Source organism: Engystomops pustulosus, chromosome 1 (assembly GCF_040894005.1).
Source record: "Engystomops pustulosus chromosome 1, aEngPut4.maternal, whole genome shotgun sequence".
NCBI classification, from domain to species: domain Eukaryota; kingdom Metazoa; phylum Chordata; class Amphibia; order Anura; family Leptodactylidae; genus Engystomops; species Engystomops pustulosus.
The window spans coordinates 150,628,244-150,700,332 of NC_092411.1; the positions used below are offsets into that span (position 1 = coordinate 150,628,244).

The following is a 72,089-nucleotide window of genomic DNA, read 5'->3' on the forward strand; positions in this document are numbered from 1 at the left end:
TTCCTGCTCAGGTCATATTCTGTTGCCATACATTTCATCCACTGCATAGAGAGAGAGAATATGTAACTACACTTTAATATCAGAAGAACATACAATGTACATAGAATATACAAAAAAAATGCACATAATATAGTGCAGTCCAGGGGCATTGCTAGGTCAAAAGATATTTGCCTATAGCCCAAGATCTGCCCGAATCAGCAGGACATTTGTCTTGCTGTCCGCACATTTCTCCCCACTCTCATCACTATCTGTGTCCTGTGTCCAGAAGATAGATAGTAATGAGAAAGTGTGCATTGAGCACACTGATTTCCCCTACAGGACCTGATGTAGTGATTTCGTTCGCGAATGAGTCGGCTCTAAGGAGTTGTGAGGAGCAGAGAAGGTAGAAGCGGTAACGTACCACATCTCCCTTCTCCCTAGTGCGGGAGCAGTAGATAACTGCAGTGACGTCTAAAGTCAGCGGGTGGTCCCAGAAGAGTTAGGACTAACATACGGTCACGTTTAACAGATGGAAGTCTCAATGCCTGCATAAAGATTAACCTCACCACGTATGAACCACGATTTGAACTTTCATTGGCGCAATTTTATAATTGCATATTAGACAGGCGGGTGAACCTGCTCTCTCCACAAAGACCTCTGTCCATTCCTGCTGAAAAGTACAATACTCCTCATCCTTTTTTCTTTTAGCCATCTTCTTCAATAAAGGGAAGTACTTTGGGAGTGAATAGAGGGCTTGGAGTCATTGGGGCACATTTACTTACCTGGTCCTGTCGCGGTCCCCAAGGTGCGTTGTCTGACGAGGATGAAGATCGGCGCGATTCAATAAGATCGTGCGCCTGATATCCTGCATGTGTCGCTTCCCCGCTCAGGCCCGCCGGAGTTTACCTTCTTCTTCCCAGTGTATGTGAGTGCATGTCTTGCGACACAATTTGAATTTTAAATCCTGTGCTTAGTCCAAATCAGTTGGGTTGTCTGACAGCCACGCCCTCCGATTTGCGCCGCATGAAAGTCTGCGTGATTGCGCCAAAATCCAATCGCGTGAGCCAAAAACCCCTGTTAAAGGCGGTGCTACTCGTCAGGAAACCCGACGGAAATGCGGTGTGCGGACCTTTAGTAAATGTGCCCTATTCTTTCTTAGACTTAGATTTGTGGATTTGTCTGCATGCAGGGCCCGCTCCAGGTTTCTTTGGGTCCTAGTGCTACAGAGCTTCAGTAGACCTCTAGAAGAGCGGTATTTTTTAAGGCTCCAGTTTGTCGGGTGCTGACGCAGGCCATGTTCTGCTGTTAGGGTCACTCTCTACACCCCAGCATGGCCCACTGGGTAGATATGATGTCAGCTACCCAGAACACCCAGTAGGTTCCCCCATGCAGTGACTACAGGTGGTGTTCCCATTCCCATACCTATTACATTCAGTGATCACAAGCAACACCGCACCCCACGTACCTATTACATCCAGAACATCATCATTTTATCTAATAAAACCCCTTTATATTTTCTTACCTCAAATTTAATCCTAGGGAGGGGTGGCTTTCTCTTAACTTGGTGTCTTTCACCAATATGGAGCAGATAACTTCACAACTTACGGTCTTTCCTGGAAAAAAAAATATCTGAGTGAAGAAGAGACACTGGAGCACATATACATACCCAGCCACTGGAGTTCACAGAAAGTGCATTGTCCGACAATACTGCACCATGCACGCGATTCACTAAGATTGTGCGCCCGTTATCCTGCATGTGTCGCTTCCCCGCACTGGTCCGACAAAGTTCACCATCTATTTAGTGGTACATGTAAGTGCGAGACAATTTGAAAGTTAAATTCAGTGCTCAGTCTGAATCAGTTTGACTGTCCGACGGCACGCCCCTAATTTGTGTCACATGGAAGCCAGCACAGCTGCACCAAAAAAAGGATTAGGTGCGTCAAAATCCCAGCGCGCTTCTGAAATATCTGTGCAAGTCGTGTAATCCCCGAAAAAGGTGAACAGTCCGACGAAAGTGAGCAGCGCTACCCTTAGTAAAAAAAAAAAGAGGAAAAAAATTGCACTTCATTCCTTAGTGCTGGCCGTGATAAACAAGGGTTGTGTATAGTGCCCAATTTTAGTCCAGAAAAGCTGCAGCATTTCGCCTCCTGCTGAGCTGCTATTGACAAAAAGAGCAGGCCTGCTTGATAAATTTTGCCCCATATATAAATTCCCCCACCCCAGTTTTATTATATTCAGAAGCCCCCTCACAGTTAATTTATTTACAGCCTAATATAACCACCTGCCAGTTTATATTATGTACAACTATATAGAATTCCCCCATCAATTCTAACTATATGCAGAGCATCCCAGTATAAAAAGGATCCAGATCCCACAGAATAAAGAGTATCCAGATGCCCCAGTCCTCCCAGTATAAAGAGTATCCAGATCCCACAGTCCTCCCAGTATAAAGAGTATCCAGATCCCCCAGTCCTCCCAGTATAAAGAGTATCCAGATCCCCCAGTCCTCCCAGTCTAAAGAGAATCTAGATCCCCCAGTATAAAGAGTATCCAGATCCTCCAGTCCTCCCAGTATAAAGAGTATCCAGATCCCCCAGTATAAAGAGTATCCAGATCCCCCAGTATAAAGAGTATCCAGATCCCCCAGTATAAAGAGTATCCAGATCCCCCTGTATAAAGAGTATCCAGATCCTCCAGTCCTCCCAGTATAAAGAGTATCCAGATCCCCCAGTATAAAGAGTATCCAGATCCCCCAGTATAAAGAGTATCCAGATCCCCCAGTATAAAGAGTATCCAGATCCCCCTGTATAAAGAGTATCCAGATTCCCCAGTATACAGATTATCCAGATCCCCTAGTCCTCCCAGTATAAAAAGTATCCAGATCCCTCAGTATAAAAAGTATCCGGTATCAAGAGTATCCAGATAATAATGAAACTTAGTTACATGCAGTCTAATTGCGATGGATTTACCTGGTGGGCGATTAGGGCACCCCAATCACCCACCCCTGTCTGCGAGCCAGATGCAACCATCAAAAGAGCCATAGGTTCCCGACCCCTGCTATAGATGCTCCTCAGACTCTCTATGATGTTACGTGTTACTGTATTCAGGGTCAGGATGACCTTACTGATGGCCAGGCAGCAGCGGGCACACACAGATGGTAGGATGGTCACCACATTTATCACATACAGGGTACTCTTACTGTATCTGTTGAGTTCTGGTTGGAAATGCCCATAGAGCAGCTGTGTGTATGGCGGCCCCACTAGATGTGGTAGATTTAAGGATTGGGACACAAACTCCCACACTGACACACTGAAACGACACTCCAGCAGATGATGCTGGATGGTCTTCAGGTACTGCTTAGGAAAGGATCTATCTGGCACATTCCGCACCTTCTGCTCACACACGGCCAGATTCTCATCACAGTTAACTTTCCCTTCATCCAAGGCTTTAAACATAAGACCCAGAATCTTTATCTTCTCCTCCACTGTCCTGGAGGGAACTGAGAAGACCCCATTCTCATCACCCAGCCACAGAGCCTCGATCTTCTCCATGTTCAATGCTGAGTTAGACACCTTGGAATCTCCTGCTGTAGAGCCACAGAGTCATTTCTAGAGGACATGAAGACTGTCACATCATCTGCATAGAACTTTACCGTCACAACTTTACTCTGCAAATGACTCTTCAATCCTGTAAAATCCTTATTTCCAAGCAATTTTCTTAAAAAGGGGTCTAAAATAATATAGACATATAGCAAGGAAATGAGAGGACAGCCTTGTCTCACACCCATTAACTAAAGGCTGGCTTATTGCCTCCTTATAGAGGACCTGTAGCCACTGGACAAAATGTGGAGGAAGGCCATACTCCAACAGCACCATGTCCACAACAGTCCACAAGTAGCCATGGTGGACTTTGGTTTACTCTGGTCTAGGCCAACAACATGTATGCCCCAACATGATTCTGCTTGACATAGGTCACTGCTTCTCTCACCAGCAGTAATGAGTCCTCTATAGTCCGACCTCTCACACCATGTCTGGTTGTCAATGATCAGCTCAGCCGCTACCTCACTCAGCCTAAAATATAAGATCTTAGCCAGTATTTTATAATCTGTATTAAGCAGAGACAATGGTTGTCAGTTCTTTAAGTCTTTCAGGTCTCCCTTCTTTGCCAGGAGAACAAGTACAGATTTATACTTGGAGGGAAGAAGCTTCCCAGCACACAGTCATTATAGACCTGCGTCACTTCCGGAGCCCTCAAGTCCCTGAAATCTTTTATAGAATTCACTAGTGAGACCGACCATCCAACCCAGGACTCTTTTTGGCTTTTAAGGAGTTAATGCTCCTCTTCACCTCATCCTCTGTTATTGGCTCAGCCATACTATCGGCCTGCACCGAGTCTGGCAGAGTCACACTATTCAGATAGCTTTGGATGTTATCAATGCTCATCTGACCACCTCTGAATAGATCTTCATAATAGTCTCCAATGATATTCTGAAGACTGCTCTGCTCAGACTGCTCCAGGCCATTCTCATCTAATAAGGCCGTCATCAGCTTCTTACTGACCCTGTTTTTACAGGCAATAAAAGGGTCTGGGTTGTGAGCCCCCAATTATCGAACTGGCTTCCTGCTTTGAGGGATTTGAGGTGATTGTACTGCAGCTGTCTCATCCTCTTCTTCACCTGATGGACACACTCACTGTCCACGGTCTCACCACTATTCATCCTGCTGTACAGGTGGCTGAGCTATAGTCTGAGGGCAAAGTATCTTATGTACTCCACATTACTTTCATACACTCCCACCATTCTGCTGTACCATCAAACATACACTTGGTGGTCGTCCGGTCATAATAGAAGGTGGTAAATGACTCCTTAAACTCCAGGTCCTGGAAGAGCAAGCTGTTAGCCTTCCAGTAGCCCCTACCACAAGCCACAGCAGCGCCCAGCTCCAGGGACACACTTACCATACAATGGTCAGAGAACTCTACGGGGGTGATATTATACCGGGAAGTCACCACACATCATAAACACTTTAGATGTAAAGCAATATGGCTTGATACTCTGAAACAACACCCTTTTATCCTTCCTAGTCTGAGAAGCATATACATTCACAACTCTATAATGTACATTGTCAAAGGTAAAGTCCAGCATTAGGCAGCGGCCGGGGCAGATCTTAAGGACTCCCTCCACCTGAATGTCCATGACAGTGAAGAGAACTCCCACACCATCATTCCTTTCTAAACCAAAGGACCAAAAGGATGACCCACGTCTCCAGTCTCTCTGGCTGCATACACCTGGGCATTACTCTTTAGGTAAGTCTCCTGTTAGAGGAAGATATCAGACCTCTGATTGGCCAGACGCTAGTAGATGGTACTGTTCACATAAATAGAGCTGATCCTCAGCTGCATCACTCAGGTCACTTAGGTTTTTTCAGCTTTTTCTTCCTTCCGCTGCTGTGACCATTAGTTCCCCATCTTTTGGTGGAAACTGGGGGACCAGGTTCAACTTCCTGAAGTTCCTCATCAGAGATGAGTGGAGAGGTTTGATCCATCGCTGTGGTCTTTTCTTCCTCTCCCAGTGCACTGTAACGCCTGAATGTTATGGCCAGCACTGGCGCCTCAACTGGTTTATCCAGCGTGGTGACTTTCCTCAAGGGATAGGCAACGATATTCAACTTCTTCACAGTCTGGAAGCCTTCCTCACCCACACTGGTTCCTGCCCCAGGATCAGCAGTCTCACTACAGGTGGTGGGCAGCTGCTTGGATCCCTCACAAACAGAGGACTTGGATGTTTTAGTTGTGGTAGGAGCTGACCAGTGACTGCTGGTACCTGTGGTGCAGCCTCTACAGATGAGACATCAGTCTCTGTTGCAAAGGTTTTGGGCACTTTGCTTTTAGCACTGGATGTAATTTCTGTGATTTCTGGTACTTGTAGTGCTGCATCCACCAATGGTACTTTATTCTCCACAGCAGGAGTTTTGGATACTTTCTGATTGACACAATGGGGCTCATTTACTAAGGGTCCGCGATTTCATCTGGTTTCCCAAATATTTCCAATTTGCGCCAAATTGTTTTTGGCGCACGCGATTGGATTGTGGCGCATCGGCGGCAGCTTGCATGCAACAGAAATCAGGGGGCATAGCCATCGGACAACCCGACGGATTCAGACAAACCGCGGAATTTAAAAACGGAATTGTGTCCAAAGATCAAGCACTGACATGCACCAGGACGAAGCAGGTGAACTCCGGCGGACCTCGGCGCGGAAACGACGGATGCAGGAACTTGAGCGCATGATCTTAGTGAATCATGGCAGACCCGAATCCTCGTTGGACAATGCACCACGGGATCGCGACAGGACCGGGTAAGTAAATCTACCCCAATAAGTCTCTTCAGTGGCTGGTGAGACTTGTGGTGCAGAAATTTTAGATGATACATCAGTCTCTCCTGCAGGGTCACTAGACTCTTGGCTGGGACTTGCACTGGTGTCACTGGCTCTTGATTCAGACATTGCCTCCTCACTGGTCTCCGGAGACTCATTAATGTGTTGAGCCTGTGGATACTCATGGAACGTGTGCCCAGACTGGGAGCACAGGTTACAGCTGACCTGTCCAGTACATTCCTCCTTCACACGTCCCAGTTGTCCACTTAAGGAGCACTTCATACGGGAATAGTTTATAGCGAGGTGTCTGCCCCCACATCTATGGCACTGACGTGGCTGCCCGGTAGAAGCATATCCCCCTCTCTGATCTCAGATAGAAGTAATGAGGCAGATGTCTAGTAACACCATTGTAACACCATAAAATCCCCTCTCAAAAATGTTCCAAAAAGTGATCAAAAAAGTTATGTGCTTTAGAATGCTACAACAGAAAAGTATAACTAAATATGTAAAAAAATAAGCCCTAAACCAGCTCTGTCAACTGAAAAATACTAAAGTTATGTCTCTGAAAAGATGTCGATACTAAAACAAATAAGATTTCACTATATTAGATTTCCTTCAGTAAAATTGTAAAAATATATTTAAAAAAACTATATAAATGAGGTATCACCGTAATCCTAGCGATCTATAGAATAAAGATAATATATTGTTTTATGGTACAATGAACGGCCCAAGCAAAAATGCAAAAAATCCCAAACCAGAATACATGATTTTCTTTTCCTCCATACATTCGAGAGTTAATAAAATCTCATCAATAAGCTAAAAACCCAATAAAATGAAGTATTTGTAAAGTGAATCTAATCTCGCAGAAAATAAGCACTTATATGTCCAAATTGCCAGAAAAATAAAGATTGCATATCCTTTAAAAAATAACAATGCAAATCTGCTCTGAAGGGTCACCTTCCCTTTAATGCCCTGGCGTGTGCCCATACAGCAGTTTTCCACAACATATGGGGTATTGGCATTCTCAGGAGACATTGGGTATCAAGCTTTGTGGAGTGATTTGCTATTTTATCCACTGAAAATGTGTACATTTTTTGAAAATAGAAGCTAGTTTCTAGTTTCTTCACTGTTGCAGCTCTTGGTCCCGATGGAAGGTTGTGTGACCAGAGCCCAGTTAATCAATACAGGTCATTAATGTTGTGGTCATATAATCTTCTACTTCTCTCCAGGGCACTGCACGCTCCTGCACACTGACACTGGTGCAACCCCTTAAACAATGACATTGTGGCCCTCGCTGGGTGCGCAACCGCGACTGGGCCCTGGGGCAGGCAAGGGCCCGCATCTGCCAGGTGGAAAATTGCGGGTCCATAACGAGTGACAGGTAATCAATGCCTGACACACCTGCATTTGATTACAGGAGCAGGGACACAACAGGCAGGGACACAACAGTGCGCTGTATGAATCAGGGGACGTGAACCACAATACCTGCGTGGCTGCGTCCTATATACTGTACAGATAACATGGTGCGTGACCCCTGCGTCATTCAGTGCGTGCAGTAATTATACACTGTTGTTTCTCTGCCTATAAGCGTAAGAAGCTGCTGACATTGCTGGAGATAAGTAAAGTGTTTATTTTACACACACCTCTATCATCCTAATTAAATAATGCAGAGTTCAGGAGGACCCTTTGGCTGTGGTCACACATTCCGCTAGTGTTGCGTTCATAACGCGACGCTAGCACACAGCGTCTCTGCACACAACTCTGCATTATTTAATTAGGATGATAGAGGTGTGTGTCAGGGTTCTGGGTCTGTGGACCCTCTGGATCACCGCGAGAGATGGTACTAGCCGACACCTGGAACTGGAGTCTAAGTGGCACCTGGTCCCGCAAAGCGGGATGGTCTTGCTGCGGTGGGGTGCCACCAGGTCGTTCCACAGGTGTGACTAGCCCACGGTGGCAGCCAAGGTAGAAATGCAGGACACTGTCCGAGGACGGGGTTACAGCAGGAGAACAGAGCTGGAAGGAACACTGGAACTCAGCAGGAACACAGGAGCAGGAACACAGAACAGGAACTCAGGAACAGACCGGAACACAGGAAAGGGAACACAGAAGCACCATCACCGGAACACAGGAGCAGGAATACTGGAACACAGGAGCAGGAACTGGAATGCAGGAATACTGGAACACAGACGGGCTTTCACTTCATAAGAATGGCTTGAAGATCCGGCGGAGAATGATGTGAGCCTTCGGATTAAATAGCAGAGTGCCGGCGGGCGCCCTAGGGAGCAGGTAAGTTCGTGGAGAGGTAAGTTCGGAGAGGGGCCCGGGGCAGCGCCATGGAGAGGGCATTGGTGTGCCCGCAATCCATGACAAGGATCGTGGAGGCACCCGTGACAGTGTGCTGACGACCTCTTGATGTATTGAGGGGGTTGCTGATTTCAAGTACCTGCTTCTTAAATTTTTGCTAAATATTAGGAAGTGTGAGGGATGTAGTGGGTGGTGGGAGATAGTGAGGGGGGAGGAGTCTGCTGTCAAACTCTGCCTCTGCATTAAATAATAATTAATAAATTATTATGGGGGAGCTGATGAACTTTGCATTAATTGGGATGTGGGGGGGGGGGTCCTCCTAAACTTATTAAAAATTAACAAGGGAGGCTACTAACATCACTATTAATTAATAAGAGGGCTGCATATTAATTTCAGGGGTTTTTCGTGTAAGGCTGCGGTCACACGTGGCATTAACACATGCATTCTCAAATGCATCACCACAGCTGAAAAGAGGAGATTTGCCTAATTACATTGCTGTCAACATTGTGTTTATGCATGAGTTTGTTAACAATGTTAACACATGTATTAACATCACGTTAATACATTGCTTTGTAAACACAATGTTAACAGTAATGTAATTCAGCAAATTTCGTCTTCTCAGATGTTTTGATGCATTTGAAAATGCATGCGTTAATACCATGTGTGAACGCACCCTTACAAATAATTTAATAGGTTTTTTTTCTATTCTACCTATTCTGTGCTACATTAACTATAAACTTTTCAGGGGTTTAAGAATTGTGTTAAAAATAATTTAATGATGTAGTGCTACATATTGATGAATTGGACATACTACTTTTAATGAGGGGGTGCTGGTGAGGGGGCTCCAGTGCTATACTTAAATTAATTATGGACACTATACTGTAAGTGACTGTGGTATCTTTAGGGTCACAGTGTGGAGATGTGCTCCATGGAGATGAAGACATCAGGGAAGCAAATTCATCAGTAATAAATAATGGCCAAGAGAATTTGTTCTATATCTTAGGGGGAAGAATTGTCATCTGTGAGGGGTCCATTAGGATTCAGACCAGGACGGACCAAGCCAGCACAAAGGTAAAAGACAGTGTGTATGATTTATACAGTAAAAAAAATGTCTATCCCTGTCTGACGACAGACCTGGTATGCAACATATACCCTGCTGGTATATATTTGTGTGGTATATTCACTGTTAGTGTTTATGTGTTGTGTACTCATTGCTGGTATATATTCAGTATTGTACAGGTATATATCTATTGTATCGTGTACACATAACTGTGTATTGTAATACCTATATAGTATGTGTAAATGTGTGTAGCATCTATATGATATGCTTGCATAATTGTAGCAATTAAATGGTGTATGTGTTTATATGATGCATTTATGTAAAGCATATATAGTGTATGTGTGTATATGTCTGTGTAGCATAAATGGTATATTGTGTGGGATGGGGGCGGTAGGAAGATTTTAGGTACAAGGGGCCCAAATCCAAACTTTGCACCAGGGCCCACAGATAAGCCACTGTGAAAAACGGTTCTTTTCTCCTTGTTTAACCCCTGTAACACTTTTCATAGTATATAAGGCTGGAAGGAGACTCAAGTCCATCAAGTCCAACCTTCAAGAATTAAATAAATGTTTTATCCCCATAATCCGTGATATTTTTTCTCTCCAGAAAGTCATCCAGGCCTCTCTTGAACATGTACATAGAGTCGGCCATAACAACCTCACCTTACAACAACAACCTTAGTTTTACAGAACTAAGTGGATGAGTTAGAGTGTTAGAAAGACTCTGAGCTGTCATGGGAATGGATTGTATCTCTGCGATGAGCAACCACACACTGCCGATTTTTAACTGCAGTAAAAAGGTTAACACCCATGATCGTTGTCAGCACTAATTGTGGGTGTTACCAGTGTGTGTCTGATGCAATATGTTGCAAACACCCGGGCTGTATGAAGAGGACTCAGATCGTGAGCCACTATATCATGTTTCATTTTTAGATTTATTTTAACATCTTCAGCAGGGGCGGACTGGGAATTTAAAATGGCCCTGGAAAAAACTATAAAAGTGGCCCCATTTTATGGGTGAAGTCAAAACAAGTGGGTGTGGTCAGATAATGTGGGTGCGGTTATAACAGACAAATTGTTGGTAGATGACCTTAATGCAAAACAAGAACACCTTTTGCTAGTAAGTGAATCTAATGTGCAAAAAATGTGACCTGTCGATGATGCAGTAAATGATGCGAACACACGACCCGGTAAGCCTTAAATACCTTTCCCCTGTGCCATACATGTACAATTCAGAGAAAGAATATATTGATACCGCCTCCTATGTACAAGAATATTGCTACAATAACACATTTAGAATAACACATTCAATCCTGCCTTCTTTATTCAAAATAAAACTACTACAATACCTTCTCCCATATACAAGCCAACTACTGCCCCTATGTACAGGAATATAACTACTATAATACTGCCCCCTATGTACAGGAATATAACTACTATAATACTGCCCCCTATGTACAAGAATATAACTACTATAATACTGCCCCCTATGTACAAGAATATAACTACTATAATACTGCCCCCTGTGTACAAGAATATAACTACTATAATACTGCCCCCTATGTACAAGAATATAACTACTATAACACTGCCCCCTATGTACAAGAATATACCTACTATAATACTGCCCCTATGTACAAGGATATAACTACTATAATACTGCCCCTATGTACAAGGATATAACTACTATAATACTGCCCCCTATGTACAAGAATATAACTACTATAATACTGCCCCCTATGTACAGGAATATAACTACTATAATACTGCCCCCTATGTACAGGAATATAACTACTATAATACTGCCCCCTATGTACAAGAATATAACTACTATAATACTGCCCTATATGTACAAGAATATAACTACTGTAATACTGCCCCTATGTACAGGAATATAACTACTATAATACTGCCCCCTATGTACAAGAATATAACTACTATAATACTGCCCCCTATGTACAGGAATATAACTACTATAATACTGCCCCCTATGTACAAGAATATAACTACTATAATACTGCCCCCTATGTACAAGAATATAACTACTATAATACTGCCCCCTGTGTACAAGAATATAACTACTATAATACTGCCCCCTATGTACAAGAATATAACTACTATAACACTGCCCCCTATGTACAAGAATATACCTACTATAATACTGCCCCTATGTACAAGGATATAACTACTATAATACTGCCCCTATGTACAAGAATATAACTACTATAATACTGCCCCCTACGTACAAAAATATAACTACTGTAATACTGCCCCCTATGTACAATAATATAACTACTATAATACTGCCCCCCATGTACAGGAATATAACTACTATAATACTGCCCCCTATGTACAGGAATATAACTACTATAATACTGCCCCCTATGTACAAGAATATAACTACTATAATACTGCCTCCTATGTACAAGAATATAACTACTATAACACTGCCCCCTATGTACAAGAATATAACTACTATAATACATCCCCCTATGTACAAGAATATAACTACTATAATACTGCCCCCTATGTACAAGAATATAACTACTATAATACTGCCCCCTATGTACAAGAATATAACTACTATAATACTGCCCCCTATGTACAAGAATATAACTACTATAATACTGCCCTCTATGTACAAGAATATAACTACTGTAATACTGCCCCCTATGTACAAGAATATAACTACTATAATACTGCCCCCTATGTACAAGAATATAACTACTATAACACTGCCCCCTATGTACAAGAATATAACTACTATAATACTGCCCTATATGTACAAGAATATAACTACTGTAATACTGCCCCCTATGTACAAGAATATAACTACTATAATACTACCCCCTATGTACAAGAATATAACTACTATAATACTGACCCCTATGTACAAGAATATAACTACTATAATACTGCCCCCTATGTACAGGAATATAACTACTATAATACTGCTTCCTATGTACAAGAATATAACTACTATAATACTGCCCCCTATGTACAAGAATATAACTACTATAATACTACATATATACACAGAAGCGAACATGAAAAAAATCAGTATTTATCATATACAGCTACAGAAAACACATGAGATCCTCACCTATTACATCCGGTGACATCAGGTGACGTATCCTCGGATTGTACTCGTTCCTCATCTTCTCCATTAGTTCCACCATCACCTTGTCTCTTTCTCCAGGTATACAGCATTCCTGCAAAGTTTACCACACAGACGTCTTATGTTCTGCACTTTCCCATTGTCCCTTAACTGTCCCTTCTTCTGCTACCTCCAATACTGTGCCCCAAATACTGTAATAGAGCCCCCTGAAATATTACTACCACACAAATAGTGCCCCATAATGTAACACCCCTACCCCAGATATAGAATTAATGACCCCAGCCTACCCCAGACATAGAATTAATGCCCCCAGCCTACCCCAGATATAGAATTAATGACCCCAGCCTACCCCAGACATAGAATTAATGCCCCCAGCCTACCCCAGACATAGAATTAATGGCCCAAGCCTACCCAGACATAGAATTTATGCCCCCTGCCTACCCCAGACATATAATAAATGCCCCCAGTCAACCCCAGACATAGAATTTATGCCCTCAGCCTACCCCAGACATATAATTAATGCTTCATGCCCTCCCCAGATATAGAATAATCCCCCCCCCCCCCCAGACGTATAATTAATGCTCCATGCCTGCCCCAGACATATATTAATGCCCTCTGGCCACCCCAGACATATAATTAATGCTCCATGCCAGAGCCAGACATATAATAATGCCCTCTGGCCGCCCCAGACATATAATTAATGCCCCCCCCCCGCCCCAGACATATAATTAATGCCCCATGCCAGCCCCAGATATACAATAATGCTCCCTGCCCGCCCCAGACATATAATTAATGCCCCATGCCAGCCCCAGATATACAATAATGCTCCCTGCCCGCCCCAGACATATAATTAATGCCCCCTGCCAGCCCCAGATATACAATAATGCCCCCGCCATATAGTTAATGCCCCCTGCCAGCCCGATATAGAATAATGCCCCCCTGCCATATAATTAATGCCCCCTGCTAGCCCCAGTTATACATTAATGCCGCCCCCCGCCCCAGACATAATTAATGCCCCCCATTCTATAATTTAAAAAGAAAAAACATAATACTCACCTCTTTGGAGCTGTTTTCTTCCTGTCCTCGGTCTTCAATAACTTGGTGTGGAGGCGCGGGATAGTGACGTCACTGCTCCGCGCCTCTTACACCAAGCCGCGGAGCTTCAGGGAGGGCCGGACAGCTGACGTCTGGTAAGTGTCAGCGCTCCTCCAGGCTACACAGGTCGCACAATGAGGTCAATTGCGCGACCTGTGTAGCTGCATGTGCAACATCCCCCACCGGGGCCTAGCCCTTGAGGTGAGGCCTGGAGACAGCCGGGGCCCGCAGTACCGGAGTGGCTGGCGGTTGCGGCCTAAGCACGCTACTGTCACGGTGCTTGGTACGGGGGAACCGGAGGGCTGTCCTACAGCCTGGCAGGTCTCCAGCAGGGTGGTGTTGGCAAGAAAAGATGAGGGAGAGGCTGCTATAGCGGATCTCCCTGGGGCAACCCCTTAGTGTCCCGAGTGTGAGTCTCTGGGTGATGGACAGGGTGCCGGTGATGAAGGCAGGGGTAGTAGCAGGGACCAGACGGAGGCAGAAGTTGAAGAAAACAACTTACAGTTCTTTATTGGAACCGCAGGAACATCAGCAACATGCCTTTAACAAGATGGTGGAGTACTGGAGAGGTATTTGGAGGGAGCCACAGGATGTAGTTCACCAGCCTGGATGTATAGGGCAGGCTGGGAGGCAGCTGTGTCCTAGAGGATGCTTCAGCTCGGTCCTGGATCTCTTCAGGTATCACCCTTGAAGGTAGGATGATACCCCTTTCCTCACTACACTAACTCTAGTCTTATTGTTCCACTTCAGGCAGGGGCTAGGCTCTTCCTGCACTGATCTGGTGTGCTAGAGACTCTGAGCTGCTGCTCAGCTAACTACTCTCTGCTTACGTCCTGCAGACCCAGAGGGCCTGACTAGGACCGGTCTATTCTCCCTTCTGGGAGAGACTGCTCTCTTCTCTCTCTTGGGAGAGACTTCTCTAGAACATTCCTGGCCAGAGGTTTTATTACCTTCCCTTGGTCAGGTGGTGGCTGCTCCTCCAATTACCTCTCAGTGCACAGAGACAGGATGCAACACATATCATTGGATAATAGAAATTACATCACATATTAACATCTGCCTTGCCAGGCAGGATGAACCACTGCAATTTCCCCTTGATCCTATAAGGACCATGTAGTGTAATGTGGTGTTACCTACAGATGGGACGTATTCGCAAGCACTACCTCGCCATTGCATCGGCGAGGGTGTTGCATACCCCGGGGGCAATTGAAAGAGCCGCCCTCGGCTCGACTACAGATGGTTTGGGGCACAGAGGGGGCTAAGGGCACTTCTGGGAAGTGCAGGCTGTGTGAGGTGTAGGGACAAACCGCCCATGGTCCTGGAGACAGGCACCTGGGTTGGTGTCGGACTAAGACAAAAATGTATCTGTATGACAGTTGGTCGCTGACGCCATTAAACCGAACTGTACAGTAGGAAAGGTGTGGTGTCATGTCCTGTAATCCACTCCTTGCACCAAGGCCTGTATATTTGTTTTATCAACGCTTCTTCCCTGGCGGCAATTATATGGTGTCTATCTGCATTGCATGAGCATATGCGACACGAGTACCTCCTGACTGACAACCTTACCCATGTATGAGTGGCATCCAGGTGCTATCTGTGTAACACCCCCGGTCCCCTAAAGACCCGCAGTTTACGGACTACCCCCATGTGCAAACCTCAGTTTGAGGGATCAGGTAGCGGTCAGTGTTTTACACAAAAGATGGTCCGACACAGCCACACTACAACCTGAAAAGCCTATGAAAGGGTTAATGCAGACTACTGGCAGATATGACAGTGTGCAACAGGTTAGCAAAATCACATTGGCTTAGGAGCCCAATGGGTACACATCTTATAACATAACGTTACAGATAGATAGGCTACTCAGAGTAGCACGGTAGCAAATGTCTCTTTTCCTGAAAAGAAAAGGCATAAAACGTGCATGCAGAATGTCCATACCTAAAAAAGGAAGGCATTAAGTGCAAAATGATAATAAATTACATTGCAACTTTTCCTTTGTAGTATCTGGCAAAAGTCTCTCAGAAGGTCTCTACTGACAAAGTCCATCTTCTGGGTACAGCCCTTGATGTGGGGAAAAGTGCAATGAAAAAAAACAAAGGGTCTCCTCTTTGTGTAGAGGGACAGAGTCCTTTGATGACATCTCTGCTGTGGCAGAGGAAGGGTGCTATCATAGCACATAATCTCTTGACTGAGATAAATAAGGGTAAGAGTCTCAGGACTGTCTCTGGCTCTTTGGGGAAAATGGAGATATACACAATATTTACAATGGACATAGTACCTGGAGAGGGCGACAGCCCTTCAGGGATTAGTCAGTATCGCTGGGTTCAGCAAAGACAGGATCCAGCTCCTGCAGGGAATCCTGTACATCCTCAACGGGAGTAGGTGCCGGCTGGGGACACCCGGTGGCAGTAGTGGGTACTGCAGGTGCAGCAACATCCTCCGGACCTTCAGGGGGAGGAGCACTGTCGCCCGGGGTGTCGGCTGTTCCAGCCGGGGGCTCAACTGAGCCAGGGACCACAGAGGGGTCCAGGAAAAAATAAACGGAGTCCAGCGGCCGTGCCGCGGCTCCTTCCAGCTCCGGTTCTTCCGGGGCCGGGTCATCACCCCATTGGTAACCGGCAAGGGGAGATGCGGGCCTAGATGGAACCTCCGGACAAGGTTCACTAGCCGGGATGTCCTCACCCACAGAAGAGCCGCGGGACCTGACAATGCTCCCGGCAGGGGAACCGGTGGGGGTGGCGCCCTGTATCATGCCCGGCCCATGGATGGCAATGGGACCCGTACTCACAATTACTGTGGATGGGGCATTCACGTGGGTCACCGCCCGGGGACTTGCAGCCGAGGAGGAAGAGGTGTTCGGAGACTCCGGCCACTCGTCGTCCTCATACCAGTCGTCCTGCGGGAAGTAACGGTCCTCGTCGGAGTCGGGGATCCGGAGCACGCCAGCCGCCCAGGGTCCTCGGGGTCCTTCCTGCAGGGAGAACTCGATACACTCGCCTGGCTTGAGGTTGTGCAGGCTCTCCGGCAGATCAGGCCTCTTGACGGACCGGCGGGGTATAAATACTTCCCGTCCGGTATAGTCCTGGGTAGCGAAGCCATAGCCCTTCCGCTTGTCGAAGAACCGGACCATGCCGGTGGTGCGATTCTTCTCGACCCAAGCTCCAGCTGTAGATCGGCCGGCCATGTACCGCTGGGCCTCCTTCTCTCTGCGTCGCTGGTCCGAGACAGCGTCTCGGAGTCGCCGGCGGGCGGCCTCACCTCGGCCTTGAGGCTGCGGAGGTGCCGGTGCTGGGGCTCGTGGCTCCGGTGCAGGCTCGGATCTCCTTGGGCGACAGGTAGGTGCCGGAACAGGAGCAGGAACCACCGGAGGGTCAGGAACCACTACAGCGGGGCTAGCAGGCCGCGCAGCAGGAGTAGTAGGCCTCGGAGCAGGTGGGGCGGCAACACTAGGCCCAGGCGTTGGCTCAGCAGGAGTCGGGGCCTCCCCACGTGGCGCCTCCACGTGGACCCGCGGCACCGGGATGGTAGCCGGGATAGGGACGAGGAACCGCCCGGGTGGGATTTGGTACTGCGTCACCGTTTGGTAACATGTCCTGGTGACGAAGGCCCGAGTCAATCCTCGGTGCAGCCGATGTCCAGCGGAGGGTCTTCGGACAGGCTGCGCAGAGACCACCACCATAGTCTCTAGGACCTCGTAAAACTCCGGACGCTCCACAGGAGGGAAAGGCGGAGGACCCCACATGGCGTTGTCCTCGCTGTCCAAAGTCCACTCCAGTTCTGGCGCTTCTCTGAGGCAGGGCAGGAAGTCCGCCTCGAGCCAGTGGGAGGAGTCCAAGTCCTTCCCGCCAAGAGCTGTGGCGGGCTCTAATTTTTCCTGCGCCACAGGAGGCGGGGTTCGCGCGCTTCGCGCGTGGGTGGAGCTTGATGCGTCATCTGGGTTTCCCGCCAGTGAAGGTTTTGGCGGGCTGGAATTATTTGCTGCGCCACAGTTTCTGAGGTAAAAATCTTCAGGCGCGGCAGCGCCGGATGTAGCAGAGCTGGTACAGTTCTTGCCAGGATTAACCTCTGGAGTGCGGGAGCGGCGCTCGACAGCACGTGGCAGCAGTATAACACAGTTCATTCCAGAAACACACAAGTCCTTGGGCCTAAACCCGGATGGCAGCAGGGTTAGGCAGCACAGTCTTTTAATAAAGGAAAGTCTTTAGTGCCAGGATAAGGCACAGAAGTAAATATCCTGTTCGTGACGCCACTTGCAACATCCCCCACCGGGGCCTAGCCCTTGAGGTGAGGCCTGGAGACAGCCGGGGCCCGCGGTACCGGAGTGGCTGGCGGTTGCGGCCTAAGCACGCTACTGTCACGGTGCTTGGTACGGGGGAACCGGAGGGCTGTCCTACAGCCTGGCAGGTCTCCAGCAGGGTGGTGTTGGCAAGAAAAGATGAGGGAGAGGCTGCTATAGCGGATCTCCCTGGGGCAACCCCTTAGTGTCCCGAGTGTGAGTCTCTGGGTGATGGACAGGGTGCCGGTGATGAAGGCAGGGGTAGTAGCAGGGACCAGACGGAGGCAGAAGTTGAAGAAAACAACTTACAGTTCTTTATTGGAACCGCAGGAACATCAGCAACATGCCTTTAACAAGATGGTGGAGTACTGGAGAGGTATTTGGAGGGAGCCACAGGATGTAGTTCACCAGCCTGGATGTATAGGGCAGGCTGGGAGGCAGCTGTGTCCTAGAGGATGCTTCAGCTCGGTCCTGGATCTCTTCAGGTATCACCCTTGAAGGTAGGATGATACCCCTTTCCTCACTACACTAACTCTAGTCTTATTGTTCCACTTCAGGCAGGGGCTAGGCTCTTCCTGCACTGATCTGGTGTGCTAGAGACTCTGAGCTGCTGCTCAGCTAACTACTCTCTGCTTACGTCCTGCAGACCCAGAGGGCCTGACTAGGACCGGTCTATTCTCCCTTCTGGGAGAGACTGCTCTCTTCTCTCTCTTGGGAGAGACTTCTCTAGAACATTCCTGGCCAGAGGTTTTATTACCTTCCCTTGGTCAGGTGGTGGCTGCTCCTCCAATTACCTCTCAGTGCACAGAGACAGGATGCAACACATATCATTGGATAATAGAAATTACATCACATATTAACATCTGCCTTGCCAGGCAGGATTAACCACTGCAATTTCCCCTTGATCCTATAAGGACCATGTAGTGTAATGTGGTGTTACCTACAGATGGGACGTATTCGCAAGCACTACCTCGCCATTGCATCGGCGAGGGTGTTGCACATGTATACACAGATTAAATCAAAAGTTGTAGGGATAGAGTGCGGACCAGCCCGGACCAGCTCCAGACCAGCCCCAGACCGGCCCGGGACCAACCGGCCCACCGGGAAAATTCCCAGTGGGTACAATGGCCAGTCCGCCCCTGATCTTCAGTATTCAGTGTAGTCTTCAGCTTTTATTTATAGCTGTGGTTTGTTAATCATCAGAAATTTAATTACAAAATTAAAAAATGATGCAGAATTGCAACAGGTCTTGATACAAATGTCTCTGCTATTGTTCATATTTTTGTAGCTCATGTTTTTGCAGTGGTGGGCCCTGATCATCCAAGTCTGACCCTGCTTCTCCACATGGTGCATCGTAGCAATAATATGATTCCTCAGACAGTACCAGCTTAAACTGGCGTTTGTACACATAATGACCCCCTTTATGAAAAAGTTGGCAATGAGATAACCATGTGCTCATGAAAATAAAATTCCTATAATCTGGCACCTGGAGGTTCTTTGGTTAGTTTAATTGCTATGGACAATAGGTTAAATTGTCTTTCTATAGACATGGTATGATTATTTTAGTGCTGGTTTCCCTAAATGGCTCACTGTCTCTTGAGATTATACCTCTTGATCCTAATGTGCAGTTGTCAACAATGCTGGAGAAATACAGGATGAGACCTAGACAGATAAAAATAGTAAAATGCAAGTATGTATTCCACCTTGCATTGGCCCTGAGTTAACTTCAGTGTTTCATGATAAATTCCATCTTTAATGATAGAACATTTAAAGTGCCACATCAAGTGTCTTCATCGCCTAAAAGAAATACAAGAAGTTATTAGTCAGTAACTGACATGATTTAAAACAAAATCTACCATCAAAATCAAACATGATAAATTGGGGTCACTCATAGATCCAAGCATCAAAAACTTAATTCCTTCCAATATCAACTTTTAAAATGAAGCTAATGAGCCTGAAGGTCTCTGGTGGGTGCAACGGTAGATTGCCTCTAAATGTAGTTTTAGATTTGTTGACCTTCCATTGTATATCAGTTCATCAGCAAATGAACTGCTTCGTGAAATTAGCTGTTCAGTATCGTTTCAGAAGCTGAGGCAGTACTACTCTGATCACGGACATTGGACCTCTGGAATTTTTTTTTTTGATCCAATGTCTATTTTTTAAGACATCCCCATTTTGATTTTTCGGCCACTACAGTGCCATCTGTCAATGAAAATTATTTGAGAAATCTGTCGGCCTAGCCTAAGGCTCCTGCGGGACCGACAGAGAAATCCGTATGGGTTGTCACTAAGGGGTTAATTGACATCATAGGTAGACCTCAACTATGAAAAACAAAATGTGAAATCAAATGTAGAAAATTACATTGTCTCATTTTTAAAGAATTTATTTGCAAATTATAGAGGGAAAAAACTATTTTTGGTCACCTACAAACAAGCAAGATTTCTGGCTCTCATAGACTAGTAATTTCTTCTTTAAGAGGCTCCTCTGTCCTCCACTTATTACCTGTTGTAATGGCTCCTGTTTGAACTTATCAGTATAAAAGAATCCTGTTTACAACCTCAAACAGTCACACTCCAAACTCCACTGTGGTGAAGACCAAAGAGCTGTGGTAGGACACCAGAAACAAAATTGTAGACCTGCACCAGCCTGGGAAACTGAATCTGCAATAGGCAATCAGCATGGTGTGAAGAAATCAACTGTGGGAGCAAAAGTGGAAAAGATAAATGGAAGACATACAAGATCACTAATAATCTCCCTTGACCAGTGGCTCCATGCAAGATCTAACCATGCGGGGTCAAAATGGTCAACAGTGAGCGAAAATCCCAGAACCACACGAGAAGGGGGGAGGGGAACCTAATGGATGACCTACAGAAAGCTGGAACTAACGTAACAAAGGCTGCCATCAGTAACATAATACGCCACCAGACGGACCCCTTGCTTAACTTGCCTAGGACCGCTCGCTGACGTCTAAAGTTTAGAGTCTGCAGCAGTCTTTAGATGTCATTGCAGTTTTCAGTGCGGGAGCAGAACCGGGTCTCTGGTAATCTGAGACACCCGAAGGCGCTAGGTAGTCTGGAGACGCAGTTTATTAACACAAACATTTGAAAAATGCATGCTCAAAAATGCATCAGTTTTCAATGCGTATGACATCGCAACAGAAACGTGACAAAAATGTGTGTCACCGGCCTGAAAATGGTTGTCCAGGATTGACCCTTGCTTTTTCTGGCTCGCTTCATATTTGTATGTAGTTTTCTTCTATTAAGCTGATCCATATTCAGCAGAACTGTGTAAAACCAATGTACCCTGGTATTTGCAATCCAATTAATCATGTTAATTCTAATTTTGCTTTCCCACTGAGTTGTTACATCACTTATTGAAGGCCTCTGGCCTTCTACTGCAGCTAGTTTAGTAAATGTATTTTTGTCATCAATATCAGTAATTTCATCTTTAACTGAGTGAACCCGTGCTATCCTCTAAATCCTGGCATTGTGTGTGCATTGCATGGGGCAATGGCACGTTCCGCTCCATTGCCTTAAGCTATGCTTACCTTTTCCAGCTCTAAATTGTTCAGCAAAACCCTGACTGACTTTCTCCCTTTTGTTCCTTTCTGTCCCACTAGCTTTCACTCCCTCCTTTCCCTGTTCCCCAGGCTCTCTGCCAGCGAGCGGATGCTTTCAGCCTTAGTAACATCCTCTCCGGCAGAGCCCTCTTCCCGTCTACAGTATTAGAAGGGGAGGCACAGGAGAGGGGAGGGAAACAGGTTCCCCTGTTCCCTGTACAGGATGTCAATCTGTTCCACCCACCCTGGGAAAGAATTTGACTGTCTCATATTGAATTGTGATGTAAGGATATATATAACTTAGCCTACATTTCTGCACTATTATAGGTGTTTCAGAAAGTTGTGGATACATGGGAATATTACTTCCCCCATCACCTATCCTGTGCAGCACAATGCAGAAAGCTGCAGTGCGTGACCTGCTGCACATGTGGAAATGAAGTTAGATTCTAGAAGTTACGTAAGATTAATTGCCATAAACCAGTGATTTGTTAAGGTCGATGCAGGCAGAAGTTTAGCCTTTGTTATAGATCATTAACCTGACCTATTAACTAAATCAAATATAATCCATCTCTGTGATATGCTGACATTCCTTTGGGTGACAATATAGCAAGTATTCTTTAAGATATTACCTTTTTGTTGACAGTCAATAAAGACACGTTGCATTGGTCAATACAGATTGCATCTGAGGTTCCTTCATCATATATCTATTCCTTCACATTTGTGGAGTAGACTTGTGGCACTCCATATGTATGCAGTCTGGGGTGCTCCATCTTTTTTATTTCATCAGTTATAAGAGGCTGACAGGTTTTAGCAAATACTTGTATTCCTCATAAAATAACAATGATTAAAGAAACCACTAGCATTATGTCGTCAAACAGGTTATCAGCATCCAGATCATGGTTACTTTATTTAATACATTTATCCTAAATCTGTTCCACTGTTGTTCATGGTGGCCATGCTTGGAAACAGCAGATAAGGTCTTATTCACTTGAAGGGGAACAGAGGTGCAGTCCATCTAAATCAGGGGTGCACAACCTTTTTCGGTCCGAGGGCTGCATTGTCATATTGCTACCGTTCAGGGGGCTGCACTATTAAAACCATAGATGTGCCAAAAAACACAGTACAGCACAAATTCTCCACAGAAACCACTAGTGCAAAATACTGTATTTGTACAATAGGTAACACAGACCCCAGAAAAGACTACAATACAGTACAGACAGATAAAAAAATTTTATGAACCCATTCAGCAGGTTAATGTGAATAAATGACTGCACTGATAGACCTCAGTACTGTGCCCTGCCTGCAGCCAGCCAGGTATTCATACTAATTATCTGTGGCACAGGTATGACTAAGGACCTATGAATGGGGTCTGAAACATGTTACCTTTCTTTTTTCCTGTGATCACATTTTACCCATGTTTTTTCTTCAATAAATATTTTGCTTATTTTACCTACCTTTGCCTGATGCCGATGGAATCCCCTTTTTTCTGCCATTACCACTAGTCCCCGGGATTGGACCGGGTCTCCCATCGTTGCACGGCCCCCACTTGGAGCTACTGACCGTGTGAGCTGACACTTCCCTTTTTTCATTTGTGTTTTGCATTACTACTATAATACTGCCCCATGTACAAGAATATAACTACTATAATGCTGCCCCCTATGTACAAGAATATAACTACTATAATACTGCCCCATGTACAAGAATATAACTACTATAATACTGCCCCCTATGTACAAGAATATAATTACTATAATACTGCCCCCTATGTACAAAAAAATAACTACTATAATACTGCCCCCTATGTACAAGAATATAACTACTATAATACTGCCCCTATGTACAAGAATATAACTACTATAATACTGCCCCATGTACAAGAATATAACTACTGTAATACTGCCCCCTATGTACAAGAATATAAATACTATAATACTGCCCCTATGTACAAGAATATAACTACTATAATACTGCCCCATGTACAAGAATATAACTACTGTAATACTGCCCCCTATGTACAAGACTATAACTACTATAATACTGCCCCATGTACAAGAATATAACTACTATAACACTGCCTAATGTACAAGAATATAACTACTATAATACTACAAGTCTTGTCTTTCTTCTCACTCAGATAGTCCCCATAAATGTCTGCTAACCCCTTTTCGCACTGTACCCATCCCCCCCCCCCCCCCCGGCCTCATAAAACAAGCCTCCTCTCTGTCCCCAGCTAGCCTCCCCCCTACTCCCAGCTAACCTCCCCTCTGCTCCCAGTTAGCCCCCCTGTATTAGCTAGCCACCCTCTGCCCTCAGGGCAAGTTTCCCAGTAGTTACTGTCAGCAGTTCCCTAGCTGCTGCATAGAGAAGAAGCCAGAGGATCACATGTTCTTGCCGTCATGTGATGATGATGACATCACAGGTCCTTGAGTTGACTGCTGCAGCAGTAGGTCCTTTGGCACTGTAAGCTTACTACACTACAAACGTTTTCTTGGGATTTTGTTGCAAATCACGGGCAGAAGGGCAGGGGCCGGAACCTGAGGGTTGTGCACCCCTGCCCTACATGATCGTTATAAAATGGACTGAACTGTCTATTTCTGGCTCTGTTCAGTTTTATAGGTTTGGGTCCAGATAACCAAGTCTGTCATCAGTGTAGAAATATAAAGACTGTGGCTACAGAAACCCTTTAAAAGGTGATATGTCAACTGGGTAAGGGACATACAGTAGGAAACATTTGTGGCTTCTGAGATAGAACTGTAGATAAAAACAAACTTTTTTCACAAATGCAAGTGTGAGTGCCCATGTATGTCACAGGTGCTCCCTTGCCCCTCGGAACACGCTGGCACTTCAGAATATTTAGAGGGCCAGCACACCATTAATTGGCGCTAGCCATTTCCCAGAATTCTATATAAACCCACCTCTCCCTTCACACCCTTCCAGATCTTCGTGTCTTGTGCCTTAGGGAAAGCTTTGCCTCATGCCCTGCGCTGTTATTGTGATTTCCCGTTGTGAACCCAGCTCCTCTGCTGCCTTCCATGACCTATTGCGATGTCCCCTACTCTGATCCGTTGCTGCCCATCCTAACCTCCTTCCTGTCCCTGACCACGATTCTGACGTGGTGGTACCAGGCTGCAGCAAGTCCAACCAGCTTTGCAGCGGGCTCTGGTGAAAACCGAGTACCACTTAGATTCTGGTCCCTGGTGTCGACTTACGTCATCGTCCGCTGAAGCCTGACAGTAAGATCTGGGCATGGATCCTACCAATGTCCTGAAACCCGAAATGGCTTATATTGCCATTGTCGTGGTCCAGCAGTCCCAGCAGATTGTAGGGCAAGGTAAGCAGCTTGGTCAAGTCACCGTGTTGCAGAAATTGATGGCAACTCAGCAACAGCGTCAAACTCCTGTGGCTACTCCGGTTAGCCTACCTACCACTGAACCTAGGCTGATACTATCCATGCCTTCAAAATTGATAGGGACCACAAATTGTGCAGGGCCTTCATTATCCAGTGCTCCCTGCACATTGAGATTATTCCAACAGAGTTCGTCAAAGTACGGTCTAAGGTGGCATTCATCATCAGCCTCCACTCCGGGAAGGCCCTAGCCCTCTGGGACAGAGAAGACGCAGTTACAGCTGACATCACAACCTTCTTTGCTGAGTCTGTCTCCGAGGAACCTGCATGAGCGTCTTCAGCTGAGACTGCACTGCCAAACCTGCTTCAAGGGGACTCATCTGTTTGTGACTATGCTCTTCAGTTCCGTACTCTGGCCTTCGAGTTAGCCTGGAATGATGCCGCCCTAATTGCAACTTTTAAAAGGGGACTTTCAGGACAAGTTAAAGACGCGCTGTCTGCATGTGGCCTGCCATCTACTCTGAGCGATCTCATTTCTCTGGCCACTCGGATTGATATCCGGTTTATGGAGCGTTCTGTGGAGCGACGTCTCGAGTAAGCGCAAGTCCAGGTCCGACGCTTGCCTTGCCTGGCTTCTGCATTATGAAGACCGCTTCAGCCACCTGCCATGACCACTGCAGAGGAACCAATGCAGGTAAACAGAGCACGGCTGTCTTCCCAGGAACGTTCCAGGCGATGTCAGGACTCTATTGTGCCAGCCGGGAACACTCCCTTCAGTCCTGTCCATTCCATCCTCAGCGCCCGGGGGTTCTTGGGAGAAGCGTTCCTAGGTGAGAACAAAGCTTCTCCATGTCTGAACATACCTGTCTTATTCAGCTCCGGGATGGGTAATCAGTTTCAAGCCTCTGCCTTCCTGGATTCCGGTTCGGCAGGAAACTTTGTGGATGCTGGTCTCTCAGTACCGTCATCCTGTGGTCTGTCTCAAGAAGCCGCTGGTCATCTCATGAGTCAGTGGGCAGATTCTCCAAGATCCAATCCGGTACCACACTGAACCCCTATGCCTATAACTGGGGTCTTGCACAAGGAGTGGCTTTCCTTTTACGTGCTAACCTGGTGCACGTCTTCAGTACTTCTGGGTCTTCCATGGATGCAGCACCACGCACCGTTGCTCGACTGGCAGACGGGTGAAGTTCTCTGATGGGGACATGAATGCCTGGAATTACCGTGTCCAGCCTCCCCGTCTCGCTTCCGAAGTCCTGAAAGCCTCTGGTTGGTCTCCCCGCTCCATATGTGGACTCCACCGTGGGGTCCAGTTCGTTTCCCGTTTCTGGCGATCCCTGTGTGGTCAACTTCAAGTGAAGCTGGACTTCTCATCTGCGTACCATTTGCAGTAAGTTGAGAGGGTTAATCAAACACTAGGTTGCTATCTACGACTTTTTGTCTCCACCCGACAAGACGACTGGTGCACTCTGTTGCTATGGTCTGAATTTTCCTACAACTCTCTGGAGTCTGAGTCTGCTGATGCCACTCCTTTCTTTGTTTTTTTTGGACGACATCCACACCCAACTCTTCCTATCTCCGTGTCTGCTGTGGAAGAGTTAGTAGAAAACCTTAAGTCCATCTGGGAAAAGACTTGTCAATCTCTACTTTGGGCAGGCTGATAAGAAATGCAGACCTCCCCCAGTTTTTTCTCCAGGTGATAAAGTGTGGATCTCCTCCAGATATGTCAGGCTGAATATTCCAAGCTATATACTTGGGCCACGTTTCCTGGGATTTATAGACCAGCGCACTGTTATTTGGCACTGGCCATTTCCCAGAATTCTATATAAAGATGCCTCTCCCTGCACACCCTGCCAGATCTTTGTACCTTAGAGAAAGCTTTGTCTCATGCCCTGCGCTGTTATTGTGATTTTCCATTGTCTCTGTACCTCACCTTGGCTGCCACCGTGGACAAAGTTGCTCCTGTGGAAAGACCTGATGGTACCACGCCGTAGCAAGTCCAACCTGCTTTGCAGAGGGCTCTAGTGAAAACCGGGTACTACTTAGATTCCGGTCCCAGGTGTCGGCTTACGTCATCATCTGTGGTGGTCCAGTGGGTCCACTACCTCTGAAGCCTGACATTGTAAATCTAAAGATATGCAAGTGCTCATTCATTGCCCCATTTCCTTTAGATTTGTTGACTGATGGCTCCATTGTTACCCTATGTCACAATTATCTGTGTTTCTAGAACCAAACATGGATAATATGTCATTAACCCTTTAAGGACTCCTTTGCAGCATAAGGACCTGGCCCGATTTTTCAAGTCTGCTATGTGTCACTTTACGAAATTACTACTTTAGAACACTTTAACTTACCAAGGTGATTTTCAGTTGTTTTTTTTCATGACATGTAATACTTCCACTTAGTGGTATATTTTGGTTGAAATATTTTGCATTTATTTATGAAAAATTGTAAAATTTGGTGAAAATTTAGCATTTTTCTAATTTCTAACTGTTATGCTTATCATACAGTTAGTTTAACCTCGCAAATTGGTTGCTAACAAACATAACCCATATGTCTGCTTTATGTTGACATAATGTTTTTTGTTATTTTATTAGGATGTTAGGAGGCGAACAAATCAATCAGCACTTTTCCAATGACCTATTCATATTTATAGGGGTTTTAAAAGTTCTATTTATTAGTAACTCCCCAAAAAGTACCACATTTTGTAAATTGCATCCCTCAAACTACTGAACATAACATGAACATGAAATAAAACAAAACAAAATGGAGGTTCTATAAGGAATTTTCAAATTTTGACAAAGTGTTTATTTAGCCCTAGAATTTGCATGATCATGCAATATAAAATGCAAAAACACATCTCAGATTGTGTAGTGCAGTTTCTCTTGAGTCTGGCAATACCCTACGTATGGATGTAAACCACTTTATGAGCACATAATAGAGTGCCGTCATGCTTTTGGAGGACACATTTTGCTAAAACAAATTTCAGGTGCTATGTGGCATTTCCTGAGTCTATAACATAAAAGAACAAGAGAAACCTCTAAAGAGTGACCCTTTAAAAACTACACCCCTCAAGGAGTATAGTAACACTATTTTGGGGTGACTATGCCCCATTGATTACATTTTATTAACTTTTTTGGTGGGAATGCAAAAAAAAAAAAAAACTATCTTCTGATACAGATTTTTATACACCATATGGCATAGATATCATGTTATTTATGTTCTGTGGGTCAGTAAGATTACAGCAATATCCCATTTATATAGCATTTTTATGTTCGAATAATGTTGCTGAATAAAAACGCATAATCTTCTAAGTAGCGTAAATTTTCGATTTTCTTTTTGTGGATTGAACTGTATTAGGACTTAATTTTGTCTGACACGCAAAATGACAGATCCTGTCTCCTTGTCAGACCCCTTGGCTGCCATAGAGATGATCGGCACTCCCTGAAAACGGTGCGGGGGGAAAGCCGTCGTGTTGGGGGCATAACCCTATAGGAGTTGTGGTCATGTTTGATGACGGTGCCTAAAAGGTTAAAAAGCTGGGATCGAGGCTATCACCATCACAGCTGTTACATGGGAGTCCCAGCTGACGCGTCTCAGTTGTCATGATGACAGCAGTGCATGACGAAAATATACATATATTTTCGTCAAAGGCCGTTAAAGCCATTACCACATATACTCTAGTATATGCTGAGGTTTTCGGCACAAGTTTGTGCTGAAAAAGCCCAACTCAGCTTATACCCAAATATACACATCTCAAAAAAATAAAGGGAACACTTACTCAACACAGTATAACTCCAAGTAAAGCAAACTCAAAGTCAAAGGGTCCACTTAGAAGGCAATACTGATTAACAATCAATTTCACATGCAATTAGCAAGACACACTCAATAAAATAGTGGTTCTGCAGGTGGGGACCACAGACCACTTCTAAGTACCAATGCTTTCTGGCTGATGTGTTGGTCAATTTTGAACGTTGGTGGTGCTTTCACACTCGTAGCATGAGATGGACTCTAAAACCCACACAAAGTGGCTCAGGTAGTGAAGCTCATTCAGGATGGCACATCAATGCAAGCTGTGGCAAGAAGGTTTGCTGTGTCTGTCAGTGTAGTGTCCAGAGGCTGGAATGCTACCAGGAGACATGCCAATACACTGGGAGACGTGGAGGGGACTGTAGCTACCTCCATCTTTGTGCATAGAGGAACACTGCCAGAGCCCTGCAAAATGACCTCCAGCAGCCACAAATGTGCATGTTTCTGCACAAATGGTTAGAAACAGACTCCATGAGGATGGTATAAGAGCCCGAAGTCCACTGATGGGGGTTGTGTTGACAGCCCAACACTGTGCAGGATGCCTGGCATTTTCCAGACAACACCAGGATTAGCAAATTCGCCATCTTCACAGATGAAAGCATGTTCACACTAAGCCCATGTGAAAGAGTCTGGAGACGCCATGGAGATTGATTTGCTGCCTGCAACATACTTCTTCATGACTGGTTTGGCAGTGGGTCAGTAATGGTGTTGCCATTTCTTTGGAGGATTGCATCATGTACTCAACTAGAGGTAGCCTGACTGCCATTGGGTACCGAGATGATATTGTCAGACCCTTTGTGAGACCATATGCTGGTACGGTCGGTCCTGGGTTCCTCCTAATGCAGGATAATGCTAGACCTCATGCAGCAGGAGAGTGTCAGAAGTTTCTGCAAGATGAAGGCAATGAAGCTATGGACTAGCCCACTCATTCCCCAGACCTGAATCCGATTGAGCACATATGGGACATCATGTCTTGCTCCATCACCAACATAATATTGCACCAGACTCTCCATGATATGGCAGATACTTTAGTCCAGGTCTGGGATAGAGATCCCTCCAGAGACCATCCACAACCTCATCAGGAGAATGCTGAAGCGCTGTAGGGAGGCCATACAGGCATGTGGAGGCCACACACACAATACTGAGCCTCATTTTGAATTGTTTTATGGACATTTCAAAGTTGGATCAGCCTGTAGTGTATTTTTCCACTTTAATTTTGTGGTTGGCTCCCAATCCCGGCCTGCATTGGTTAATACATTTAATTTCCATTGATGATTGTTTTGGGATTGTGTTGTCAGCACATTTAACTTTGTACAGAAATAAGAATTCAATGAGAATATTTCATTCATTCAGATCTAGGATGTGTTATTTGAGTGTTCCCTTTATTTATTTTGAGTGTATACGTACAGTGGGGAAAAAAAAAGATTTAGTCAGCCAGCAGTTGTACAAAGTTTTGTGATCAACATCATAGGGAGACCTTAACCATGAGAGACCAAATGAGAAAACAAATCCAGAAAAAGAATCCATTAAATAGTCATTTGCAAATTAGGGTGCAAAATAAGTATTTGGTCAATAACGAAAGTTGATCTCAATACTTATATATCCTTTGTTGGCAATGACAGAGGTCAAACATTTGCTTCACATGGTTGGCACACATTGTTTCTGGTAGCAGAGCAGTGATGTATTGGGGCTGTCACTGGGCAACATAGACTTTTAACTCCCTCCAAAGGTGTTCTATTGGATTCAGATCTGGACACTGGCTAGGCCACTCCAGGACCTTGAATTGCTTCTTACGAAGCCACTCATTCTTTGCCTTGTGATGCTGAAAGACCCAGCCACATGACATCTTCAGTTACCTTGCTGATGGAAGGAGGTTTGCACTCACGATACATGGTCCCATTCATTCTTTCATATAGTATCAGTCAGCCCCAAAGCATGTTGCCACCCTCATGCTTCAGAGTAGGTAAGGCGTTCACTCTCCTCTAAACGTTTTCTATTGTCATTGATGCATGAGCACAGTGCACCCCACCAATGACACATGGTTCACAAACAATAATGTCCTGTCTTGAGAGGGTAGGCTTAATGACAGAGTAAAATTGCCCAATCAGAAATTGCAAGCTGTAATTTAGGGGTGACAATACAACCCCTAGGCACTTCACAACGAGGAGCAATGTGGTATGTAGTGAAATACAGACAAAAGGAATGGTGCTTCGGGTGGAGCACCTACAAACGTTGAAGATAAGAAAGGTGCAGGATTGATTGATGGAAATACTAAAGCTGACAAAAAGGGGACAAAAAAAAAAAACACACACACACCAATGCAAAGTCATGGAAATATTTAACCTATACACTTCCAAATGAGAATAGGTTAATTGCTTTATTTACAGCCCACAGTCTCAGGTTAGGATACATACACATCAAAAACCAATAAAGTCGTTTCATATATACAAGAGTGTTAAAGCAGTTTTTATCCTTTAACCTCTCCCCATAGGTTGTTTTAGATTTGAGGTGTAAAGCAGTGGTTTAAACAGAAATCACAGACAAACAACACTAATGCTAGGACGACAGGACTGTGGCATTCTCTCCATACTTCCTCCTAGAAGAGCCAGACTGTACAATGCTGAAGTAGTGACTAGAATGTAGAACCTGCCTTCTCATCCCACCAAGGGTACCCAGCCAGTGCCAGCCACAGGCTAGCAGACAGCTGCAACACTAACAAACAAGACTGGGAACACACAAGCACAAACAAACAAAACAACTGACAGGCGTAATGCACACTTTCCCAATATCCACATATACATGTATAAGACAACACACACGATCCATCATACATTTCATATATAGAGATCCCCATTTTCCTAGATCTCTCTATAGTTATATTCATATAAAAAAGTTATTTGGCTTTTGTGCTGAAAAACAGGATTATCACAAAATTGTTTTTAAAAGTCCAAGCATGTTTCATATTGAGGAGACCCTCATGATCAGTCCACAAGCCCCTAACGGAGCGGCCAGCGCACATGAGTAAAGGTCTCCAAATCATATATGTAATGAGGTTGGTTGAGTGGGGTTCAATAGCGTATCATGATCCGGCCAGGTATCCAAAGTGATTTTGGTCAGACTCGCAGAGCTGAAGGCTTGGCTTGCTCTCTAGAGGGTCTTTACTACATGGCTGAGGGGGTCGCACTTTGAAGAAATCTGAGACATAGCAAACCTGAAAATGGAAAAAAAAAATGTAAGAGAGAATGCAAAAACAAATCCTTATTATAAAGGTTCTTTAAGCCTTCAAGCACACGGTTGTTTCTTCGTCAGGTGATGCGGCCACGTTTCCATTTATGTATGGGATCATACACAGCTGAGGATATACTCTCAGTACCCCTGAGCAGGTCCTATTCTTGGCTCTGCTCTCCCATAGCAGCCTATGGGCATGTGAAAAATACAGAGGACACAGTGTATCATTTGTATTTGTGGATCAGTTGCTAGTTGACACAATTAAGTGACACTCCAAGGGGTACTGACATCATTTACCAGCCGCCCTTCCCCACCTACCCGGTTTATTTGAGGATCCGCAAAAACAGATAACACACAGTCTGCAGATGGGCCTACTTTGCAGCCATGAATCCAAAACAGGGAGCATGTACCCAAGCCAGAGAAACTATTTTATATGACCATTAGAGCAGTTTTTTGAGGCCATATAAAAAAAGATTGTGTGCAGAAGGTATAACACTGCGTGATAATCCGTGAAAACTGCTTTGTGCAAATGTTTTGCTGGTCCGCTGAAGAAGCAGCATGTGCTACTTGGCAGTCTACCTGCAGCTTTCATACATCCTGTGCAAAGATGGTGGCACTGCTGAGCATCACTGTAGCCAGATGGAGGAGGAACAATCACTAGAGGAACAATTCCTTCCCCATTCTCTTCACTATGGCTTGCGTAAATAGGCGGAAGCAAGTGCAAAGTGCTGTTTTGTGATCGGTGCTTGTTCTGCCCATCACACAGAATAAGAGTACATCATTGGTCAATGGGAACAATATTTTGGGACCATCAGTAATAAGAAATAATATCAGAACTTACAGTGAGTGCAGCCACAATGGCACCTTGCAGAAACCCCACGAGAACATCGCTCCAGTGGTGCTTGTAATCGGAGACTCGTGTATATCCAACATATAGCGCAAATGACAGCAGGAAAAATTGAATTGTCGGACGAAGCAGGCGAGCCCATTTACCACACAAACGTGCCTGGATATATAACTGCAAGGAAAAAAGGTATTGAGATTGAGGTCCACGTCAAAGACACATACTACAATTCCCAAGGAAAAAAAAATAGTAATGTATTACATTTAAGCAGAAAGTGTAGTAGTAACCAGATTAGCACCATTAATACTCTCCTTTATGGGCCCTTTTAAAGGGCACCTACCACCACAAATCTACCTATAAAGGTAGATCAGGTGGTAGGTGGATCAATGGGACGTGAGGATAGCCCTTTTAAGGGCTAATCCTCGCGTCCCCGCAGTTTTTTGGAAACTTTTATTACCCTAATATGTAAATTTTGTTATGCGGCTACTGGGGCGTGGAGTAGCCGCATCTGAGGTTACACGAGGCGGCTACTCCACGCCCCGGTAGCCACTTTACCCCTCCTACTCACCATCTTCGGCGCGCAGCTGCTCGTAGCTGCGCGCCCTCGTCCGACGATCCTGCAGTCTGCGCATGCGCAGAACAGCAGGCCCGCGCCTGCGCGGTCACTGCTCCGAAGCCGGGGCTGCACAGGCGCGGGCCTGCTGTTCTGCGCATGCGCAGACGGCAGGATCGTCGGACGAGGGCGCGCAGCTACGAGCAGCTGCGCGCCGAACATGGTGAGTAGGAGGGGTAAAGTGGCTACCGGGGCGTGGAGTAGCCGCCTCGTGTAACCTCAGATGCGGCTACTCCACGCCCCAGTAGCCGCATAACAAAATTTACATATTAGGGTAATAAAAGTTTCCAAAAAAGTGTGGGGACGCGAGGATTAGCCCTTAAAAGGGCTATCCTCACGTCCCATTGATCCACCTACCACCCGATCTACCTTTATAGGTAGATTTGTGGTGGTAGGTTTCCTTTAAATTTTTGTGTTTTTGATTTTTACATCTTTTTCACAAGCCACAATCTTTTTTTATTTTTCTCTCTACAGACACATATTGGGACAAATTGCACTTTCTTGTGGCACCATTTTATATTTTGTTGAGTGTAGAGGGAAACTGGAAAAAATCCAAATGTGGTAGAATTGCCAAAAATAGATACCAAATTTATTGGTTTATTATGTTTAATACAACAATAGTTTTTCCCTATTCTAATGCCATAAAATTTTTCATACTTTGGTCTATGGCAGTGATGGCCAACCTATGACACGCGTGTCAGTGCTGACACGCATAGCCATTTTCAGTGACACGCGGCTGCCGGAGAGTTAAATTTCATCCTTGGCTCCTACACGGCCAGGTGCAGTAGCCGGGAGCCTGAGAGATTGTCCAGCACGTTGTAATAAGTAGATGATGTGGAAAATCCCCATATACAGCCATACTATAGTATGGCAGTACATGGTAGGATCAATCACACAACCTAGGATTGAAGTACCCTAGAAGTTAAATAATTATACATATTTGTTATTTAAACTATAAATATCACAAATTATGTTTTTTTTGTCAAGGTGACACACCACCCGAGTTATGCTCGGTTTTTTGGCGAATTTTGACACACCAAGCTCAAAAGGTTGCCCATCACTGGTCTATGGAGCTGGGTAGGTGGTTACTTTTTCTGGGACAAGCTGATCTTTACATCGATACCATTTGAGCACTGTATGACCTTTTGATCACTTTTTATTTGAATTTTTATGTGTTGGAAAATGGTGAAAAAGTGGCGATTTGGACATTTGTGCACCAATTTCTGTTTTTGGATTCACCGCCAGGAATAATTGCTTTTATATTTCAGTAGATCGGACATTTTAGGTTGTGCCAATACCTAACATGTTCATGATTTATCTTTATATGTGTTCAAGTAAAAGGTACGTGATTAGGAAACAGCCCTTACTGATGTATGGCGAATATAGCCATATAGCAAGGAACTGGTTAAACTCCTAGTACCCTGAATTAGGGTATGAAATGTCCTTTCTAGAATTCTCTCTTATGTGAAATCAAACTTTATTTTGACAAGAGAATAGTATAGTAGTAAAATAGCTTTAGGGTCATATTAAAAGAAAAGAATCTCATCTTTACCCAAGAACCTGAGATACAGACATAGCTGGAAATGTCAGTCGCATATAAAGATCTAAAGCATGTTTCTAGGTAGTATACATTCAAACTAGGGGTCATCTGAAGTGACATTCCCACTGCAGCCTTCTTCACTGACTCTTCTCATTTTCATATTAACTTGAAGAAAGGGAGATTTTACAGAAAAGATGGAATTAAATAAATAAATCAGAACTACTATCTATATTCTGGTTGCCAAAGAGGAACAGAAACTTTAAATGAGGGCCTTCTGCAAAAGCTTGTTTTGGGGTTTTCCAAATCATTTATTTATGTATGACTTCTTTTGCTTCGCACTTATTAATATAATTCCATAGCCATTGAGTCACTTGAAATCTTTCCCAGTCTATGAACCGCTATACAATTTTGAGAATGTGGCAGTAGAAAGGAGACACGTGGTATTCTATAAAACAGGATTTATTTAACTCATGTTTTGCTAAAAATCTATTGACTTCTATCAGCCATTTATAATTTGTGAGTGTGCAGATGTAGGCAGAATCTCTGTTATACTGTGTTTTCCAGTTCATGCATAAAGCTGCATTATAGATCATGGAATGTTCACATTTTTCTTTATTTTACTTTTACAGGCAGTCCCCGGGTTACACACAAGATAGGGTCTGTAGGTTTGTTCTTAAGTTGAATTTGTATGTAAGTCGGAACTGTATATTAAGCTAGAACTTTTTTGGTCTCTGTGACAATTGGATTTTAAAAATGTTAGGTTGTCATTAGAATCAGGATTAACAACAAAGCTTCATTACAGACACCTGTGATAATTGTTATATTGTTATAGCTGTTTATTGTAGCCTAGGACTAAAGTACAGTAAATTACCAATATCCAGAGGTCCGTTTGTAACTAGGGGTAGTATGTAAGTGTTCTTAAGTAGGGGACCGCCTGTACTTATGTTTCTATATGCTCACCGTGAGACCATAAACACCCCTTGGGGACAATCATACTTTTTACTATACACCTTTTTCTACCATCACTGGAGCATCAATAAATGACCCAGTCAAGGGGGATAACAGAAGTGACCTGAAAATCTATATTGGGATGCATTAGCCCCAGCAGCTCTCCTTTACCTAGAGACAACTAGCGATTACTAGATCGGAAAGTGGCAACATCTTTTGCCATTGATGCAGAATTAGTACTTGTGCTGCCTGTGGCAGTGAAAGAGCTTTGTGTAGGGACAAGACATACGCTAAGTCAGTCCATTGGCACCTTGGTGAAAAAAATACACCCAATGGACATGTGTGACAAGTACTTTTGCACTAATGGGAAGTAAAAGGAAGGTAAATAGACATGGTAGATACAATACTTACTGAGAGAAAGAGCATGCAATACATTCCAAAAGATGAGTGCCCTGAATAGAAGGAAAGCCTGAAAGATTAAAAGAAAATACAATTCATTAAGGACTTATTATAAAAAATACAGGTAAAACAAATCCTGTATTACCAAGACTGTGAACAATGTACTCCTTCCCTTACTATGTCTAGTTTTAGCGCCCCCTTGGCAACTATGAGCTGACTCGCATATAATATTCAGATCTATTGAAGAGGAGAATAGATTATTTTTGCATTTTGTACTTTGAGACAGGTTCTCTTAAACCACTGAATTAATATACTGCCTTTTGCAAAAAGTTGAAATAAATTAAGTTAAGAAAACAGCGATAGATCATGCTCTCACCTGGACTCTGTTACATTTGCATTACTTCCACGGCATTCAAATTCCATCACATATCCAGAGCAGTTCACAGTTGACCAGTCAGGGTCACAAACAGCCAGAAAGTTGGGGCGTGGGCGTCCTACCATGTATTTCGCAAGATCAGTAAGGGACTGGCTAACTGAGGCTCCAAACAGAAACGTCCCAATCACCTTGTAGAGTGCAGCCACATAATTGTTGCACTCGGAGCGGGAGTACAGTCGTTTAGAGAAGACCATATACATCTCTCCAGAAGTTATCTGGGGGTACAGTTTAAAAAAAAAATTAGCAACATGTAAACGTGAACGAAGACTTAGAAAGTTCTGAACATACACTTGGATTTAGCATTATGCCTATGATTTTGGATATGTCTAGTCTTGCCACAGTTGTCGTTTCTGCTTATATTTACCAAATGATTTCATGGGGGATTTATGGGATTGTTTTTACGTGTGAACTCATTTTTACAATGCTACTGCCAAGCTGTTATTACTATGTGTTGATAAGCAAAGAAAACCTGTATACAGCTATTAGATGCAAAGTGGGTCACATGATTTTTTTTTTCTAATGGCTGATAAACCACATAAATATGATGTATGATAGGAAAAGCATTGGTGGGGGACGTGGAGAGCCTATAAAAACATAGTGAATCTCACAACTAAATAAGGAATCAGTACCGTCCTAAAATTATAATGTCCACGTGGTTTTGGATCGCAACTTATTTGGTAAATGTAGTCTGCTAGTAGTTGGTGAAGCTAAGAGACCACTACCATCATACGTTCTTGGAAAGGCATAAAGATGCTCCCTACACCTTCCTGTATAATTTCTCAGCACCCAAACATTTTTCTAGAATTATCTGCTACAGTAATATAATACTATAGAAAGAACACAAAATAGGATACTTACAATGATAACTGTGCAGGATATGGTGACTCCGGCCATCAGCCCATGAGTAATAGTGTCATTTCGGTAAGGATATCGAATAGACTCATCATCACAGTAAAATCCACGCTTGTATGGTCGGTTCACTAGTGTCATAATAATAAATGGCATGGACGCTAGGTGGGAGGAAAAGAGGAAAGTTAGCTTGGCTCAAAAGGAGAGGCCTTCCCACCATAAACCAAGATATAATAGAGATTCAAAAACAGATTGTAGAAAATATGTGTCTAAAGTTTCAGGCAGCATCCTGGTGGCAGCAACATCTATTTGGGATGGATCTTCAATCTGCAGCATGCTTTATGCAGGTTGAAATAGATCTGCTTACTGCACCAAGGTATGGAGCTATTACACGTGAAGGAGTTCATAAAGAGTAAACAGCAGCTCATATATACAGTAGAAGGTGGATGAGTGGTAAAAATGTTTACTAGGCAGTAGGTAATGAAGCTGGCTGCACTGTCCTTATTTTAATGGTGTCAACTTCTTTAAAGAGAACCCTTTATGGACTTATTGCAACTTATTGCATTTGTAATAGGCATTGGCCTAAAAGACATTTTCCTCTCTAGCCCCTGCCATTGCTCAGTAACTGTAGTTATTTCAAGATCTCTACGGTAAGATGAATAGAATCTAGTTGTCTCTACCAGCCCAGGACTACTCGCAGCCTGACAGTCTTACTGACATGTATTCATTAACTAATAGGTAGGTAGGAAGTCCTGTGTTAGAGCAGACAGCCTAGCTCCGTCCACCTCTTTAAAAAATAATTATATAGATCATTGGCTACGGTGGTGACCAAAAATTCTAATTATTCTGGAATCAGCTCAGGATGCAAAGACTTAGATTTGATGAAAGTAGTCCTCTTTAAAGATCTCTCATCAAAATCAAGCATGATAAACCAGGGGTACTTACTCATAGATCTAGGCACCGTGACTGGTAATCTTATATTTGCTATCCATTACTTTAAAAATGATGCCAATAAGTCTAAAAGGCTACTTGGACAGTTTCAAAAACCCCTCTGTGCTGCAGAATCACAGGCTGTGCAAAGAGCACTTCCCTCTTCCAACTGTGTGCTGAGACAATCTAACAGCCTGTGAATCTGCAGCATGGAGGGGCTCTGGGAACTGAGTTGATCGTAGATGGAAGGAGGCCACGAATAACAAATATAAGTCACAGAGCTCGGATCTATGAAAGTGAGTCACTGGTTTAAAATGCTTGATTTGGATGTGGCAGATTTCTTTTAAAGTGAACCTGTCACCATGAAGGCGATTTTTAGCTGGTGACAGGTTCCAGTAGTCTATGCTATGCCGATTTGAAAAATGCCTTTGCAGCATTCTGAATAACTTCAGGAATTAATAATAGTTTATTTTACATTACCTAGCTCCCTGCCAGCAGCGTGTGGCAAGTTCCTGGGGAGCTGCAGCTGCATGCATTCTTCCTCCCCTCCACACCATTTCCCCATTTCTAAGACACAGGCCGCAGCAAACCCCCCGCATCCCCCGCCCCCTCCGCTTATAGGACACACTGCTGGCAGAGAGCCAGATAATGTAAAATTACAAAGATTAAAGATTCAGAATGCTGACACAGGCATTTTTTCAATAGGCATAGCATAGGCTTTTGAAACATGTCAGCTGATAATGACATTCCTGGTGACAGGTTCCCTTTAAACATCCTGTATACAACACTGCCATATGAGCATCCTGATACATGTGGTGTGAAATCCAGGAACAGGGTGCAGCACAGGATTACCTGGGCAAGTCTCAGCTCTCCTTTCCTTAGCAGGTTTATCCGGTTTTGGCACATGGAGATGAAAACCCACGTGCTTCCTGCAGTCACCCGATTCCTTCCTCTGGACTGCTTATCGTCTACCCATTATAGTATTATTTTACTATTATAACAGCAGGTAAATGGCAGAGAGCATTAGGGATGCCCACATGGGACAGATATGCAGCTGTTAAATGGGATTCGGGCAGAAAATACACAACACTTACAGTGCTAACAAAATAAAGATAAGCTGGCACGTAGTGTGGTGATCAATAGACATTCATTCAATGTAAAGGTTGTTTTTAGGTTTCCCACTACTCATTGGCTTGTGGTATAGACATCTTTGTATAGCCAGAAAGCTAGCGAGTGGGGTGGAGGGGATAGCTCCTATAAGTAGTAATCCGTCAATTACCAATAAAGTGGGTTGTTAAGGACAAGTCTTGCTGCAGAAGAGTACAAACAGAGACCTCTCCTTAGCAATCTCCATATGCATGTGGGTGCATTGTTCTAGCACGAAAAGCAAACACAGCAGGCGTACATGCACAACAATCTGGTTTCTATGTGCAACGTCTACACAAAGACATCAGAGTAAGTGGACAACCCGAATATTCATCAGTATTCTTCCTAGACTCCAGACAATACACGCAGTAACCCATGCCCTTCAAGTTTTTTCGGATAATACAGCAGATATACAATAACTTTCTGTTATAAGCAAATGTCCAAGTCTGAATGTTTAAATGACAGGATTGTAGGGGTATTTCAGGGATTTCACCATGTTAAATAAGAGTAGGAATTACTGATCTGCATCCAACTGGCAGAACGCTCTTCCATATGAGAGGTAACAGATTATGACATGGCTTCAAGAAAGGAAGACCTCCAGGACAAAGAACTGTATTTGTTATCTTAAAAAAAAAAAACGAAATCCATTATTTTTATAGAAATCTACAAATGGAGGAGACATTACACAGGAGTAGCTCATGGGTGTGTAAACAGTACGTACAGAAAGTATTCAGTCCCATTTGAATATTTCACTTTTTTTCAGCTATTTGGTAAAATCAAAATAGTAATTTTTTTGTCTCATTAATGTACACTCTGCACAGAAAAAAATGTATTAAACAAGAAAAACTGAAATATCAGATTGTCATAAGTATTCAGACTAATTTAACTCACATGCTGTTTGAATTCCTTCTGATCCTCCTTATGATGGTTCTACTCTTTCATTGGAGTCCATCTGTGTTTCATTAAACTGACTGGACTTGATTAGGAAAGACACACACATGTCTATATAAGACCTCACAGTGCATGTCAGAATACATGAGAATCATGAGGTCTGAGGAACTGCCTAAGCATCTCAGAGATAGAATTGTGGCCAGGCATGGATCTGGCCAAGATTACAAAAAATGTCTGCAGCACTCAAGAGCACAGTGGCCTCCCATAATCTTTAAATGGAATAAGTATGGGACAACCACAATTCTTCCTCGACTTGGCCATCAAGCCAAACTAAGCAATCATGGGAGAAGAGCCTTGGTGAGAAAGGTAAAGAAAAACTTCAAGATCACAGTTCCATAAAGTCAACTATGACTGCAGCCCTCCATCAGTCAAGCCTTTATGGCAGCGTGTACATATAGTTTGTTTGCAAAAAAACACAAGAAAAAACTATGAGACTATGAAGAATAAGATTCTCTGGTCTGATGAGACGAAGATTAAACTTTTTGGTGTTAGTTCAAAGCTGTTTGTTCGAGACAATGAATTTTATCGGTATAACATACCACAACAAGAAACAAGGAATAAAAACATTAAAAATGTGAACAAAGTCACAAATAATCCAGTACAGGAAAAGCAAACATATGATAGTGTCGGTTAATCCTGAGCACACAGCTCCTTCTCCTGACCAAGGCCTTATGTGGCAATCTATATATGCAGAAAAGCCAAATATACAGAAATCAGAATGCACATGGTGACCTGTATAAGCAGCAACCTGGGCAGACACCGTGGTTGCAACAAACTAGTAGGCAAAATATTAAAGAGCAAGCTAAACCTGAGCCAAAGTACAATAAAGGCATGCGTTATCTGTCAGCAAGGTTCAGCACAGGGGGAGCAGGGGGTGGGACCCCACGTGAATCGCCACTGACAGTGGCTTCTTCAGGGGTCCGTAAAAGCCACTGAAGAAGGGATCTGAAGAAGCCACTGGCTGTAGCGATACGTGTGTGGTTACACCCCTAAGCTCCCCCTGTGCTGACCCTTGCTGACAGATAACTCATCACCCCAACCACATAATATCACATAAATGTTATTTCAGTTTTTCTTGATTAATAAACATTTCTACATATTTGTTTTTTTCTGTCAAGATTTGGCAAAGTGTACATTAATGAAAAAAAGAACTTTTGTGATCTTACCAACTGGCTGCAATGAAACATAGTGAAAAATTTAAAGGGGCCTGAATACTTTCCATACCCACTGTATCTGTTTTCATGACTGCTACACTGATATTAGAGTTAATAGCGAAACTGTAACTTTATAACAATCTCAACTCATGTGAATGATGTATCCCTGTCTATAGATTCAAATCATAAACAGATCATAAGGACATAAGGAATGAGCTGCAGTTCCAAAAGTTATACATATAAAGCTAGTACTGGATATTTTCAAAGACAGTGTATTCTCTTCATCAGACACATCAATAACCTGATATTGCAGAAATCTGCTCTGCATTATAAGAGCTCAGCAAAGGTCTTATTGGGGTTGTCAAAACAAGACGACCTGTTCCTATATGATCCACTGGGGACTCCTCTACCAGCCAGAGCATAGTGCTGTTGAATGAGAACGCCTCTGCTTCAGTATACAATGTCAAATGTTCATTTTGGAACTATATGGAAGATTTATTAAAACAGTCTGAAATAAAGCTGGCTTAGTTCCCCATGGCAACAGGTCAGAGTTTATCTTTAATTTTAATTTGCTCTTCTCAATTTAGGGATAATTACGAGCAATGTAGAAGAAAAAGATCACCCAAAAAAGTTAAAAATTCTCCTTTATTGGGTTATTGCATCACCCTTGTTGTCATCCTGGGTTACCCTGTGTTTATGCTGTGGAAAAACACAAGTTGAGCTGTGACCAGCAGGCCTGAATTTAGTAAGGGGCCACCTGATGGAAAACCCTTTTTTTTTTTAAACCTGTCTGGCAAGTTTTTGATGGTTTTCTAAAATAGCTTAGGGCAGCAACTAAGATATTTTGCATTCATTTTACTAAGCTTTGTACACTGATGGGACATTAAGTTATACATTGGTTTTAACATACCAAAGTTTAAAAAAAAATACAAAAAGAATTAAAAAACAAAAAGTGGGGGTTCCAGAAATTATAATGCAATGCTTATCATTATGTCAAAAAGAAAATTAAAAAATAAATTTAAAAAACAACAAAACACACAACTGAGCCCATGGTGACAGATGAGCAACTGACACATAGGTTTACTAATAAACAGTTAAAGGAAATGTTGGACAGAAGGATTTCATTAGGAGAAAGCCATACTGAGCGCAGCCGTGTGTATCTGCTCCCAATTAGAGGAATGCATGGAGAAAAGCTATACACAGCCCAAGTATTTATTACATGTCCTAACAGAATAGTGGGGAAAAAACTGAGGCACAGCAGAAATGCAGCCAATATCTCATTATTTGCGGTAGGTAACTTCAAAGAATAGACAACTAATACCAAACTGTATTGTGAGCCCCGGTCAGTCAACAGCATTGGAATTCCTCGCAACGTTTATTCAAGCCTAAAGAAATCAGCTTGTAAAGAATTTGGGACTCCTAGCAAACAACATGGGGGCCTATGCTATGTGTATACATGTGCCAGATGTGCTGGAGCTCAGGCATGATGGCAAGCAAATAGTTCAGCACCCCTGGAGTGCTAGCAGTGGTCAAAGGTATGCAGAGTATATCAGAGCCCTTACTCTCACACACTGGTTATACTAAAACACATAGTACCATCACTGCTTCGCTTTACTAACGGGGAAGACTGTCTTGCGCATTATCCCATAGCATTTTTTTTATGGGAAGAACGCAGCACTTGCCATAGGGGAATTCAGTAACTAGGTGATAAGCACACATACCACCAAATCCATGAACCCTTTAAGTAACATATTTGTGTACGTTGTGCCACGGATTGTGCAACTATTTTTGCCTCTCTAGTTTCTGCCCATACATAGCAGAAAATTGCCACAAGGACTATTTGTTACATTGGCAGTGCATGTCGTGGGGATAACTTCTGCCACATAATACACGGCTCTGTGTTATACATTAGCCTTTCAATGTGAAGAATCCTTTAGCAATCAAACAGTGGTGGGAGTGAAGGCAAAATGCAAGGTTTATTCAGTGCCATTCTCACCCTGGATGTTTTTGCAACTTTCTATTCCTTCTGTAAAAATATCGTTACTGGTGTCTACCACTTAAAAGTGCACCCCATGTAAAGACTAAGCGCCATAGAAACCGCATTTTTATATACTGCATTACAGAATTCTCATAGGATGGTCCCATTGATGCCAGATAGGGATGAGCAGCTTTGAAATCTCTATTTTTTTCAAACAAAAAGATGATTTGTGATGTTAAGCTTTATTTTTTTTTTATATATTCCTCAATCTCATCAATAGGCCACTGATCTACCCATGTAGCCCCCTCACAAGTATCGACCCATCCACATAGTTCATCTTTTTATGCCTACCTTCTATTTACCCCATCTCTCTCCCTTTGTTGCCCCTTACTTTTTTTCTCTATCCCACACATATTTCTATGTTCCCCCCAACATGGAGCATGGATCAGCTCCACACTTCAATGTTGATATTGATTTCAGAATCCTGAACAATCAAATAAATTTCACCAATTACTGCCCTAGTTTACAGGCCTAATTACTGACGACCTCAGGGGCCCCAGCAAGGGGACACTTTATGATCAGTCATTCGTCAAAGATTTGTTAAAAAGCACAAAACCCTTGGATTAAAATATATTATAAAGTTATTGTTGGAAATATGGGTTAACATATTGCATTGATTTACACTGGATTCATAAAAGGTATGGACCCTGATGCTGTAGCTCTAGCCATACACCATGCATTTGCTTTACTGATTTAGCGAAGGTACCAATCACATTTTCCATTTTCTTCTCATCACAATGACTGAAGATCTTCTGCAATGACTGCTACATGAAGTATAATGTGACCCATTACAAAGGTATATGCTATTTCAGGAACATGCACATTGGCGTTACAGCCCAACTTCTTTTACTGTTGTCTCCATCGTAATATGGTTGCTTAGACTACACAGACGTGTTATTACTTATTTCTATATATGCACCTTTAATTGAGTAGCTATTTATATCTGGGCGTATACTGCTCAGCCATATCTCTTATTTTTACTATTTATTTACACTGGGTGTGTCTAGGAAATAAAAACTAATTATATATACACATATATTGATTGTAGAGTGTATACACCTGTGCAGATACATGTACTCCCTGTGTGTGGTCCTATCCTATCCCGGTTAGTGGTTTATTACGCACATTTATAACATATACAAACCTCGACCTGTACTATTGCCATGAGGTAAAACATTTTCACTGCCGTATGCCAACAACAGCTGACATATTGTTCCTGGCCAAGCACATATCATTAAGGCAAAAGAATAACTACATAATTCCTAGCAGCTAATACTTGAAGATTTTCACCAAATCTGACATCAGTGTTGGCCGATACAAATATTAAAGAATTCTGGCTAAAGTTGTACTAAAACTAGCATTCATGCCAGATTCAATATATTAGTAGTAGATGTTGTATATTTTTAATGGTACTGCAGCTAAAAGCCATACTGATTACCGATCTAATGCACTGACCAATACACAAAGCAAGAAGCTTAACATATTGTGAAAACCCATCAGGTATAGCAAAGTATTCTACATACCAGAGGCTTATTATGTACTAGAAAATTGCAATATACAAGTCTATTACTTCTATGCCTGGGCCTCATAGTCACAGTCTGTAAGCTCTCGTGGGCAGGGCCCTCACTCCTATTGTTCCCTTTGACTAGGTTTTCACTGTATTGTGTTATTGCATCTTTATGTCATTGCAATCTTGTTTCCTCGTCCATGTTTTTTAGTCTAAGCGTTTTGTTAATAAAGATTGTTATGCTTTATATCCCATCCATGTGTCATAGTCTTGCCTCTTCTTCCCTTTCTCTTGAGGGGTAAAATTGGGTGTACATTCATAGTCTTTCGGGCAGCAGACCAGGTGTGTTTACTTGTCGGGGGTGCCACGTTGTTTCTGGGCTATTTCTCTGTTCCTTTCCCTGTCCTCTCTTGCTCCTAATGTTAGATTAAATTTTATTATTTCATTAGTATATATCCCCCCCCCCCCAAGAGGTGTAAAGTGCTACAGAATATGATAGTGCTATATTAAGATTATTATTGTTGCCAAGCTTTCTCTAACAGGCATTATGGCTACCAGTATAATGTTAAAGATACATGGGTATCCATTAAAAAAGGGGTGAAATAAGGTGAAATAAGGGGTTTAGCTTTTCCTTTTTTTTAATTCAATCCAATCCTGTATATGGTAAACAGAAAATATGTATAAACTCATAAAAGCAACATTGTCACATATGCCTTGTAAGCGTATAAAATTAGAGAATCTCAAAAAATATATGTTATCAATACTCTAAGAGAAAAAAGACTTGAAGGTAGAAGCTAAACTAAAAAAAAAAAAAGAATCATGCGACTCAAAGCTGAAGGATACACCCAATAGGAGCTCCTCAAGAGACCACCACATATGCAACAATGCTTAAACCCATTATGCAGACATTCAGGAGAAGAATTCCAGTCATTTCTGTTCATCAGGTCCAGCCAAGGAGGCTTTTCCTGTGGAAAACCATCTCTTCCTAAAGGGAAGTTATCATGAAAACAATGATGCTATATTAGGTAGACGACCAGCTCTATTTTCATCAACTTCAGGTCCTGGTGCAACGGTCGGTAATCTGTTGTAGCTAGCTAGGTACTTCATATGCCTAGAATAAATGCAATAAGGAATATATATTTTGGGCAATTGATAGGGAATTACTCTAGATAAGGCTCCAGGAGCAAATTCTTAGAAACTCTACAAGCTCCTGGAACATACCATGTTGGTCAAATGTGAATGGGAGGCTGGTCAATTTTCCTATACAATGCAAAGCAAATGTGACAAAACACTCTAGTGCCCAGAAAGATACTATTTCATATACCTAAAGAATTGACAAGGGTAAAGATGGCCCTAGAGCTGATGGCTCATCTACCCTGATACATAAAGGACAGGTCTGATGAAGACTCCCCAGACAATAGTACTTTTAAAGTGATCAGGTTCCCATTTATTAATGTGTAGAGATCTTTTAATAAACACAACATAATAGAATAATAATAATTAAAAAAAAAAAAACCACGACCCCAAGGAAAAGTTTACTCTTTTCATAACGTATCACACAAAACGTAAAACATAACTGTGCCCACAAAACATATATGTGGGCACAGATTAAACATATATAGAACTCTCTCTAAATTTATAATAAGCAAAGTCTCTAGACAATACCCTGCTTATGCCATGGCCGACGACTGCAAAAATTTCAAGGTAAACTTTTTTTATTCTAGTAAAATTATGTGAACATAGATCAATGCGCAGGTTTTTGTCTTCAAGCAACCTCTGAAAAGTTACATCAAAGCCTAAAAGTCAATGACTCGGAAGGTACAAAAAATAAGAACTCATAAAAAGAACCCAAAATTTAACATGATGCAATATAACTATATAGATCTATATACCAAGAACACATTTACAAGTCAAAACTATAGATGAGGGAAATCAGGGGAACCAGAGCATTCTGTCACAGCTCTGACTGGTGCCGAGACATAGTTCCATACTATGATATTCCCTTCCTGTAGCGTCAGGGAAGCCTAGACTTGCAGGACGCACACACCTAGTAAACATGGTCACGTGCTCACTGATCTCGCACTGGCAGTCATGTGGCAGAAGTCAATTACATGCACAAGCTGAGAGATGCAAAGAGACACAACCAGTTTTGGCTTCAATAGTGCCGTATACCACTTGCCCCACCACCCAAGGCCAAAGACAGACATTGCTCCATGGATACAGACTACATACTTCTACGTTCCCAAGCAATTACTAAATGTATGAAACATACAGGTCTGGAACACAATATAGGTGAGACATAGAAAAAGAAACCACTGTCGCTTTATATTGGCAGGCATCTGGAAGGTGGTAACACAACTAGAAGCCATTGGCATTGCATGACTTCTTTATCCATCTATATGTTATAAAGCATACCCTTGGATATCCAATTTGTATATGTATTGGTTACCCAGTTTCTATAGAGGGAATGTCATGCCATACACCACCTTTTAGATTATGACCACAGAAACATACTTGTACATCATAAACACTACGCCTGCTCGAAGGTCAGCCCGGAACAGGATAGTGAAATCAGTACAATGTGATAAACAAATGAAAATGATAACACACTGCTTCAAGCCTTCATGGCACAACAATGTCTCCTGCCATTGTGTCCAAGTGCAACTTCATGTGACAAAGAGTGGACCCCCTCTGTACTCCAACATAGGAAGAGACTTTTTAAGGATACAGCCGGTCCCCTACTTAAGAACACCCGACTTACATAAGACCCCTAGTTACAAACGGACCTCTAATAATTGGTAATTTACTGTACTTTAGCCTAAGGCTATAATAAACATCTATAACAGATATCACAGGTGTCTGCAATGAAGCTTTATTGTTATTCCTGGTTCTTATGACAATCCAACATTTTTAAGATCCAATTGTCACAGAAGAAAATTTTACAATGATAAAGTATGCATTTCTTCCTTACATACAAATTCAACTTAAAAACAAACCTACAGAGCCTATATTGTACATAACCCGGGGACTGCCTGTATATTCACATGTTGCGGTTTTGAAAAACAACATACAGTTTCTCAATACATATTCTAAACATTGGAATATCCTCCAAGAAATAGTCCTTTTTGGGTGACCTGGCTTACATAAAACACAGGTTTAAAGGTGTATTTGGGTGATTTCTGAAACCCTGAGGATGGATTCCCATGTGACTTCTGTGTTTTTAAATGCATCCAAAACACAAGTGGGATGGGGACTGACCAAAAAGTATGTGCGTCCCATGGAAAAAACTCCCTCTCACTTGTGTTTTGGATGCATTTAAAAATGCAACAAAAACGGCATGTAGTAAACCACCAGGAATGAACTCAAAAACAGGGGCAGCTTGTATCCCGAATGAATGGAACGTTTGGTCATGGATGTGTGATTTCTCCAATCAATCTCTATGGTAGAGACTATTAACAGCAGTCCTACAGTATTTAACGGAGAGACCAAACATGTACAACCAACTCACCTCCTATCCGGCGGGTAGGGGATAACTTAAAATGACATGCATGTCCAATCTTCTGAATGCTTGCATTGGGACACTATGGGGGAGATTTATCATCAAGTTTCTGAGGTAAAACTTTTCTAGTTGCCCACGGAAACCAATCAGAGTTCAGCTTTAACTTTATAAACAGATGTGGGAAAATGTAAGCTGAGCTCTGATTGGTTGCGATGGGCAATTAGAACACTTCTGCTCTTGGAGACTTATGATAAATCTCCCCCTATATTTGTATGCTATATATGGCTTCAATGTTAACATAAGTAGCCTAATGTTTAGATCTATCCTCTTGTATTGGTCAAACAAGACTAACATCCTGAAAAGTTGGTGTGTAATATATATTATACACACACATATAGGCACACCTGTGGGAGCACCCTGCAGACTCTGTACACAGGGGCTGACTGACACACCTGGGTGAGCTCTCCTACATCTTGTAGATCAGGTTTCTCAACTCTACTCTCAGTATTTTTTTCTTCTTCAAACAAGTCCAGTGCTCTTGAATGGGTAGAAAACAAGGGAACAGGAAGCCTGCACAATAGGCTTTGGAACACAACCTGAAAGTACAAGTAACCCTAAATAGCATCCACCCCCCGGGGTTACATGAAGTGGTAATTTGATGGGTTCCCAACACTGCACACATATTTTACTGCCTTTCTATGATAGACCAATAACAAGTCAACATTTTTTTTTTGGATCCCAAAAAAGGGATGGTATATTAGGGTTCAGAAAGTCCATCACTAAGGGGTATTGTCATCTAGAGACCTGGACTAACCTGTAGCCACTAGGTTTGTAAAGGTGCTGGCAATGTGCAACTCTCTCCATTCACCTATGAGGTCTGAATATATTCAAGCACTTTTACTCTGCTGGTTTATGAACTAACATAGAGGTGAAGGGAGAGCCTGTATGAGCTCAAGATAGATATTAGAAATTCATACATTTCCACAACTCCTGAATTGATTACAATACGGCTGCATGAAGCACCATGTAGGGGAGAATATTTGCATAACATACAAAACTGGGGACATTGATGCACAGTATGGACCCACAGGAGATTTTGTACTATATTCCATATCTATGGCACATAGCTCTGCAGTACAGCCATGTCCAATGGACCACAGAACTCAGGACTATCATGCCTATTAGTTCTGGATATACACTGGATGGGTACAATATGGCTATACATTGGTACTAGAGGCAATCATCCACCAAGCTGGAGAAACTTCTCCCAGCCAGAAATCTACAATTGTGTGACCTGGAAACAGAATCAAGCACATAACTTATGTGCATGTCCTCTGATGTGTGGGCTAGTGGCTGCGATCCACACATTACGATTGCAGCTGTATGTGGACGTAGCTTCCCATCTAGTGTGGTAGTGAGAGGGTTAACTGCACAGATAGTGACCACCATAGCAAAGAGGTTTGCACCTTGCTGATATCACCAACCCCCAAAGTAATCAGAGGCTGGCTGGTACATATCACACCCAGTGTGATGCCACCTTATGCCCCCTCATTGGGTAGCACACAAAGCTGTCACCTGAGCTCCAGCTGCCCCCTGTGTAGTACAGGTCAGTGACAACAGCAGGGGAGACACAACAAAGGGGATCACCCTCCACTACAGCGAGCTATACAGGAAGCCGGGGAAGCGCTTCTCGGGACACTGCGCTGGTCACCAGGTGGGTGGAGGTGGGATACGTGGAAGCCGCAAAACTCTCCAGTGGGTTTAGGATGCCATACACACGTCGCGTTACTTACCGACGCACACGCATAACACGTCCAGCAGCACATACACGTTTCTCCGGCCGGGCAGCATCCTCCCCTGCCCGCTCCGGTCCGAGCTCCGGGACCAGACTGATCGAGACAAACACGCCCACCGTGAGTCCATAGCACGCCCACTGCGTGACGCGCGCGGGCACACCCGCTGACTTAACCCTCAAATTACCTTATTCCTCCTCCACGACACAAGAGGCGTAAGTAAGGCAGCAAAAAGAGTGGCAAATCATGTGACAGTATATCCAGTACACACATACTCTATATTTGTACACTTACACATTTGTCAGAAGGGTTGCTGTATATGACTATGCTGCCTTATACCGCAAGTCCTGAACAGAAAAACCCTATACTATACTATACTATACTATTACTATATAAGGGTGGGATGAACATTTTTAGGCTCCATACTTTGGGAGGAAGAAGTTCATTGTGCAACTCACTGGACTGTAAAAAAAAAGATACTAATATATTATTCAACATCTACAATATTTAAAATGCCCTTCATATCAATAAACTCTTTAAATCAACCTTTCTGCAGCTAAAATTATTTAATTAACGTATTAACTAGTGATGGGTCGTTCACAACCGAACCGCCATAAAGAACCGTCCCTCTTTCAGTGAATGATGGGAGCCAATCTGGTGATCCGTTTAATTCAGATTACACTAGAGAGGGATGGGCCAGACAGGAGGATGGGTCATGTGAAGTTTATTGGGGTCTCTCCTCCACTAGACCCCTCCCTCTCTCCATTTCTAATAAAATCAACACACACTTGTCGGCTCGAGGCAGTGAGCTCAGCTAACTCTGCCCCTTAGTGGGTGACTCCGCCCCTATATATGCACATGTACAGCCCCTTTACCAACCTATAAATACAAAAACGTTGGGGCAGATTTACTTACCCGGTCCCGTCGCTCCACGGTGCGTTGTCCGACGAGGATTCGGGTCTGACACAATTCACTAACATCGTTCCTTCCTGTGTCGCCGCTGCGCCGAGGTCCCCCGGAGTTTACCTGCTTCTTCCCGGTGCATGTGAGTGCTTGATCTTCCGACACAAATTTCTGTCAACTTGCAAGCCGGCGCCGATGGGCCAGAATCCGATCGCGTACGCCAAAATCCCGGGGCAATTCGGCGCAAAACGGAAATAATCAGGAAACCCAAGGAAAGTGTGCCGTTCGGACCCTCAGTAAGCCCCGTTGTGTTAAAACTGTATAGATCCAGAAGGTAGTACACTTACCACCAGAACCAAGTTAAATACAACACCAGAGCCAAGATCATACCATACAGCCTGATAACCAAGTTCTGTACATAAATATAGCACCAGAACCAAGCCCAATACTTACAGTAAATACAGAACCAAAACCAAGTTTGCACATTTTTACAGCACCAGAACCAAGTTCAGTACATCATAGCAGCACCACAACTGTGATCTGGAGAAAAATACACCACCAGAACCCAGCTCTGTAGATAAAAATAGAATCAAGCTCAATGTATATTGAGTATTGAGTGCAGAATTGTGAGCTCATGTGCAATGCCAGCACTTACTGCAATCTGATGTTTGATGGGTAAAGACTCGCTGCTGGCTGCTATTTCAGCCAGTCCCCACAGTAAACAATATAGTAACATTCCCCACACAGTAGCCAATATAGTAACAGTCCCCCCACACAGTAGCCAATATAGTAACAGTGCCACCACAAAGTAGCCAATATAGTAACAGAGCCCCCACACAGTAGCCAATATAGTAACAGTGCTACCACACAGTAGCCAATACAGTAACAGTGCCACCACACAGTAGCCAATATAGTAACAGTGCCACCACACAGCAGCCTATATAGTAACAGTGCCACCACACAGCAGCCAATATAGTAACAGAGCCCCCACACAGCAGCCTATATAGTAACAGTGCCCCCACACAGCAGCCAATATAGTAACAGTGCCACCACACAGCAGCCAATATAGTAACAGTGCCACCACACAGCAGCCAATATAGTAACAGTGCCCCCACACAGTAGCCAATATAGTAACAGTGCCCCCACACAGCAGCCAATATAGTAACAGTGCCACCACACAGCAGCCTATATAGTAACAGTACCCCCACACAGTAGCCTATATAGTAACAGTGCCCCCACACAGTAGCCAATATAGTAACAGTGCCCCCACACAGTAGCCAATATAGTAACAGTGCCCCCACACAGCAGCCAATATAGTAACAGTGCCACCACACAGCAGCCTATATAGTAACAGTACCCCCACACAGTAGCCTATATAGTAACAGTGCCCCCACACAGTAGCCAATATAGTAACAGTGCCCCCACACAGTAGCCAATATAGTAACAGTGCCCCCACACAGTAGCCAATATAGTAACAGTGCCCCCACACAGCAGCCAATATAGTAACAGTGCCACCACACAGCAGCCTATATAGTAACAGTACCCCCACACAGTAGCCTATATAGTAAGTGTCCCCACACAGTAGCCAATATAGTAACAGTGCCCCCACACAGTAGCCAATATAGTAACAGTGCCCCCACACAGTAGCCAATATAGTAACAGTGCCCCCACACAGCAGCCAATATAGTAACAGTGCCCCCACACAGCAGCCTATATAGTAACAGTACCCCCACACAGTAGCCTATATAGTAACAGTGCCCCCACACAGTAGCCAATATAGTAACAGTGCCCCCACACAGCAGCCTATATAGTAACAGTGCCACCACACAGCAGCCAATATAGTAACAGTGCCACCACACAGCAGCCTATATAGTAACAGTACCCCCACACAGTAGCCTATATAGTAAGTGTCCCCACACAGTAGCCAATATAGTAACAGTGCCCCCACACAGTAGCCAATATAGTAACAGTGCCACCACACAGTAGCCAATACAGTAACAGTGCCACCACACAGTAGCCAATATAGTAACAGTGCCCCCACACAGTAGCCAATATAGTAATAGTGCCCCCACACAGCAGCCAATATAGTAACAGTGCCACCACACAGCAGCCTATATAGTAACAGTACCCCCACACAGTAGCCTATATAGTAACAGTACCCCCACACAGTAGCCTATATAGTAACAGTGCCACCACACAGTAGCCAATACAGTAACAGTACCCCCACACAGTAGCCTATATAGTAAGTGTCCCCACACAGTAGCCAATATAGTAACAGTGCCACCACACAGTAGCCAATATAGTAACAGTGCCACCACACAGTAGCCAATACAGTAACTGTACCCCCACACAGTAGCCTATATTGTAAGTGTCCCCACACAGTAGCCAATATAGTAATAGTGCCACCACATAGTAGCCAATACAATCACAGTGCCCCTGTACAATAGCCAATATAGTAACCGTGCCACCACACAGTAGCCAATATAGTAACAGTGCCCCCACACAGTAGCCAATATAGTAACAGTGCCCCCACACAGTAGCCAATATAGTAACAGTGCTACCACATAGTAGCCAATATAGTCACATTGCCCACCCAAAGTAGTTTAGTCAAAGTGCTTTTCAAAGTAGCCAGTAGACACAATGGGGCTTATTTACTAAGGGTCCGCTAGTTGTGTGCCAGTAATTTTTAACGGCACACAAGTAGAGAAGGTTTGTGGAAGAAGTATTTGGGGGTCAATGTTGACCAGAGATTGGACTGGCAGCGCCATATAAATAAACAGATAATGAAGGGAAATAGCAGGTTATATTTTTTGAGGTCCCATAGGGCATTTAATATAAGTAGTTTTTTATTGCATGATTTTTAATAGTCAGTAGTTGAGAGCGCAATTTTCTTTGCTGTTGCCTCATGGGGTACTTGTATTACGGTATGGGACAAATCTAGGCTGAATAAGCTGATAAGGAAGGAAAGTTCGGTAGTTGGGCAGAAATTGGATGACTGGGATGATGTGTTACAAAAGAGCGCGTTGGCTAGGTTCAGGAAAATTATTGAGAATTTGGAACCTCCAGTCCATGATATATTACAGGGTCAAAAAAGTGTTTTTAGTAACAGGTATTTACAATTGAAGTGTAGGAAAGTACAATGTACATTCTCTTTTGTACCTGCATCTATTAACCTGGTGAATTTATTGTCCGGTAAGTGAATTTGTGTACATATTTCTATAAATTTTTTGTTAAAAATTTTTATACTAATTCTATGTTTTTATGTTATGTTTTTTATGTAGTGTGTTGTATCTTTGGATGTATTGTATAGTTGAGCTGTATGCAGTAACCAAATTTCTCCTTGGGGATAAATAAAGAGTATTAGTTAAAGTGATTCCCCCAGAAGCCAGTAGCCACAGTGCTTGCCCCCAGTAGTCCTAGTGCCTGCCCCAAGTAGTCAGTAGTCACAGTGATTCCCTCAGGAGTCAAAGTGATGCATCCAGTAGCCAGAAGTCACAGAGCCTTCCTCCAGTAGTCAGTAGTCACAGCGCCTGCGCCCAGTAGCCAGTAGTCACAGAGCCTTCCCCAAGTAGCTAGTAGTCACAGAGCCTTCCCCAAGTAGCTAGTAGTAACAGTTCTTGCGCCTAGTAGCCCCAGTGCCTGCCTCCTGTAGCCAGCAGTCAAATGCAATCCACGAGTTTCTTATTTTGTATCTGTTCCAACAGAGCTTCAGTTTTCTGACACTTACTCCTTTTTTTTGCTCAGCTTTTGAATCCTGACATTTTTCCTGCACCTTTAGTTTCCTGACACTTTTTTTTGAAGTCTAATTTCTAAACCCCTTCACGAATGTGGTTAGTCATTTCTGATGTTCATTTGTTCTTCTTACGGTACACCAAATACAATAAGGCTGTGAGCCACAATATAAAATCACTAAGCAAAACACTGCTAAACTTGGGCGCCAGAAAAATGAAATTGTGCCACACGTTAATAAATGTGCTCCAATGTCTCCATACAGACTATTATGCTCCATATCAGACCCCTTTGTAATATTAAGATGACTCTTAATATTGGGCCAACTTTTTTTGCTATTCTGTCCAGTCCATCCAAGTGTTATTCTGTCCAGCCTATCCATATGCTAGTCTGTGCGGTCCATCCATACAACATTCTGTTCAGTGCCTTATTCCTCTTAGCAGAGGAAGTTCACTACTGAGCATGTACATAAAGTGCAGCATACATTCATCTCAACTAAAAGCCTAGAAAAAGATGCACAAGCTTTGCCGACAGGTCACATGCAGCCTGTGAATCCATGAGTTGCATTTCACACCCTGCTGAGTCCAATGAGCACTTCCTTAACTGATTGAAGGTTTGAAGGTGCAGGACACCAGGTGGTTGTGAATGCAGCTGAGAGGACCCAGGAATGGTAATTACTTGTCAGCTGTACTATACTTCCGGTCCTCTACCTATCCTGATGCAGCTCTGCTTTAGGTCCTGATGCTGGTGCATACAAACAGCATGGGAGACAGACTAAAGCAGCCCATGGAGGAGAAAGAAGCTGCAGAGAGTAGAAGAGGAGCCAGGAAAGGAGAGAATGTATTTATTTTTGTCTGCTCTAGGGTCTCCAGTATTTGTCTGTGCTGGGATCTCCAGTATTATTATCTGCTCTGGAGGTCTCCAGTATTAGGCTACATTCACACGAACGTATGGGGGAAGTATATAAGGCCGATGTATATACAGCATATATACGCACCCCCCCCCCACCCATACACAGCAATGGGAGCCCATGTGCAGCACCGTACCTTTCCATAGCCTGGAGAAAGATAGGACATAATAAAGAAATAATAATAATTGTTTATTTATACAGCGCACACAGATTATGCAGTGCTGCGCAGAGATTGCCAGATTGGTCCATGTCCTATCTTTATCTTTCACCGGAATACGGCGCCGTGCGCCATATATTACTATGGAGAGGGGAGAAGCCTCCTCCTCTCCCAGGCGCCAACATGTGCCCGCCGTGCTACGGTACGGCGGGCACACGTTAATGTGAATGTAGCCTTAGTAGTTTTTTGCTCTGGGGGTCTCCAATATTGTTAGTTTGCTATGTATTATTGCTCTCCATTTTTACCATTATTGTCTGCCTTGAATGCAGTATTTAGTTTCTGGGGTAATACTTATTGCTGTACTATGGATATTGGTGCATCCAGGTTGCTGGTTATTCATGCAGTCTCCTAAAGTTGAGCAGTATGACAATATGAGTTGGGGTTGGTCTATTGTATCACAACTTTGACTCGACAAATCAACTCAACAAATCCAACTACGCAGCCCTAGAGGACAGGACCCACTTTTCGTGAGGTTTTTTTTCAACACCCTTCCAATATTGTGCTTAACCCCATTCAAAAAAATAAAATTTCCAATAAAATAAAATGCTACAATATGCTGCATTTTATTCTTCATTTCAAATGTATTTAGGACTTTTGAAACACAGTTTTTGGTATGGATTTTCAGTCTGGTAAATCTATGGTAAAATAGCTCACAACATGAAATTAATGGTAGGTTATTGTGTCAGACAATAATATCGGAAAAAAGTAGAGACATGTGCTATATTCTGGATGAAATATGGGTGGATGCCGCAAGTAAGATAGGGCATGTTGGTTTAAATCCGTGACAGCCCAATAGTCAGGACAAATACAATTGTATAAACTTACTCACAGTGGCTGAGTGGGTAGCACATGTGCCTTGCAGCGCTGTAGTCCTGGGTTCAAGTCCCACCCAGCTCAACATCTGCAAAGAGTTTGTATGGGGTTCCTCCCACACTCCAAAACATACATACCGTATATTCCGGCGTATAAGACGACCTGGTGTATAAGACGACCCCCCTACTTTCCTGTTTAAAATATAGAGTTAAGATATATTCGCCGTATAAGACTACCCCTTTTCCAACGCATACAAAACACCGGTAAAAATTAAAAAAACAAACAGATTTGAATTTAACATGGTCCTTTTTTTAATTTAAATTCTTATGACATGCAGGTATATAGCAGGAAAGCTGTCGCTCATAAACATAAGGCATACAACAACATTACCATCGTCCATTTTACTGTAAATGTTACCATACTGTACCTTAAATTTTTATTTTATTAAATATTCCATGCCATTTACTCAGAAGCGGGAAAAAAATTCCAAATGCAATGAAAATGGTGAAAAAACGCATTTGCGCCATTTTCTTGTGGGCTTAGATATTACGTCTTTCACTGAGCGCCCCAAATGACATGTCTACTTTATTCTTTGGGTCGGTACGATTAAGGGGATACCAAATTTGTATAGGTTTTATAATGTTTTCATACATTTACCAAAATAATTTTTTTGATTTTTGCCAACTTCTGGCGCTAATAACTTTTTTATACTTTAGTGTACGGAGCTGTGGGTGGTGTCATTTTTTGCGAAATTTGATAATATTTTCAATGATATCATTTTTAGGACTGTACGACCTTTTGATCACTTTTTAGAGATTTTTTTTATATTTTTCAAAATGGCAAAAAAGTGCCATTTTCGACTTTGGGCGCTATTTTCCGTTACGGGGTTAAACGCATTGAAAAAACGTTATCATATTTTGATAGATCGGGCATTTTCAGACGCGTCGATACCTGATGTGTTTATGATTTTTACTGTTTATTTATATTTATGTCAGTTCTAGGGAAAGGGGGGTGATTTGAAATTTTAGGTTTTTTTATTATAATTTTTTTTTTTAACTTTTTTAAATTTTTATTTATACTATTTTTCAGACTCCTTAGGGTACTTTAACCCGGGTCTTCAGTTTTGCCGGCAGCCCACGCTTTGAAAACAGCAAACTAGCACCGATCGCGGGTGTTACCGGTAAGCCTTTGCTGCAATATGCAGCAAAGACTTACCGGCTATGGAGAGGGCTCAGCCCGTATAAGACGACCCCAGAGAAGACAGAAGATTTTTCTGTCTTCAAAAGTCGTCTTATATGCCGGAATATACAGTACATAGGTTGTGGTTGTTTAGATTGTGACCCCCATAGGGACAGGGACCAATTTGGCAAACTATGTGCAGCGCTGCTTAATCTTTAGGCGCTATATAAATAAAGAATTATTATTATTTACTCCTACTTTTTATCTGCAGAATAAGAGGAAACTTTGAAGGTAAATTGCACAGAAAATAAACAATATGTTAAAATGGCTGCATACCGTGGCTGGCAATGTCCTATAGAAAGTAAAACTGATCCACCATAGCTGTATTTTCTGAGTTGTCTCCTTTGCTGCCAAGAAATGTTTATTTGTCAGTTCTCTATTATCTTACCCTTATCTAGAGCATACACTCCCCTTTCAACAGTACATGCTGCATTATCTGTGAATTGCTCATGATGAGACATCTTCAGTCCTAACTTATCAACTTGCTAGAACAAGAAAGTAAATTTTATGTAACATCAAGATGCAGTAATTACAGCTTTGGAATAATGCAGTATAAGGATATATAGACACTTAGCACAGAACTTTAGTGATTGTTCCATACATGTGAATTGGGTTAATTCTGCATGGATCAAGTACATGGATTTCAACAAATCCCATTTCAGATGGAACAGTCATATACATTTATGCAACCAATCTGATATATGTGAACTTAACCATATGCATCTTGAAATAGTGTTCACTTTCTGCAAATATGTCTTAAGTATGAATAATTAATGCCTATCAGTGTGAATGTGTCCAAACATGTATAACGCATGTTGGAAATAACCTAGACATTTAAAGGGAACCTTCGATCATGGATCTAATAAGGTAGATCCCATGGTAGGTTGCTATTAGTAGCCTCAGCCGACGACTGGGGTGTGGAGGAGGTGCTCCAGTAGCCACGGCTGATAATTTGCATAAATAAGCAATACTTATGCTCCTACAATACGCTTAGATTAGACAGGCACAGCATGGGTATAAGTCAGATAGTAGCAACCTACCATGGGATCCCTGATGGTAGGTTTCCTTTAAACTATATATTCATTACTTAAAAAAATAAAGGAAACACCTAAACAACACAATGTAACTCCAAGTAACTCACACTTAAAAAAAAATCAACTTGTAAAATCAACTTGTCCAGTTATGAATCAACATTGATTATGAATCAATTTCTCCTGCTGTTGTATAGATGTAACAGACAACAGGTAGAAATGGCCCTGCCTCTATTAGTTATACCCCTGCCCTAGAGGTAGCATGGTGTCTACAGCCCTCAAAAGGTACTCAGGTAATGAAGCTCGTCCAGGGGGGCACATCAATGAGAGCTGTGGCTGCCAGCACAATGGGGCACACTTACTAAGAGTGGTGCAAACTGCACTAAAAGTGGTTGGCATGCGTAAAGTGCAAGGTGTGCCAGAATCATGAAGAACAGGCACAATGCCTGTGCAAGCAGTTTGTCCAGAGGATAGAGCAGATACCAGGAGACAGGTCAGTACATCAGGAGACAAGGAGGGTGCCATAGGAGGAAACAACCCCACACTAGAACTGCTACCACTGGCCACTAATATCCATGTATCTGCTCAAAGTGAAACAGACTCCATGAAGGCCGTATGAGATCCCGACTTCCATATGTCAGTGTTGTGCTTACAGTCCTCGACCATGAGGGGCAATTGGCATTCTCCAGAGTAACACCAGGATTCACACATTTGACAGATGTGAGTCAAATGAGTTGGTGCGTTGAACAGATGATGCCGTGGAGATCAATATGCTGCCTTCAACATCCTTCAGAATGACCGGTGTGGCAGTGGGTAAGTAAGGTTGTGGGAAGGAACAGCCCTCCATATGCTTGGCAGAGGCACCCTGACTGCCAATAGGTCCCTTAGTGAGTTCCTCAGACCCATTGTGAGACTATATGCAGGTGGCATGAGCCCTGGGTTTCTTCTGATGCATGACAATGCTGGGCCTCATGTTGTCTGTAATATGTCAGCATTTTGTACATGATGAAGGCATTGATGCTATGGACTTGTTCCATCCATTAACATCACAGACAGTTGACTGATGCTTTAATCTAAGAGTAGATGCTTCAGGAGAACATCATGCACCTCATCAGGAGCATGCCAAGGTATTTCTAATACATATTTCTATGATATATTAAGTTTGATTTTCACCGATTTGCAACTGTAATATTTCATTTATTGAGTTGTAGGATATAGTATTTTAGTGTTCTCTTTATTTTTCAAGCACTGTATATATGGTGGGAAAAAAATATTTAGTTTACCACGAATTGTGCAAGTTCTCCCACTTAAAAGTACAACAGAGACCTGTATTTGACATAATAGGTAGACCTCAACTATGAGAGAGAAAATGAAAAAAACAAATCCAGAAAATCACATTGTCTGATTTTTAAAGATTTTACTTGCAAATTATAGTGAAAAATAAGTATTTGGTCATCTACAAACAAGCAAGATTTCTTGCCTCTTGCCTCTGTCTTCCACTCATTACATGTAGTTATGGCATCAGTTGAAAAGAAACCTGTCTAAAACCTCAAACACACTCCAAATTCCACTATGAAGACCAATGAGCTGCCGAAGGACACTGGAAACAAAATTTTAGACCTGCACCAGACTGGGAAGACAGAATCTGTAATAGACAAGCAGCTTGGTGTGAAGAACAACTGTTGGAGCAATAATTAGAAAATGTAAGACATACAAGACCACTGATAATCTGCCTCGATCAAGGGCTCCATGCAAGATCTCACCCTGTGGCGTCAAAATATTCAAAAGAATGGTGAGCAACAATCCCAGAACCACATTGGGGGACCTAGTGAATGACCGCAGAAAGCTGGGACCAACATAACATAGGTGCACACTATGCCACAAGTAACTCAGTGCCAGACGTGTCCCACTTTTTAAGCCAGTACATATCCTCATCTACTAGATAGCATTTGGATGTTCAAGAACATTATTCAGGGAACATCATATTGTCAGATGAAACCAAAGTAGAACTGTTTGGTAGAAACACAACTCTTTGTGTTTGGAGAAGAGTTATGCTGAGTTGCATCCAAAGAACACCATACACCCATACCATGGTGGCAACTTCATAACAAGGGCCTGTTCCGTGTAAATTAAAAAATGAATGGGGCCATGTATCCTCCTGTACAAACCTCCTGAGTTTCAAACCTCCTTCCATCAGCAAGGGCATTGAAGATAAAACGTGGCTAGGTCTTTCAGCATAACAATGATCCCAAGCACACCACCAGGGCAACAAAAGAGTGGCTTTCTTAAAAGCATTTTAACCCTTTAAAGACCTGGCCCTTTTTTGTTTTTTTTCATTTCCATTTTTCACTCCCCACAATCAAAAATCTATAATTTTTTTTATTTTTACACGTAAAGAGCTGTGTGGTGGCTTGTTTTCTGCATAACAAATTGCACTTTATATTATAAATTTTTTTTTTAATTTTTACTTTTACTGTTTTTCAGCCCCCCTATGGCAGTATATGGGGATTTCCCACCTCATTCATTAAAATGTGCAAATCGCACATTGTAATGAATGGGTTAAAAGGAAGACCCGAGGCTGTGATGGCAACCGATTGCTGCTCCCTGATGATGTCATGAACCACCAAAGGCTATTAAAGGACGTCTACCATCAGAATGAAGGGTTGTAAACTAAGCATACTGACATACTGGTGTGTGCACCCTCATTTTCTGCTCCTTGTTTAGCGTCTTAGGTCCTTGTTGTTGTGAGAAAAAGGGTTTTACAAAATATGCAAATGAACCTGAGGGGCTCCGGCTCCATAGATGTCAATGTAGCTTTAAACCCTTCAGGCACATTTGCATGATTTTTAAAACCTTTATTTCTTTAAAACATAGGTATAAGAAGCTTCAAGAAGAGTGGATCGTGGCAGAGGGAGCACACACCAGCTTGTAAGCGTACTTGGTTTACAAACCTTCATCCTGGTGGTAGATGTACTTTAAATCCTATTAAAAGATGCAATATGTAATAGCCAACCCCTCTACATGTTGCTGACAGCTATTCCACCTGACATCACATACATAGACACTATCATCTTTACTACAGAAATAATGGACACATCCAGCATAAGGATTGGACATACTGAAATCCAACATACACAAACCTTCACTCTGACTTTACTGACTTACAAAACTGCAGTGACAATTATGGCACGGACAGTTGTAACATGCAGCTTATCATCCAGTTTGGAAATATTTGGTCACCCAAAGGTCTGATGGGCAACGGCTTTAAACGATACCTTATTTTTGGGGGCGTGTGTTACAGCTCTTGCATGGGAATATCATTGGTTATAGGCATGGCAGAAGCAATATCAATTTGCTCCATTAGGCATAGAGATTTCATAGAGGGAAGTTTCCAGCTCAGATCCCCAATTCTTTGAGCCAGAAGAGGGAGCCAATAATAGAAGCCCCTGACCTGGTGGGTCCATAAAATCCAACTCTGGAGGAAATGAGTGGCAACAGGGTTCAAATTCACTCCCAGTAATAAAGATCTTAAAATAGTAAAGAATTGAAAGCTGCACTATATTAGAAAGTTGTAGACCTTTTTTTGTGATTCGGGGATAAATCATTATTTACATAAGACTACAAAGCTTAAACATACATTTAACCTGTGCAGGTGTGAAGGGAAAACGACATGCTGTGTTCAGGGGGATGTCTAGCATTAGGAAAGTGCGGAATGCCTTTACAAACGGGTCCATTTGGTGTCTTATCTTTCTGGAATTCGCAGTGTTTTTCACATGATATCATGAAAGTGCAATGTTTAACAGCTAGGTGAGATCAGTTAAGAGAAGAAAAGTCTTTTCACATTCTCTAGTATTACTCCTATATGTTGATTTCCGCAGCATTGGGAGTATTTCAACATTACAAATAAAATAATCATAGAAATTCATGAATTTCATCTAGAATAAGTTTAAAAAGCAATAGAGTATGTGGAGATGTGAACTTCACCCTTACTATGTACCTATTGTCACACTGGTAGTTGAGGATTTCTTGTACATTTATCTCTGACTGTCTTAAGTTGCCAATGAGAGCATATTGCTTTATTGGACTATTCTTGTCACATTGTACATACAGTTATGTATGTAGGCAGTGTGTCAGAGGATGCACATTGAACTACAGTTGGAAAAATGTTTTGGAATCTTGGTCTATCCCATGCTTAGAAATTTAAAAGGCAGACTAAATGGTTATTGGTCATTGGCTAGGGCCACCCATTGTATTCCTAAGTATAAGCAAGTATTCAAATGAAGGAAATGAATCTTTCTCAATAAAACTGTATAAAAATTTGCTTAGCTCCTTCCTGTTTGCGGGTCACATACCATGTTCAACATAAAAGTCTGTCTTCAAATTAATGGAACATTTTCTCATTTACCAATGTCTGCATTGGTCTTTCTCTTCTTTACATTTTCATTAATTATCTTCTGTAGAAAAATAGATTCATGCTCATATTGAAACCCCAACAAACCATCTCAAAAGAACAAACAGGCTATAAAAGAATGACTGCCTATTGTAGATCATTCACACAAATCATATTTTAGTAACTGACAGACCTACAATAAAGTAATTTACAGTATCATATTCTGATGGGCAGAGAATATTCTCAGTCCGTGATTCAGGTGCATTTGAGTTAAACTGCAGTGACTGCAATGGAAAGAACACTAAATTAGATCAATCATGCAATTGGTTAACCTGATTAATGTTTATTCTATTTGTGGTGGTTGGTAAGTGACCAACAACCATTGATGCTTGGGGCCCAATACCTATGTTGTCTGTCTTTTGGAAGGGCAGGAGACAAAAGACATTTACAATAGGGTGTAATTGAATGGATGTGACAGCACTTATGTCTTTGTCTAAAGTGTGGTCCCCACCATCAAGAAACATTCAAGGAGAAGAAGCCATGCATAATCTTTGACTTCTCTACAATTGAACACGAATTGTTTTGGATTGTTTACACAGATCTTGCATTACAATTCCGTAGCACACTACAGAGCAATGCCAGTGAATGGGGTTTTAAAAATGTAGATTTTCAGATCTTTTCTGCAGTAGAGAAGGGGCATAGTTCACAATAGATGTTACCCCTCATTCCGTCAAAGGCATTTAGTTACAGCATTCTTTGTTATAGATATTTCTAGGGCAAAACCTTCCTATCCTTCCTAAAATGAATATATAAGCTGTAAGAAACATGTAATAAGAAACCAAAAAATAAAAGAACTTATAAGAAATAAAATATAAGTAAAATATAAAAAACCTGTAATATAATTAAAAGTCAAATATCAAATGTAACACACCATAATTGTAACTTTTCATCGACAGTCCCAACACATTGACATTGTTTTGTATTACTATTACTAATAAACAGGACAAATACTGGTACAATCTACTTAACACGGATGCTTTGTAAATTATAATTTGATGACCTATTAGTGCTGACCTATAGGACTCTTATGAGACACAACATGAATGAACTGTGTGACTACACATCCTAATGCTCCTGGCATAGCAGCTCACCCGATTTACATGAAATACTGTTTGCTGAACTGCAGAACCAAGCAATGACAATCCAGACTGCCAGTGCTTCAATGATGATTGCAGTCCAAATTCCTTCCATTGTACTAAAGATTATTTTTCAGAGTTTCTGGAGAAGCCTTTTATTAATATTTGCAGTGGAAGCAATTTTGAAAATATAAATTGTTATAATGTACTGCTAGAGACAAGTTCCACAAAGATTAAACATAGGAACAGTGTAAGGGTTAGACATACACATTTTCTATTCATGTCCTATACTTGAAGTTGTATCCCTTTAAAAGTCATTTTTATGAGCATGCAAGAATTTCAATAAGGAGGCCAGTGGGTTGTTAGGAAGAATTTAATCATTTTCTTTCCAAAGGTCAAGAGTGAAAAGAAAAGCAGCCAAAGGATTACTCACCCAAGTGAGATCACAAGGAATATCCATCCAGTGCATTTCATTACAGGCATTGGCAGTAGATTCTTTTACAGGCAGTGGATTCTTTTACAAATAAGAACAAGTAAGACACAAAGACAGGTTTTTAAGCCTTTGTGATGTAATTACGCATTCATTAGATCAATTTATTCTCCTATTAAGTTAAGCATATCTAAATAAATGTTCACTACTTAGAGTACTTTCTCAATATATTTGATTTTGTAAGGACAGATGGCACAATGATTTGCTATGACAGCCAGGAACTTAAGAGGCCCCTGTGCTGTCAATCAATCATTCACACAACCATATTGTTGGCAGTGATCTGTCTGCACAAATAACAGCAAGATCACCGCCTCCTAAGAGGTCAGTTACACAGCACGTCACCGCACACGTGACTGAGCTGGGTGGTTATGTTGCAAATTATACAGCAGGTCCTATTTTGTCCTGATTTACGACTTCCTATGAAGGGGGATGTTTTAAACCTCCAATGTTTTAAACCTGGGTTCTGGCCCAGGTGAAGTGCATGGTCATGTGAGTGGAGCATAATAATATGCCAGAGTGAATTAGCATTTACTAACTTACTTACAAAGAGGAAAACCAACATGAAATGGAAGAAAAAATACATAAGATTACTTACTAACTTACGAAGAGGAAGTACACAACATTAAGTGGATTTTGGAGTTCAATAACCAAAAAACTGGGCCACAAGAACAGAAAAGGGCCTGGCCTGTATCGTGCACGCGACCCTGATACAGGCAGTCCCCGGGTTACGTACAAGATAGGGTCCCTTGTTTTGTTCTTAAGTTGAATTTGTATGTAAATTGTAAACTGTATATTTTATAATTGTAGCTCCAGAAAAATATTTTTTTTGCCCCAATGACAATTGGAATTTCAAAATTTTTTGCTGTAATTGGACCAAGGATTAACAATAAAGCTTCATTACAGACACCTTACAGCTGATCATTGCAGCCTGGGACTATAGTAAAGCATCCAGAGAGCTTCACCAGAGGTCACATGGGGCAGAGGGGTCCGTCTATAACTATGGGTCGTCTGTAAGTTGGGTGTCCTTAAGTAGGGGACCGTCTGTACAGATAAAGATATAACATACTCAAAGCAGAGTTTTGCATTAAAAAGTCTCATGAATGGCCCCGTATATAGATCCTACTTGTCTATATACACTTTTCTCTTCAGGAATTCTACCTCATGAGGTTATAGAAGAGATTTGTTGAAAGCAGGTAAAAGTTTAGCTCAAATTCAATTTGTGGATGAGGTGCTTGATTATATCTTGTCCCATAATGCATTCATGTTTAATAATCGTTGGTTTGAACAGATCACAGGCACGGCCATGGGCACATTGGTCGCATGTACCCAAAATTTTTTGGCTTTTTTCGAAACTAGATACATTTTGAGAACTGATAATCTCTTTATTAGGTTTACACATACATACTTAAAGGGAACCTGTCACCAGAGCACTCCCGCAGTCCCCATAGAGCATAGTACATACACTGCCAAAGTGTTTTTGTATTAATTAAAAATTGGTTTTACAGAAAAAAAGATATGTTATATTGTACCTTTCATTAGCATCTGCTGTGTGACTAGGCAGTTGCCTATTGGGAGTGGCTGGAAAGGAGCAGTCCCCCCCACCCTTGGGAAACAGCTATTCCAGGTGACCTTTTCAAATATATGAAAACACCCATCAATTGGCTTAGCGATGCCCCCTGCTCCTCTACAGCCAATCCCGAGTGTTGGTAGTTATTCATATATTTGAAAAGGTCAAATGTTTTCCAAGGGTGGGGGGAACTGCTCCTTTCCAGCCCCTCCCAATTGGCAACTGCCTAGTCACCAGCAGATCCTAATGAAAGGTACAATATAACATATCTTTTTTTCTGTAAAACCTATTTTTTATACAAAAACACTTTGGCAGTGTATGTACTATGCTCAGTGGGGACTGGGGGAGTGCTAAAAATGGGTCTCCTGGTGACAGGTTCCCTTTAAGGTACATAGACAATGTGTTCATGGATCTGAAAAAGACTTTGAAGAATGTGTGGCTTTTTTAAATGAGGGTTAATTCCGAGATAAAAGGCTTGAATTTCTGGATGTAGAGCTCCAGGTGACACAGGGCGGCATTCACACTAGTGGATTCCGCAAGCCAACAGCTACCAATTCGCTTTTGCATTTTGCTCACCCTGAACATGTTAAAAAAGCTGTCCCTTATGGCCAATTCATATGTCTTAAACGGCTAAATGATACAGAAGAGTAATTTCATAAACAGGCTTGTGAATTTAGTGAGAGGCTAAATACAAGAGGATATCCAAGAAATATAGCAGAGGCATATGAAAGAGCAGCAACAGTAGATAGAAAAAAAAACCCTGTTGGGTAAGAAAAAGAGAAATAGAAAAAAAGAGAATCTATTCACATTCCCTTTTGATTTTGGTCCAAATGATAAAATAATCAAATCAACTATCCAAAAAACTGGGGCTTGTTTGTGAGAGACCCAAAATTGAAAAAAGTAACTTCCAATTAACCAATCGTGGCTTTTAGGAGAAATCCCACTATAAAAGATATATTAGTCAAGAGCCGCTTTTGCGATAGCCACAGGAAAACGACTTGTTAGAAAGAAATATAACAAAAGGGAACCTTGCCTGTCATCACCGGGGTACGGGCCCCAATGCATGTGTATCGCACTTTAAGTAATGCCCACTTCTGTACATAACCCATCACAGTTGGTTGTGACAATAACAAGGTTACTGAGGGTATATACAGCTACAGAAACCACAGGAGAAATCCCTACTTGTTACATCCAGTGACTGCTGGTTACTTCTCCATTGGGCAACACCACATCTTATGTTCCTCATTGTCCCTATATCTTGGTTCTCTGACAACTTTATACTGCTGCTGCCCCTAACAATCTCCTCCAAATACTATAAGGCTGTGCTCACATGTTTGTCTTGCATTTAAACAACACCAGGTGCTCGTTACCGATCACGTGTTTCACTGGAAAACATATGAGATCAAACCAAGGCGAGGCCTGTGCTAGTGGCATTTGAGAACGCACTCCAAGAAATGTGCCCCACACAGTAACCCCCAGTAATGTGTTCTAAACAGCCCCCCCCAGTAATGTGCCCCAGACAGCCCCCCCAGTAATGTCCCCCACACAGCTCCCCAGTAATGTCCTCACACAGCTCCCCCCGGAATGTCCCCACACAGCCCCCCCAGGAATGTCCCCACACAGCCCCCCCAGGAATGTCCCCACACAGCCCCCACAGAAATGTCCACACACAGCTCCCCCAGGAATGTCCACACACAGCCCCCCCAGTAATGTCCTCAAACAGCTCCTCCAGGAATGTCCCCACACAGACCCCCAGTAATGTCCACTACACAGCCCCCCTAGTAATGTCCACCACATAGCCCCCCAGGAATGCCCCAACACAGCTCCCCCAGGAATGCCCCAACACAGCTCCCCCAGGAATGTCCCCCACACAGCCCCATAGGAACATCCCCGTACAGCCCACCCCCAGGAATGTCCCCCATACAGCCCTTTAGAATGTCCCCACACAGCTACCCCCAGTAATGTCCTCACACATCCACCCAGTAAGGTCCCCATAGAGCCCCCCAGTAAATGATGTGCCCACACAGTTACCCCCATGTTCTCCCCCTTCCCTTGGCTGCTATTATGTTTCCTCCTCACCTCCCTTGTGCAGCTGTACGGTCATGTGATCATGACATCATAACAGGTCCTGTAGCCTCTGAATTATTCTCCCGGAGGCTACAACCTGCAGGGGAAAGCAATGCACTCATTCTCATCACGATCTGTGTCCCGAGGACACGGATCGTGATGAGAAAGGGGAGGAACAATAGATATCCTGCTGACCCGGGAAGATCCGGGGCTTCAGCTAAAAGATCCGGGGCACAAGCACGGGATCTTTTGACCTAGCGATGTCCGTGCTTCTGACAACGGTTCTCCCCAACTAATAATTACCTTTGCTGGTATTGGGAGAGTAACTCCAGGAGTTAGCGGAGGAGATAGACAATAGAAATTTGCTCTAGAAGCCAGATGGATCCTTAGAACAGAATAAATTATCATACAGTGTGCTTTCACTGCACCTTTGCTACATGTTCAGATAAGGTGAGGTTTCACTAATTCTTTATTTGTAACATGCGGATATCAATATTTTATCTTGATATATTGCTTAGATGTTTGGTTATGCTTTAGGAGTCTTTCTCAATAATACTGGAATTAATATGCTGTCTTGGTCTACACTTTGCATTAGATTTTATGTGTCTGTACAAAATTTCAAATGACACACAGTTTTTAATGCTTTGGTTTACAGCTGAGGGACAGCCCCACTCGTATGTATGGGTGGATATTTGTTTAGTTTTTAACTTGTCATTCCCGGTGTTGCCGATTATATGGCTAGACAAAGAGAAGGAGTGCGCAAAACGGTCGAACTGTGCACCTGCTGTTCACCTCCCTGTCCTTTGGCTGATGTGAAATAAAGAAGATTTTATCAGTGAGTGCCGCAAAATTTTGGTCTTTTTTTGTTGTATCATAGATGCTACTTGGTATCACAGTATCTTATTCTCTATGTAATGCCATTTAAGTTGGCACTGCATAAAATAAAGTTTCATTATACAAATTTGCACAAGATCTGCTGGCCTCATGTATGCAACAAAAAGTTTTCCTCCTTTACTTGAGACTATACAGTACCCTCTAGTGGCCAAGGCTGGAATGTCACTTTAAGACCTAACTGGTAAAATTCTGTTGTAGTGGAATTAAAAGTTACTAAAAGAGAACTGTGTGTATATGAAATAAGCAATAAAAACTAGTAGTCTGTATGTCTGTATGATATATATATATATATATATATATATATATATATATCATACAGACTACTAGTTTTTATTGCTTATTTCATGGTTGCATCCTAAAGCTGATCTCTCTTATGTTCAGAATTTGCTTGCCGTAGTTCCTGAACATGTGAACACAGACTAAGGTATAGCAGCACATCTTGGCACACTCATGGTTTTAGCAGTGAAATTACATAGTTATGGTTTTTAAACTGGTTACACAGGTAACTTTTCTGGTGAATATGACATGGGGAATCCATTCAAACTGTCTTGAATCTGTTTATATAGATAGGCCTATTTTTCTAACAGAAATGTCTTCACTCTTTTAGGTAAGCTTTTCAAGCTATTCAAGTAACAGTTATAAGAAAAGGTAATAGTTGTAACAAGTAGTTAGTTCACCGGTTTTATGCATGCAGGTGTAGTCCCCGTAAAGGATCCCTCCTGGACACGAGGTAGTAACTCCAACACACTTTCCATTTCTTGATCCACCGACAAGGCAAAAGTTCACCAGGCTTCCTAAGAACAATGCTTTATGCTTTATTGAGGGACTCTTCTCAATAAATTCTCCACAAATTCTTTACAGCGACAGCTTAAAAGATTAAAGCAACGCGTTTCAAACGGACAATGCGTCCTTCATCATGCTACCTAAACAATACATGTAATTTCTTCCAGCCCGGGTTTTGGCTCCTAAGGACAGGTGCAATGATCAGAGCAGCTCTGTTTTAACAGATATAACTGTGTAGTGCACACATTGTTTAGGTAGCATGATGAAGGGCACATTGTGCGTTTGAAATGTGTTGCTTTAATCTTTTAAACTGTCACTGTAAAGAATTTGTTGGAGTAACAATCCCTCAATAAAGCATGAAGCATTGTTCTTTGCAAGGCTGGTGAACGTATGTCCTGTTGCTCTATCAAGAAACGGAAAGTGTGTTATAAGAAAAGGTAATGAAACCCTTTGGAATAACCTGAATTTCTGCACTGATCACTTCGTATGTCATCAGTATGTATTCCATTTTGGCTTTACCCTCCCCTTTTAAAATGTCACCTGATTGTTTTCCATTTTATCTGATGTTCTTGCAGCACTGTGTCTCACCGGGTTCGGTATGTGAAAGTCAGATGAGATATGTTGGTATCAGATTTTAAAGTGAGGTGCCAAAATTAGTGATGAGCAAAACCAAAATGCACAATTCGGGTCTGTACTGTATTTGGCAGGTTCGGCGGGTTTGAACCTGGAGACTGAACAAGCACTGCTCTTCGCGATAAGGGTCCATGTTTGGAAAAAAAGTGCAAAGCTGCTTTATTGACTATACGTCATAGTCACAGTTACATAGGCAGGAACTTCTGAAAAAACAGCAATTGCTCTTTTCAGGGTACTTAGAGGTATAAAAGAGGCTAATGTTTTAGTGACAGGTGGAAATCTGAAATAATTGCCCTTATTAGGGGACTCCGAAAACTGTATAATGCTTACTGATTATAGAAGACTAACCCCTTAAGGACGCAGCCATTTTACAGCTTAAGGCTCAGCCCATTTTTTTTATTCTGACTTACGTCGCTTTATATGGGTTTAACTTTTGAACACTGTTACTTATCAAAGCGATTCTGAGACTGTTTTTTCCTTACATGTTGTACTTCAT

At 42.6% G+C, this 72,089-nt stretch overlaps 1 protein-coding gene across 1 annotated transcript; it reads right to left on the reverse strand.

Annotated features, from left to right (window-relative positions):
- Positions 1-31,242: 31,242 nt before the first annotated feature.
- PLPP2 (phospholipid phosphatase 2) lies at positions 31,243-50,950 on the reverse strand. The gene is made up of 6 exons (XM_072110835.1): positions 50,792-50,950; positions 37,783-37,934; positions 36,865-37,139; positions 36,501-36,558; positions 32,986-33,162; positions 31,243-32,127 (listed from the first exon to the last, which is right to left on the reverse strand). Exons 1-6 carry the CDS (start codon positions 50,919-50,921, stop codon positions 31,996-31,998), a joined length of 924 nt encoding a protein of 307 aa, XP_071966936.1. The 5' UTR covers positions 50,922-50,950; the 3' UTR covers positions 31,243-31,995.
- Between the last annotated feature and the right edge of the window lie 21,139 nt (positions 50,951-72,089).

Excerpts from the sequence above, each read along its gene's own strand:
- PLPP2 (XM_072110835.1), bottom strand. The coding sequence starts at position 50,921 with ATGGACTCACGGTGGGCGTGTTTGTCTCGATCAGTCTGGTCCCGGAGC. Across the intron at positions 37,935-50,791 it reads CGTGTTATGCGTGTGCGTCG|CGTCCATGCCATTTATTATT; the intron begins GTAAGTAACGCG and ends CCTCCCACCTAG. Across the intron at positions 36,559-36,864 it reads GCAAATGTAACAGAGTCCAG|GCTTTCCTTCTATTCAGGGC; the intron begins GTGAGAGCATGA and ends TTAATCTTTCAG.